We start from the raw sequence: 72089 nt of genomic DNA, 5'->3' as shown, positions 1-72089 counted from the left end.
GAAGGAAGGCCAGGATTTCCAAGAGGCAATCAAGATCCCTCCCTTAAACAACTCCCGGGATCACAGGGAGATACCAGACTCAGAGTACCTATCCAGCAGCTTCAGAACCGGTACCCAGCCAGCACACAGCGTGCCCTGCTTGGTTCTGCCAGCAAGCTTCCTAGGTGGGAAGTGCCAGAGAGTCTATGAACAAAGGACAAGGACGTTGCCTGCAAGCACTCTGCTCAGCTTTGGGCCATCCGCCTTAAAGTAATTCACGAGCCCTGCAAAGAAGCTAGGAGGTGTGCCACTACAAGCATCAACCAGCGTCCATCTTTTAAGGACATTTTCGATGCAGTCGAGCCCTCGAAACGCGACCGGCTGCACCACTGACTGTTGTTATGCTCCAGTCACTAAAGCCGTCCGAGGCCCCTAAACTAGTGTTTCAGATCCGCCAACCAGCACAGAGACAAAGATTCTTGACCCGAGCCGCAAAGTAGGCCAGCCTGCAGCCCTCCGTCCAGCCTCATTTGCCGAACTGCCTGCCGCCTGATTCCTGCAGCTGTCTCCCATCTTGAAATCTGTCACAGGATGTGCAAAGAATCCTGGAACCGACTCAATGCTGTCGAGCATCAATAAGATCTCAAGCCTTAGATACATTGTGGTTCTGTCCCCCTGGTCCTTCTCCGGAGGCCGCTAGTGACATTTACGACCCCTTGCTCCCTTGGTGTCGAAACCAAATAACCATGAACAGTTAAGACTGATTTATCTAGCGACTACCCTCCTGTCAATATCCAGAGTGCACCCCTTTCCTTCATGTAACTCTCTGTCCTCTGTGTTCCTTTACATGGTGGGTTGTATTTTGTAGCGTGCTAGAACTGTCTGTTGTAATAATAATAAAGTAGATATTTTTATACAACCTTGTCTGGACAGTCCCTATTAGCATTGGGTAATAATTGTATTTTCGCTGTGTTGCAACTAACCAACGAACCATGACCTTGCGGAGATAAGCCTGCCATTCCGTCCATGTTAGCAAAATTGGAAAAGGAGGTTTATAATTGACTTGTGTTTCCAATCTGTTTGGATCCCTTCTGGTGTACTAGAGGTATGGGACTGATTGATGGTTTAGAAACCGATATTCGTCCCTGGACCACCGGTGCCCCGGATGTTGATCCGTCACAGTATGCATCCCCTCCAGCATTGATTTCCTTAATTGTGCACTTTTTGTACATTGGCACTCTCCTGCAGCTTAATACCCTCTTAGAAAATCCTTTCCAGATGAGATTAGTTCTCTGTGTGCATGTCAGTGTATTCAGTAAGGTATTTGGTTCTATGTTATTTTACCAACAGTCTTTTTTTCGATGAATTTTTTGCTGACAGAAATCCATTGGAACAACTAATTTTATTTGGGGGAGTTCCTTCCCCAACTCCCCCACTTTCCTATATTCTTACCCCAACTGCAACCCCCTCCCAACTTCTTTTATACCCTTACCCCCCCATATACTTTTAGAGGAGTTTGTTCAATGGATGTTAACGACTGTCGACAAAAGGACGCTATACGCGCTATTTTGGTCATGTGGGTTTCAGCATTTAGTCACACAGGCAGGGACAGGAGTCTAGAGTAGACTTTTGGAGGTGTGGGAGTACGGGGGATGTGAAAAGAAAGAGATAGGCATGGAATGGAAGTGCAGAGCCATGAGGAACAGGGCCTTCGAAGCTCTGTATACGTGACAGAGAGGTAGAAGTGCACCAGTGCAGCACAGCAGGACGAGACGCCCACTGATCTGGGAGTGCGTAAAGCACTGCTGAGGTAACATCTTTGAGAATTTCGGGGATTTTGGGGGGTAGGTGGTAGTTCAGGGAGATCCAGCACTTTGGAGACCCCAGCATGTGAGCAACTCTGGGGTGCCCACGGGTTTGTCATTTTTCTGCATGGTTTTCAGAAGCAGGAGCTCGGTATCAGAAGATTGGGAAGGTGCCATGGGGCACAAGGTTAACAGTCTCTCTCTCTCTCTCTCTCTCTCTCTCTCTCTCTCTCTCTTTTTCTTGCTCTATGTACAACATGGGGAGCGATATGGAAAAGGAATTACACGCATGACCAGGGAGTCTGACATTCTTCATTCAGGCTTCCCATTTCTACCCACTCATTCTTACAGGCCCGGGAACACTGGGGAAACAAATACTGGGGTTGCTGCTCAAACCTGTGAGCACCTTGAGTAATCAGCTTAACCCATATATATCTGTCCGTCGGACTATACCCATTTTCCTTGCAATCGTCACATTCAGAGAGTTGTATTATCTCAGTCTGGCAGGCTGCGTTAACGCATAACATGGCAAACATGCTTCCATACTTCAAGGGTACCCTTGAGCAGAACTCAAAACTTTCATGCAACTATGCAATTACTATTTTCAGTATTTTGGGAAAGAACTTGAAACTTCCCACCTGTGTCATACACTCGCCCTGAGGAGCACGATGAGTGAGCCCTTTTCTTGGTCAGTAATTATGCCCTTACCTATCAGCATTGATGACCTAGCCACATAATAATATCATCCTTTTCTTACATCCCACTCTGGCTGCTACAAATCTTACATGATTAGTAAAAAATCTGCTCCCCCTCCAGCCTTCCTTTCCTCCTATTCCCTTATCCACGTTGTCTGTGAATTAAGCTTGCGAGACCCGCGGTGGCGGCTCAATACGCCATCTTTCCTCCCTGTGCAAGAACTCTTAGTAAAGTTCCTCCTCTGCCAGCACATATGCTAAGGTCAGTATTGGCATTACATTTCACAAATCTTTCAACTGGGGGTGGCTACCTCTCAAGGCTTCCCTGCACTTGCGCGATCTGAATGTCGCGAGGACTAGTAAGATCGTTGTTTTGTCCTCCCTTTGTTTCCCCCTCCTTGTCTTGTCGCGCCTAGATACACTTGTGTACAGGCGCGTTATAAATGCCATATCATATCATAATGTTTCTATCACCTATGCCCATAACTCTCGTGTAATTAGGCCTGATTGTATGAGAGAAGCTAACAGGGGAAAGATCCGGTCGCCATATCGAGCAGACCTGGTTCAGGAGTTGGGGGAGGAAAGGGAATAGAGTAATGGTTTCTTTGGAAGGGGCAGTTTTGGGATACCAGGTGAAGCTCCGAAAGCTGGTTTTTCCCCTGAGATCAATTACACTTTGGTTGGTCATTGACCCTCTTCATATTTTGGCCCATCAGTGAAGACTGCTGTGGTGTCGTAGTCAAGTGATTATCGCTTTGAAACCAGATGTGGGACTTTCTCTGACCACCTGGGTATCTTCTCTTAGTCCTGTTAGTTTAGCTGCGTCTTTCATCTACATCCTTTTGCTCTGAAACCCATCAAGCGTAGGACATGGAAAAGAGTGAGGGATGGAGATTTCCAAAAAGATCAGGCATTTCCTCCCAACCTGAACCCTTTGTGCCTCTCCCTGCCCCAGCTGACACAGCCATGGAACTCTAGCCCGCTGCATTCCTAGTTCTCACACTGGGAACGAGTCCTCTTCCTCACTCCTCTTCCCCCGAATCTGATCTCTGGGTTGGCATGGGCATGCATTGGACAGCACTTGACTCCTGATCGCTGATGTTTCTATAGTCTGATAGAAGGTCATGAATGTCTGTCAGGCTGACAAGGGGACATAGTGCTCCCACGCCTCGTGTACGCCCATTAACGTGGGTTACAGTGCTTTCATGTTAGAATGTGATTCATAGTGGGGTAAAGTTACACATGTAATCCCTGCAATGCTGATATTTTAAAGTTCACATTTCTCCCATGCTCGTTTTACTTGCTCTGGTATTCCGGTCCTCTCCCAACTATCCTCTTGAATTTGGCGTGCCCCAAGGCTCTGTACTCAACTGGTTATCCTCCTACCTCTCATCCCGCTCCTTCACTGTCTCCTGGGGTGGCTGGTCCTCTCCCAACTACCCTCTTGAATATAGTGTGCCCCAAGGCTCGGTACTAGGCCCTTTCCTCTTCTCTCTATACACCTCCCTCATTGCTCCTATTATCTCCTCGTTTGGCATCTCCCACCACTTCTACGCTGACGACACTCACCCCTCCCTCTGATCTCCCTTCTTCTCCTCCCCCCTCCCCCTTCCTGCTTATCCATCTTCTATCCCGTTTCCCCATCTGAAGTTTCCACCCTCTTATCCAAAGCCCACCCAACGTCTGCCCCTACTGACCCTCTCCCTTCCGTTCTCATCCCTAAGATTTATCCTCTTCTTAACCCCTACCTCACCTCCTTCTTCAACATCTGTCTCTCTTCAGCTACCTTTCCCACTGCCTTTAAACATGCCACTATCATCCCCATTCTTAAGAAACCTTCTGCTGACCCTCGTCTCACCTCTAATTTTAGACCTATCTCTCTTCTCCCATTCCTCTCCAAACTTCTCAAACACCTTGCCTACTCTCAACTTTCATCCTTTGTCACTAATTCCTCTCTCTTACCACGCTTCCAATCAGGCTTTCGTCGTAAACACTCAACTGAAACTGCTCTCACTTCTATTCTTAACTGTCTTCTTACTGCTCGCCATGCCAAACAATCCTCTATCCTTATTCTCCTTGATCTCTCTGCAGCCTTTGACACTGTTGATCACCGCCTTTTCCTTCATACTCTCTCCTCGTTTGGCTTCAAAGGCACTGTACTCAACTGGTTATCCTCCTACCTAGGTAGCCAGTATAGATATTACCACAGTCGCTTTAATCAAAGAAACTCTTTCCTTTTGGGTACCACAGGACAGGATGGCTTGTGTTTCGGGTCGCCCATGTAGCAAAAGGTATTTGATCTACAAGGAAAGTACAAACACTGAATCTTGCTTTAATGTAATCATGCACTCTACAGAATATTCTTCTGTTGGCAACACGTACTACAAAATGGAAACCTGAGACTTCTGGAAAATGTGCTTTTTGGCCACGGTTTAGGTTATCCCCAAATCATGTTTTGTTTTTATGCCCACTCTAGAACGATTGTAGATGACCCTTTTGAATAGGGCAGGAATTATGACAGCTAGGTCTGCACTTGCATACACTATGGACATCACTTCGCCAAGAAGGGTCATGGCGATGATGAGGTATCCATCGAAGGCCTGGTATTGAAGACCAGAATATTGGAAGTTGGGAAATTGAAGACATCTATTTTCCTAGCACTAACTTCAGGGATGTGTTTCTATATTTCTCTCAATTTATTGTATTTTTGTCTCACTCAAGTATTTTAGGAATGTTCTTACGAGAACTATAAATGTGTGCTTTGATATTTTATTTTGGAAATGCTAATGGTATTTTAGTCTGTACCTTTCTTTATTGGAAATCGCACTGAAACGTTTTCTAGAAAATGAAGTATTAGGTATAAGTGAATAGATTTTTTAGCTATGTATATACGTTTGGGTTCTAGCGTTTTCTTATACATTTTTCGAAATGTATTTTAGTGACAAAAGATACTGTATACTCTAAGAGGGAATCTCCTCTGAATTAAGTATTAGGTTAACAGGCTTTATTTTGAAAGCTCAACCGCGCTAACACTGTTGTATAAAAGGATGTTGAGAGAGCACCATATTTGTTTGAGGTGACAAGAAGGCAGACAGACGGTGTAGTAAAAGAAAAATGGTATTTATTTGGCTTACATCAACCAAGAGAAAATGTTGTTTGTAAAAGAAAAATATCTTGAGGTTTCGCCCTTAAATCTTCTCTTTTCTGTGGTTTCTTTTTCCAGGATTTTCGCAGGGAATGAAGTAAGGACTCCGGGTTATTCTTCTCCTCTTAGACCTCATATGCCCATAAGTCTCCTGCAGCGCCACTCTCCACCTCTGCTTGGTTCTGCAATGAAACGAGGAATGAGCACACCTTTCATCTTTTGACACTGGTTTATATACCCCCGTGTGTATCAGCCAACCAGGAGCGTTTTTACTGCCAACGTGATAAATACCCCTCCAAGCACCGCCCCCTTCCTCTTGTGTCGCTGTGATGGAGTCTACGGTTAGGCCGTGTCCTGTCAAGTGTCCCAGGTAAGAGGGATTGTGTGCGGGTTTCTTTACTTGACTGTCCGCATGATACAGATTTAATATGGACTGATTAGCCCTGTTTTCTAGGTCCCTAATTAGCATTGTTTGTATACTGGGAACGTTCGGCGTGGTTGCCGACAAACACCGCGTTCTAATCTCTACGGTCCGTGCGGTGGCCACCTCCTGTGAGCGCGGCTCTCTCAGATGGGCTGCCGCGGCTGATGTTCGAGAATCCTGCCATGCGGTGGCCGCCTCCTGTGAGCACGGATCTCTCGGCTGGGCTGCCGCGGCTGACGCTCGAGACTCCTGCCATGCGGCGGTCGCCTCCGGTGAGCGCGGCTCACTTCGCTGGGCTGCCGCTGCTGGCACTCGAGACTCCTGCCATGCGGCAGCCCCCTCCTGTGAGCGAGGTTTTCTCAGCTCATTTGCTTGTGGCTGCGGGGCTACAAGCTCGTGAGCGTGTGTTTCAAAAGGGTTGGCTGTGCTTTCAGGTGAGCTTGTTACATGTAGTGTTACTCCTTCATGTGAGCGTTTCTCGTTCTTGGCTGTAATTGACCCGTAACTCTCGGGACCATGTCTCGACCCCACCAAGTTCCCACAGGCTCTTCATATCTAGTTTTGATACTTGTGACTGTGGTTTCTCCCGTGTGCCGGTTTCCCGTTCTGGAATGGACACAGGAACATGTGTCTCAATGTTAGAGTTTTCATCCAGACTATCACATACGCCCCCAGAGAAATCGATCAGTTCGGGTCGATCAACACATCTCGACAGATAGTCTGGTATCACTTGAAAAGCAGAGGGTTTGTGCACAGTCTGGAAACAATATTCTTGCAACGCGAGGAACCATCGTAATACTCTTTGGTTTGAATCCTTATGTTTGGCCAGCCACTGAAGAGGAGCGTGATCGGTGTACACTGTAAACCGTCTGCCAGCCAGGTAGTATCAAAGGTTTTCAACCGCCCATTTTATCGCCAAACATTCTTTCTCTATGGTAGAGTACCCCAATTCATGTGGCAACAATTTTCGGCTTATAAAAGCCACTGGCCTTAAGTCTGTTGCATCACCTTGTGATATCACTGTCCCTAATCCTAAGCCAGAGGCATCGGTTTGTAATATAAATGGTTCTTGAAAGTTTGGACATCGTAGAATCGGATGTGTTGATATAATAGTTTTGAGTTTCTGGAAAGCTTCCAACGCTTTGTCATATTTTAGAATATCTCCTTTGTACACTGTTTTGTGTGTTTCTGTCAGCCGACTGGCAATTTCTGAAAATAGAGGGATGAACCTCCTGTAATAACCAATAAACCCCAAAAAGGCTCTTACTTGTTTCCTGTTGCTAGGCATGGGTAGTTTCATGATAGCCTCTACTTTGTCCATTTGGGGTTTTATAACTCAATTTCCTACTGTGTACCCTAGATACCTGGTTTGGTTGGCTCCTATCAGGGTTTTCTTGGGATTTATCTTTAAGCCAGCTAAATCCAGAGCTTTGATCACCGCTGTTAGATGAGTTAAGTGTTCATTCCAGGATTGGCTGTAGACTATAATGTCATCTAAGTAGGCTGAACTATAATGACCGTGTGGAGATAGTATTCTGTTCATCAATGCTTGAAATGTTGCTGGAACCCCATGCAACCCAAACGGTAGAACTGTAAACTGGTAGAGCCCGGAGGGTGTTGAGAAAGCTGTTTTTATGTTATCCTCTGTCCTTAAAGGGATTTGCCAATACCATTTGGTCAAATCTATGGTACTAATGAACCGGGCGGAACCCAATGGTTCAATTAGCTCGTCGATGCGAGGCATGGGGTAAGCTTGGAATGTTTATATTGAGTTTAGCTTCCTATAGTCCATGCAAAACCGGATGCTTCCGTCGGGCTTTGGTACAAGTACAATTGGTGATGACCAATGGCTACACGATGGTTCTGTCACCCCTAGCCTCAGCATTTCTTCTACTTCTGTTTGCACTGCCGACCTCTTAGCTTCTGGGAGGCAATATGGACGTATCCTCACAACTTGTCCTGGTTCTGTATCTATTTTGTGTTCCACTAGAGATGTTCTCCCCGGAAAAAATGAAAATACGTTCCTTAATGGCCTAAGATGTGTTTCCAGTTCTTTTTTTTCTTCGGTCGTTAATTGTGAACCCCAGTGGACCACACTGAACGCTGGTTCCTCCTCTTCCAGAGAGGCCACTTGTATGATGGTGGCACTTATTTTCTGTTCTTTCCATTCTTTGAGTAGATTGATGTGGCAGTTCTGGGTTTTCTCTCGGCGATCCGGTTGCTCCACCATATAATTTACTGGACCTAAAACCGCTGTTATTGTATAAGGTCCTCTCCACTGTGCCAACATCTTATTATGGCTTGTGGGTAGCAGCACTAGTACTTTGTCTCCTACCTTAAAGCTGCAAACTCTGGCCTTTTTGTTATAATATTTTTCCTGTCTCATCTGTGACCTGCCCAGGTTTTCAAGAGCCATTTCTCTCAATTTAGCAGTTTATCCCTCAATTCTATTACATAGTCCGTCAGGGTGTTGGCTTCCTCTTCTTCTTCCAATTCTTCTTTGGCAATGTCCAAGACCGGCCGGTCTCGGCCGGTGTCCAAATAATAATTAAAATGGGGAAAACCCTGTTGACGACTGAGAAGTGTCTCTTAACACCATGAGTACCCATGGAATGGCTTTGTCCCAGTTCTTTCCTGTGGGAGCCGTTACCTTTTTCAACATCAGCTTGATTGTCTTGTTGTAGCGTTCTACCAAACCATCGGTTTGGGGGTGATAGATTGAGGTGCAAATTTGTTTGATTTGAAGCTGCTGACAGACTCTGCGCATTATCCCTGATGTGAAATTCCATCCTTGGTCAGTCACTATCTCAGATGGAATCCCCACTCTGGCAGAAAAAGGTACTAGTTGGTTGCATACTTGTAAGGCACTTGTTCCCCTCATGGGAAAGGCTTCTGGATATCTTGTGGCATAATCTACTATTACCAAAAGGTATTGGTACCCATGGCTACTGGGTTCCAATGGGCCCACCATATCCAATTCAATCCGGAAAAAAGGTTCCCTGATTAATGGCATTGGTCTGAGAGGTGCCCAAAGAGGTTTCGTTGGACTGGTCTTCTGACAGACTGGGCACTCTTCGCAGTATGTTCCCACCTTCTATATATACCTGGCCAGTAAAACCTTTTTAGAATTGTATTTTGGGTCTTCTCACATGCCATATGTCCTCCTGCCTGATTATTATCAGCAAGTTCAATTATGGATGGCCGGAAGCTGGTAGGTACCAATAACTGTTCCAGCTCTGCCTCATTTGGTACCTTGGTAATTCTATATAGTAGTCCTTTTACCCATTTAAACCTGGGGTAGTTTCTTGTAGGGTTGGTCTCGTTTCCAGCTTGTTCTCTGACATTTCTTAAGCTAGGGTCAGTTAGTGTTTCACTCTTGATTGATACTCTTTTATCCTCTGGAACCCAGTCTACCAGCCCACAAAATTTCTCCAACCAATTTCTCTTCTCTACCCGTACTTCCCTCCTTGTCTTCTTGGGACCCCTCTCTCTTCCTTCCATAATGTCCATGAGGAAAAAAGGGCCGACTTCAACCAATCCAAGTCTGTGACACAGTCATTAAAGCTAGGTAAATCTGTCCCTATTAATACTGGAGCTGGTATGTGTGGCATTATAGCTACCTCCATACGTGTACTCACCCCATTTACTTCTATATTGACTTGTTTGGAAGGGTACGTTTTGGTATCCCCATGCACACATTTTATAGGAATTACCCGGTTCCCCCTGTTGCCCGCCACACTTACTTCTGGTCGGATGGCCGTCTGTTCACTCCCACTGTTGAGTAGACCTTGTCTGGGAACACCATCGACACGGACCTCGACCATATATGGCTCTCGTCGTCTTCGGAACTCCCGGATTTGAGTACAACCTATTTCCATTGGTTCGACCTTTGGTTTTCTTGGGCAGAACCGGGCAATGTGCCCCCACCCTCCGCAATCAAAACATTGTGGCTGCCTGCTGGTATTAGGCCAAAGTCCTGTTTTAGGTTCCACTCTTGGTGCTCTGCTCTCTATGGTTCCTGTAGGTTTGGGAGGGGGATTCCTGGTTCCTTCCAAAGGGATTACTCTTACCCCTCCTGCTTTTTGGAAGGCCGTGGCAATGTCAATTGCTTCTTTGAGGGTAGGCCGATGCTGTTGCCTTACCCACCTTTGCATGGCACTTGGGAGGGCATCTATAAATTGTTCTAGTTTTACCTTCTCCACAATTTCTTGAGTAGTGCAGTTAGCGGGTTTTAACCATTTGTCCGTCAAATCGTGAACCCGATACTACAGCTGCCTCGGGGTCTCTCCGTTTCGTAGTTTGGTTTCTCTGAGTTTTTGGCGGTAAGCTTCCTCATCCACTCCCATCCTTTCAAGAATGGTTTTCTTGATGTCTGCATAGGAAGTATCCCCATTTGGATTTGCAGCCTGGTAAGCTCCTTGCATTGACTCAGTCAGTAAGGGAGCTATGAAGTGGCCCCACTTCTCAGCTGGCCGCTGGGAGTTCCTAGCAACTCACTCAAAATTTGTAAGAAAATATCCGGGGTCATCCCCCTGTTGGAATTTTTGTAGCACATTAGAAGGAGCAGCCGTTGATCCTCTGTGTGTCACCACTGCTTCCTTAACTTTCTGTAGTGAATCCTGAGTGGCGGCCTGTAATTGAAGGGCTTGCTGTATTGCTTGACGGTCAGCCTGGTCTTGGTGACTATGCACCTGCACCAACTGCTGTAGTTGTTGTTGTCCGTCTGCCAGGGCCTTAATAATTGCTTCCATGGCGTGTTATGAATCCCACCGCTGCCACCAAAAATTTGTGACAAGAAGGCAGACAGACGGTGTAGTAAAAGAAAAGTAGTATTTATTTGGCTTACATCAACCAAGAGAAAATGTTGTTTGTAAAAGCAAAATATCTTAAGGCTTCTCCCTTAAATCTTCTCTTTTCTGTGTTTTCTTTTTCCAGGATTTTCGCAGGGAATGAAGTAAGGACTCCGGGTAATTCTTCTCCTCTTATTCCTCATATGCCCATAAGTCTCCTGCAGCTCCACTCTCCAACTCTGCTTGGTTCTGTAATGAAACGAGGAATGAGCACACCTTTCATCTTTTGACACTGGTTTATATACCCCCGGGTGTATCAGCCAATCAGGAGCGTTTTTACTGCTAACGTGATAAATACCCCTCCAAGCCCCACGCCCTTCCTCTTGTGTCGCTGTGGTGGAGTCTACGGTTAGGCCGTGTCCTGTCAAGTGTCCCAGGTAAGAGGGATTGTGTGCGGGTTTCTTTACTTGACTGTCCGCCTGATACAGATTTAATATGGACTGATTAGCCCTGTTTTCTAGGTCCCTAATTAGCATTGTTTGTATACTGGGAACGTTCTGCGTGGTTGCCGACAAACACCGCGTTCCAATGTCTTCGGTCTGTGCGGCGGCCACCTCATGTGAGCGCGGCTCTCTCAGCTGGGCTGCCACGGCTGACGTTCGAGAATCCTGCCATGCGGTGGCCGCCTCCTGTGAGCACGGTTCTCTTGGCTGTGCTGCTGCGGCTGGCCCTCAAGACTCCTGCCATGCGGCGGTCGCCTCCGGTGAGCACGGCTCACTCCGCTGGGCTGCCGCTGCTGGCGCTCGAGACTCCTGCCATGCGGCGGCCGCCTCCCGTGAGCGAGGTTTTCTCAGCTCATTTGCTTGTGGCTGCGGGGCTACAAGCTCGTGAGCTTGTGTTTCAAAAGGGTTGGCTGTGCTTTCAGGTGAGTTTGTTACATGCAGTGTTACTCCTTCATGTGAGCGTTTCTCGTTCTTGGCTGTAATTGACCCCGTAACTCTCGGGACCATGTCTCGACCCCACCAAGTTCCCACAGGCTCTTCATATCTAGTTTTGATACTTGTGACTGGTTTCTCCCGTGGGTCGGTTTCCCGTTCTGGTATGGACACAGGAACACGTGTCTCAATGTTAGAGTTTTCATCCAGACTATCATATGTATATGGTTAAGTTGATGTTTCCATAGGAAGAGCACTTTTTGGGTGGCTTATAACTTCGCTCTCCCTGGACGAATCCTCACCAAACTTTGCAAAAAAAGTATTTGGGTCACTCTGAATTTTTTTGTAAAGTTTGGTGAGGATTTGTCCATGGGGGGCAAAGTTATAGCGGGGTCCCAACATTTTTTTTTCCCATGGACTGAATGGGAACATTTTTTTGCTCGCGTCTACAGCCCAAACCGCTGGACGGATTTTCACCAAATTTGGACCAGGAGCAGCGGCTTGGTCCCGAAAGCGTGCTTTTGCAAATTTGGTGAAAATCCATCCAGTAGTTGTTTTTTAAATGACCAAAAAGTAGGTAAAAAAAATTAGTGATATCTGTGTTCGGTCTGCGGACGGACTTCCCTGTTCGCTCCGCGGACAGTGTCCTGATTGGCCAATCGGCTTGCGTGATGTTCGCGGACATGCAACGTGTTCGCTGATTGGACCGCGTAGATTGTGAAGCGCGTCAGATTTTCGGTAGCGCCCGCCATCTTGGATTCGCGGTCGTCCGCGGACAGCGCAGTGAAACTTTGTTCAAAATTTGTATTTAGTAGAGTGTATTGGTGTGTAGGAGTGTTTGGGGAGGGTGGGAGTGTATGAGATAGGATGAAAGTTGTGTTTTTTATGTGTTAGACATTCTTTTTGTGTTCGATTTGTTTGCGGACATCACAGGTGTTCTGAAATATTCTAAATAAACTGAATGGGGGGTGTTCTGAGGACTCAATATGTGTCAGTTTTGTTCGCAAGCAAACTGAAACTGTTCTAAGAACACTCGCAGTGTCCTGAAATGTTCACAAATAAACAAAATGGGGGTGTCTTGAGGACGCTGACCGTATTGTTCGTTGTCAAGTTGAATATGTTCTAAGAACACTCGTGGTGTCCTAAATTGTTCGCAAATACACAAAATGGGGGTGTTCTGAAGACGTTGTCGAACACTCGCTGTGTCCTGAAATATTAGCAAATATGAATGGGGTTGTGACTGACAAGTTGAATGTGTTCTAAGAACATTCGCGGTGTCCTGAAATGTTCGCAAATAAACAAAATGGGGGTGTTCTGAAGACGTTTCTAAGAACACTCCCGGTGTCCTGGAATGTTCGTAGGGGGTGTCCTGAAGGCGTAGTCCGTATTGTTCGCTGGCAAGTTGAATGTGTTCTAAGAACACTCGCAGTGTCCTGAAATGTTCACAAATAAACAAAATGGGGGTGTCCTGAGGACGCTGTCCGTATTGTTCTCTGTCAAGTTGAATGTGTTCTTAGAACACTCATGGTGTCCTGAAATGTTCGCAAATAAATGAAATGGGGGTGTTCTGAGGACACTGTCCGTATTGTTCGTTGTCAAGTTGAATGTGATCTAAGAACACTTGCGGTGTCCTAAAATGTTCGCAAATACACAAAATGGGGGTGTTCTGAAGACGTTGTCGAACACTCGCTGTGTCCTGAAATATTAGCAAATATGAATGGGGTTGTGGCTGACAAGTTGAATGTGTTCTAAGAACATTCGCGGTGTCCTGAAATGTTCGCAAATAAACAAAATGGGGGTGTTCTGAAGACGTTTCTAAGAATACTCCCGGTGTCCTGGAATGTTCGTAGGGGGTGTCCTGAAGGCGTAGTCCGTATTGTTCGCTGGCAAGTTGAATGTGTTCTAAGAACACTCGCAGTGTCCTGAAATGTTCACAAATAAACAAAATGGGGGTGTCCTGAGGACGCTGTCCGTATTGTTCTCTGTCAAGTTGAATGTGTTCTTAGAACACTCATGGTGTCCTGAAATGTTCGCAAATAAATGAAATGGGGGTGTTCTGAGGACACTGTCCGTATTGTTCGTTGTCAAGTTGAATGTGATCTAAGAACACTTGCGGTGTCCTAAAATGTTCGCAAATAAACAAAATGGGGGTGTTCTGAAGACGTTTCTAAGAACACTTGCGGTGTCCTGGAAAGTACGTAGGGGGTGTCCTGAAGGCGTAGTCCGTTTTGTTTGCTGGCAAGTTGAATGTGTTCTAAGAACACTTGCGGTGTCCTGAAATGTTCGCAAATAAACAAGATGGTGGTGTTCTGAAGACGCTTCTAAGAACACTCGCGGTGTCCGGGGAATGTTCGTAGGGGGTGTCCTGAGGACGCTGTCCGTATTGTTCTCTGTCAAGTTGAATGTGTTCTAAGAACACTCGCGGTGTCCTGAAATGTTCGCAAATAAACAAAATGGGGGTGTTCTGAAGACGTTTCTAAGAACACTCCCGGTGTCCAGGAATGTTCGTAGGGGGTGTCCTGAAGGCGTAGTCCGTATTGGTCGCTAGCAAGTTGAATGTGTTCTAAGAACACTCGCAGTGTCCTGAAATGTTTGCAAATAAACAAAATGGGGTTGTCCTGAGGATGCTGTCCGTATTGTTCTCTGTCAAGTTGAATGTGTTCTTAGAACACTCATGGTGTCCTGAAATGTTCGCAAATAAACGAAATGGGGGTGTTCTGAGGACACTGTCCGTATTGTTCGTTGTCAAGTTGAATGTGTTCTAAGAACTATCACGTTGTTCTGAAATGTTCGCAAATAAACAAGATGGTGGGTGTTCTGAAGACGCTTCTAAGAACACTCGCGGTGTCCGGGGAATATTCGTAGGGGGTGTCCTGAGGAGCTGTCCGTATTGTTCTCTGTCAAGTTGAATGTGTTCTAAGAACACTCGCGGTGTCCTGAAATGTTCGCAAATAAACAAAATGGGGGTGTTCTGAAGACGTTTCTAAGAACACTCCCGGTGTCCTGGAATGTTCGTAGGGGGTGTCCTGAAGGCGTAGTCCGTATTGTTCGCTGGCAAGTTGAATTTGTTCTAAGAACACTTGCAGTGTCCTGAAATGTTCGCAAATAAACAAAATGGGGGTGTCCTGAGGACGCTGTCCGTATTGTTCTCTGTCAAGTTGAATGTGTTCTTAGAACACTCATGTTGTCCTGAAATGTTCGCAAATAAACGAAATGGGGCTGTTCTGAGAACACTGTCCGTATTGTTCGTTGTCAAGTTGAATGTGTTCTAAGAACACTCGCGGTGTCCTGAAATGTTTGCAAATAAACAAGATGGTGGTGTTCTGAAGACGCTTCTAAGAACACTCGCGGTGTCCGGGGAATGTTCGTAGGGGGTGTCCTGAGGAGCTGTCCGTATTGTTCTCTGTCAAGTTGAATGTGTTCTAAGAACAAACGCGGTGTCCTGAAATGTTCACAAATAAACAAAATGGGGGTGTCCTGAGGACGCTGTCCGTATTGTTCTCTGTCAAGTTGAATGTGTTCTTAGAACACTCATGGTGTCCTGAAATGTTCGCAAATAAATGAAATGGGGGTGTTCTGAGGACACTGTCCGTATTGTTCGTTGTCAAGTTGAATGTGATCTAAGAACACTTGCGGTGTCCTAAAATGTTCGCAAATAAACAAAATGGGGGTGTTCTGAAGACGTTTCTAAGAACACTTGCGGTGTCCTGGAAAGTACGTAGGGGGTGTCCTGAAGGCGTAGTCCGTTTTGTTCGCTGGCAAGTTGAATGTGTTCTAAGAACACTTGCGGTGTCCTGAAATGTTCGCAAATAAACAAGATGGTGGTGTTCTGAAGACGCTTCTAAGAACACTCGCGGTGTCCGGGGAATGTTCGTAGGGGGTGTCCTGAGGACGCTGTCCGTATTGTTCTCTGTCAAGTTGAATGTGTTCTAAGAACACTCGCGGTGTCCTGAAATGTTCGCAAATAAACAAAATGGGGGTGTTCTGAAGACGTTTCTAAGAACACTCCCGGTGTCCAGGAATGTTCGTAGGGGGTGTCCTGAAGGCGTAGTCCGTATTGGTCGCTGGCAAGTTGAATGTGTTCTAAGAACACTCGCAGTGTCCTGAAATGTTTGCAAATAAACAAAATGGGGTTGTCCTGAGGACGCTGTCCGTATTGTTCTCTGTCAAGTTGAATGTGTTCTTAGAACACTCATGGTGTCCTGAAATGTTCGCAAATAAACGAAATGGGGGTGTTCTGAGGACACTGTCCGTATTGTTCATTGTCAAGTTGAATGTGTTCTAAGAACTATCACGTTGTTCTGAAATGTTCGCAAATAAACAAGATGGTGGGTGTTCTGAAGACGCTTCTAAGAACACTCGCGGTGTCCGGGGAATATTCGTAGGGGGTGTCCTGAGGAGCTGTCCGTATTGTTCTCTGTCAAGTTGAATGTGTTCTAAGAACACTCGCGGTGTCCTGAAATGTTCGCAAATAAACAAAATGGGGGTGTTCTGAAGACGTTTCTAAGAACACTCCCGGTGTCCTGGAATGTTCGTAGAGGGTGTCCTGAAGGCGTAGTCCGTATTGTTCGCTGGCAAGTTGAATTTGTTCTAAGAACACTTGCAGTGTCCTGAAATGTTCGCAAATAAACAAAATGGGGGTGTCCTGAGGACGCTGTCCGTAGTGTTCTCTGTCAAGTTGAATGTGTTCTTAGAACACTCATGTTGTCCTGAAATGTTCGCAAATAAACGAAATGGGGCTGTTCTGAGAACACTGTCCGTATTGTTCGTTGTCAAGTTGAATGTGTTCTAAGAACACTCGCGGTGTCCTGAAATGTTCGCAAATAAACAAGATGGTGGTGTTCTGAAGACGCTTCTAAGAACACTCGCGGTGTCCGGGGAATGTTCGTAGGGGGTGTCCTGAGGAGCTGTCCGTATTGTTCTCTGTCAAGTTGAATGTGTTCTAAGAATAAACGCGGTGTCCTGAAATGTTCGCAAATAAACAAAATGGGGGTGTTCTGAAGACGTTTCTAAGAACACTCCCGGTGTCCTGGAATGTTCGTAGGGGGTGTCCTGAAGGCGTAGTCCGTATTGTTCGCTGGCAAGTTGAATATGTTCTAAGAACACTTGCGGTGTCCTGAAATGTTCGCAAATAAACAAGATGGTGGTGTTCTGAAGACGCTTCTAAGAACACTCGCAGTGTCCGGGGAATGTTCGTAGGGGGTGTCCTGAGGACGCTGTCCGTATTGTTCTCTGTCAAGTTGAATGTGTTCTAAGAACACTCGCGGTGTCCTGAAATGTTCGCAAATAAATGAAATGGGGGTGTTCTGAGGACACAGTCCGTATTGTTCGTTATCAAGTTGAATGTGATCTAAGAACACTTGCGGTGTCCTAAAATGTTCGCAAATAAACAAAATGGGGGTGTTCTGAAGACGTTTCTAAGAACACTTGCGGTGTCCTGGAAAGTTCGTAGGGGGTGTCCTGAAGGCGTAGTCCGTATTGTTCGCTGGCAAGTTGAATGTGTTCTAAGAACACTTGCGGTGTCCTGAAATGTTCGCAAATAAACAAGATGGTGGTGTTCTGAAGACGCTTCTAAGAACACTTGCGGTGTCCGGGGAATGTTCGTAGGGGGTGTCCTGAGGACGCTGTCCGTATTGTTCTCTGTCAAGTTGAATGTGTTCTAAGAACACTCGCAGTGTCCTGAAATGTTCGCAAATAAACAAAATGGGGGTGTTCTGAAGACGGTTCTAAGAACACTCCCGGTGTCCAGGAATGTTCGAAGGGGGTGTCCTGAAGGCGTAGTCCGTATTGTTCGCTGGCAAGTTGAATGTGTTCTAAGAACACTCGCAGTGTCCTGAAATGTTTGCAAATAAACAAAATGGGGGTGTCCTGAGGACGCTGTCCGTATTGTTCTCTGTCAAGTTGAATGTGTTCTTAGAACACTCATGGTGTCCTGAAATGTTCGCAAATAAACGAAATGGGGGTGTTCTGAGGACACTGTCCATATTGTTCGTTGTCAAGTTGAATGTGTTCTAAGAACTATCACGTTGTTCTGAAATGTTCGCAAATAAACAAGATGGTGGTGTTCTGAAGACACTTCTAAGAACACTCGCGGTGTCCGGGGAATATTCGTAGGGGGTGTCCTGAGGAGCTGTCCGTATTGTTCTCTGTCAAGTTGAATGTGTTCTAAGAACACTCGCGGTGTCCTGAAATGTTCGCAAATAAACAAAATGGGGGTGTTCTGAAGACGTTTCTAAGAACACTCCCGGTGTCCTGGAATGTTCGTAGGGGGTGTCCTGAAGGCGTAGTCCGTATTGTTCGCTGGCAAGTTGAATGTGTTCTAAGAACACTTGCAGTGTCCTGAAATGTTCGCAAATAAACAAAATGGGGGTGTCCTGAGGACGCTGTCCGTATTGTTCTCTGTCAAGTTGAATGTGTTCTTAGAACACTCATGGTGTCCTGAAATGTTCGCAAATAAACTAAATGGGGCTGTTCTGAGAACACTGTCCGTATTGTTCGTTGTCAAGTTGAATGTGTTCTAAGAACACTCGCGGTGTCCTGAAATGTTCGCAAATAAACAAGGTGGTGGTGTTCTGAAGACGCTTCTAAGAACACTCGCGGTGTCCGGGGAATGTTCGTAGGGGGTGTCCTGAGGATCTGTCCGTATTGTTCTCTGTCAAGTTGAATGTGTTCTAAGAACACTCGCGGTGTCCTGAAATGTTCGCAAATAAACAAAATGGGGGTGTTCTGAAGACGTTTCTAAGAACACTTCCGGTGTCCTGGAATGTTCGTAGGTGGTGTCCTGAAGGCGTAGTCCGTATTGTTCACTGGCAAGTTGAATGTGTTCTAAGAACACTCGCAGTGTCCTGAAATGTTCACAAATAAACAAAATGGGGGTGTCCTGAGGACGCTGTCCGTATTGTTCTCTGTCAAGTTGAATGTGTTCTTAGAACACTCATGGTGTCCTGAAATGTTCGCAAATAAATGAAATGGGGGTGTTCTGAGGACACTGTCCGTATTGTTCGTTGTCAAGTTGAATGTGATCTAAGAACACTTGCGGTGTCCTGAAATGTTCGCAAATAAACAAAATGGGGGTGTTCTGAAGACGTTTCTAAGAACACTTGCGGTGTCCTGGAAAGTTCGTAGGGGGTGTCCTGAAGGCGTAGTCCGTATTGTTCGCTGGCAAGTTGAATGTGTTCTAAGAACACTTGCGGTGTCCTGAAATGTTCACAAATAAACAAGATGGTGGTGTTCTGAAGACGCTTCTAAGAACACTCGCGGTGTCCGGGGAATGTTCGTAGGGGGTGCCCTGAGGACGCTGTCCGTATTGTTCTCTGTCAAGTTGAATGTGTTCTAAGAACACTCGCGGTGTCCTGAAATGTTCGCAAATAAACAAAATGGGGGTGTTCTGAAGACGTTTCTAAGAACACTCTCGGTGTCCTGGAATGTTCGTAGGGGGTGTCATGAAGGCGTAGTCCGTATTGTTCGCTGGCAAGTTGAATGTGTTCTAAGAACACTCGCAGTGTCCTGAAATGTTCGCAAATAAACAAAATGAGGGTGTCCTGAGGACGCTGTCCGTATTGTTCTCTGTCAAGTTGAATGTGTTCTTAGAACACTCATGGTGTCCTGAAATGTTCGCAAATAAACGAAATGGGGGTGTTCTGAGGACACTGTCCGTATTGTTCGTTGTCAAGTTGAATGTGTTCTAAGAACTATCACGTTGTTCTGAAATGTTCGCAAATAAACAAGATGGTGGTGTTCTGAAGACGCTTCTAAGAACACTTGCGGTGTCCGGGGAATGTTCGTAGGGGGTGTCCTGAGGAGCTGTCCGTATTGTTCTCTGTCAAGTTGAATGTGTTCTAAGAACACTCGCGGTGTCCTGAATTGTTCGCAAATAAACAAAATGGGGGTGTTCTGAAGACGTTTCTAAGAACACTCCCGGTGTCCTGGAATGTTCTTAGGGGGTGTCCTGAAGGCGTAGTCCGTATTGTTCGCTGGCAAGTTGAATGTGTTCTAAGAACACTCGCAGTGTCCTGAAATGTTCGCAAATAAACAAAATGGGGGTGTCCTGAGGACGCTGTCCGTATTGTTCTCTGTCAAGTTGAATGTGTTCTTAGAACACTCATGGTGTCCTGAAATGTTCGCAAATAAACGAAATGGGGCTGTTCTGAGAACACTGTCCGTATTGTTCGTTGTCAAGTTGAATGTGTTCTAAGAACACTCGCGGTGTCCTGAAATGTTCGCAAATAAACAAGATGGTGGTGTTCTGAAGACGCTTCTAAGAACACTCGCAGTGTCCGGGGAATGTTCGTAGGGGGTGTCCTGAGGAGCTGTCCGTATTGTTCTCTGTCAAGTTGAATGTGTTCTAAGAACACTCGCGGTGTCCTGAAATGTTCGCAAATAAACAAAATGGGGGTGTTCTGAAGACGTTTCTAAGAACACTCCCGGTGTCCTGGAATGTTCGTAGGTGGTGTCCTGAAGGCGTAGTCCGTATTGTTCACTGGCAAGTTGAATGTGTTCTAAGAACACTCGCAGTGTCCTGAAATGTTCACAAATAAACAAAATGGGGGTGTCCTGAGGACGCTGTCCGTATTGTTCTCTGTCAAGTTGAATGTGTTCTTAGAACACTCATGGTGTCCTGAAATGTTCGCAAATAAATGAAATGGGGGTGTTCTGAGGACACTGTCCGTATTGTTCGTTGTCAAGTTGAATGTGATCTAAGAACACTTGCGGTGTCCTGAAATGTTCGCAAATAAACAAAATGGGGGTGTTCTGAAGACGTTTCTAAGAACACTTGCGGTGTCCTGGAAAGTTCGTAGGGGGTGTCCTGAAGGCGTAGTCCGTATTGTTCGCTGGCAAGTTGAATGTGTTCTAAGAACACTTGCGGTGTCCTGAAATGTTCACAAATAAACAAGATGGTGGTGTTCTGAAGACGCTTCTAAGAACACTCACGGTGTCCGGGGAATGTTCGTAGGGGGTGTCCTGAGGACGCTGTCCGTATTGTTCTCTGTCAAGTTGAATGTGTTCTAAGAACACTCGCGGTGTCCTGAAATGTTCGCAAATAAACAAAATGGGGGTGTTCTGAAGACGTTTCTAAGAACACTCCCGGTGTCCTGGAATGTTCGTAGGGGGTGTCATGAAGGCGTAGTCCGTATTGTTCGCTGGCAAGTTGAATGTGTTCTAAGAACACTCGCAGTGTCCTGAAATGTTTGCAAATAAACAAAATGAGGGTGTCCTGAGGACGCTGTCCGTATTGTTCACTGTCAAGTTGAATGTGTTCTTAGAACACTCATGGTGTCCTGAAATGTTCGCAAATAAACGAAATGGGGGTGTTCTGAGGACACTGTCCGTATTGTTCGTTGTCAAGTTGAATGTGTTCTAAGAACTATCACGTTGTTCTGAAATGTTCGCAAATAAACAAGATGGTGGTGTTCTGAAGACGCTTCTAAGAACACTTGCGGTGTCCGGGGAATGTTCGTAGGGGGTGTCCTGAGGAGCTGTCCGTATTGTTCTCTGTCAAGTTGAATGTGTTCTAAGAACACTCGCGGTGTCCTGAAATGTTCGCAAATAAACAAAATGGGGGTGTTCTGAAGACGTTTCTAAGAACACTCCCGGTGTCCTGGAATGTTCGTAGGTGGTGTCCTGAAGGCGTAGTCCGTATTGTTCACTGGCAAGTTGAATGTGTTCTAAGAACACTCGCAGTGTCCTGAAATGTTCACAAATAAACAAAATGGGGGTGTCCTGAGGACACTGTCCGTATTGTTCTCTGTCAAGTTGAATGTGTTCTTAGAACACTCATGGTGTCCTGAAATGTTCGCAAATAAATGAAATGGGGGTGTTCTGAGGACACTGTCCGTATTGTTCGTTGTCAAGTTGAATGTGATCTAAGAACACTTGCGGTGTCCTGAAATGTTCGCAAATAAACAAAATGGGGGTGTTCTGAAGACGTTTCTAAGAACACTTGCGGTGTCCTGGAAAGTTCGTAGGGGGTGTCCTGAAGGCGTAGTCCGTATTGTTCGCTGGCAAGTTGAATGTGTTCTAAGAACACTTGCGGTGTCCTGAAATGTTCACAAATAAACAAGATGGTGGTGTTCTGAAGACGCTTCTAAGAACACTCACGGTGTCCGGGGAATGTTCGTAGGGGGTGTCCTGAGGACGCTGTCCGTATTGTTCTCTGTCAAGTTGAATGTGTTCTAAGAACACTCGCGGTGTCCTGAAATGTTCGCAAATAAACAAAATGGGGGTGTTCTGAAGACGTTTCTAAGAACACTCCCGGTGTCCTGGAATGTTCGTAGGGGGTGTCATGAAGGCGTAGTCCGTATTGTTCGCTGGCAAGTTGAATGTGTTCTAAGAACACTCGCAGTGTCCTGAAATGTTTGCAAATAAACAAAATGAGGGTGTCCTGAGGACGCTGTCCGTATTGTTCACTGTCAAGTTGAATGTGTTCTTAGAACACTCATGGTGTCCTGAAATGTTCGCAAATAAACGAAATGGGGGTGTTCTGAGGACACTGTCCGTATTGTTCGTTGTCAAGTTGAATGTGTTCTAAGAACTATCACGTTGTTCTGAAATGTTCGCAAATAAACAAGATGGTGGTGTTCTGAAGACGCTTCTAAGAACACTTGCGGTGTCCGGGGAATGTTCGTAGGGGGTGTCCTGAGGAGCTGTCCGTATTGTTCTCTGTCAAGTTGAATGTGTTCTAAGAACACTCGCGGTGTCCTGAAATGTTCGCAAATAAACAAAATGGGGGTGTTCTGAAGACGTTTCTAAGAACACTCCCGGTGTCCTGGAATGTTCGTAGGGGGTGTCCTGAAGGCGTAGTCCGTATTGTTCGCTGGCAAGTTGAATGTGTTCTAAGATCACTCGCAGTGTCCTGAAATGTTCGCAAATAAACAAAATGGGGGTGTCCTGAGGACGCTGTCCGTATTGTTCTCTGTCAAGTTGAATGTGTTCTTAGAACACTCATGGTGTCCTGAAATGTTCGCAAATAAACAAAATGGGGCTGTTCTGAGAACACTGTCCGTATTGTTCGATGTCAAGTTGAATGTGTTCTAAGAAAACTCGCTGTGTCCTGAAATGTTCGCAAATAAACAAGATGGTGGTGTTCTGAAGACGCTTCTAAGAACACTCGCGGTGTCCAGGGAATGTTCGTAGGTGGTGTCCTGAGGAGCTGTCCGTATTGTTCTCTGTCAAGTTGAATGTGTTCTAATAACACTCGCGGTGTCCTGAAATGTTCGCAAATAAACAAAATGGGGGTGTTCTGAAGACGTTTCTAAGAACACTCCCGGTGTCCTGGAATGTTCGTAGGGGGTGTCCTGAAGGCGTAGTCCGTATTGTTCGCTGGCAAGTTGAATGTGTTCTACGAACACTCGCAGTGTCCTGAAATGTTCGCAAATAAACAAAATGGGGGTGTCCTGAGGACGCTGTCCGTATTGTTCTCTGTCAAGTTGAACGTGTTCTTAGAACACTCATGGTGTCCTGAAATGTTCGCAAATAAATGAAATGGGGTGTTCTGAGGACACTGTCTGTATTGTTCATTGTCAAGTTGAATGTGATCTAAGAACACTTGCGCTGTCCTGAAATGTTCGCAAATAAACAAAATGGGGGTGTTCTGAAGACGTTTCTAAGAACGCTTGCGGTGTCCTGGAAAGTTCGTAGGGGGTGTCCAGAAGGCGTAGTCCGTATTGTTCGCTGGCAGGTTGAATGTGTTCTAAGAACACTTGCGGTGTCCTGAAATGTTCACAAATAAACAAGATGGTGGTGTTCTGAAGACGCTTCTAAGAACACTCGCGGTGTCCGGGGAATGTTCGTAGGGGGTGTCCTGAGGACGCTGTCCGTATTGTTCTCTGTCTAGTTGAATGTGTTCTAAGAACACTTGCGGTGTCCTGAAATGTTCGCAAATAAACAAAATGGGGGTGTTCTGAAGACGTTTCTAAGAACACTCCCGGTGTCCTGGAATGTTCGTAGGGGGTGTCCTGAAGGCGTAGTCCGTATTGTTCGCTGGCAAGTTGAATGTGTTCTAAGAACACTCGCAGTGTCCTGAAATGTTCGCAAATAAACAAAATGGGGGTGTCCTGAGGACGCTGTCCGTATTATTCTCTGTCAAGTTGAATGTGTTCTTAGAACACTCATGGTGTCCTGAAATGTTCGCAAATAAATTAAATGGGGGTGTTCTGAGGACACTGTCCGTATTGTTCGTTGTCAAGTTGAATGTGATCTAAGAACACTTGCGCTGTCCTGAAATGTTCGCAAATAAACAAAATGGGGGTGTTCTGAAGACGTTTCTAAGAACGCTTGCGGTGTCCTGGAAAGTTCGTAGGGCGTGTCCAGAAGGCGTAGTCCGTATTGTTCGCTGGCAGGTTGAATGTGTTCTAAGAACACTTGCGGTGTCCTGAAATGTTCACAAATAAACAAGATGGTGGTGTTCTGAAGACGCTTCTAAGAACACTCGCGGTGTCCGGGGAATGTTCGTAGGGGGTGTCCTGAGGACGCTGTCCGTATTGTTCTCTGTCTAGTTGAATGTGTTCTAAGAACACTCGCGGTGTCCTGAAATGTTCGCAAATAAACAAAATGGGGGTGTTCTGAAGACGTTTCTAAGAACACTCCCGGTGTCCTGGAATGTTCGTAGGGGGTGTCCTGAAGGCGTAGTCCGTATTGTTCGCTGGCAAGTTGAATGTGTTCTAAGAACACTCGCAGTGTCCTGAAATGTTCGCAAATAAACAAAATGGGGGTGTCCTGAGGACGCTGTCCGTATTATTCTCTGTCAAGTTGAATGTGTTCTTAGAACACTCATGGTGTCCTGAAATGTTCGCAAATAAATTAAATGGGGGTGTTCTGAGGACACTGTCCGTATTGTTCGTTGTCAAGTTGAATGTGATCTAAGAACACTTGCGGTGTCCTGAAATGTTCGCAAATAAACAAAATGGGGGTGTTCTGAAGACGTTTCTAAAACACTTGCGGTGTCCTGGAAAGTTCGTAGGGGGTGTCCTGATGGCGTAGTCCGTATTGTTCGCTGGCAAGTTGAATGTGTTCTAAGAACACTTGCAGTGTCCTGAAATGTTCACAAATAAACAAGATGGTGGTGTTCTGAAGACGCTTCTAAGAACACTCGCGGTGTCCGGGGAATGTTCGTAAGTGGTGTCCTGAGGACGCTGTCCGTATTGTTCTCTGTCAAGTTGATGGTGTTCTAAGAACACTCGCGGTGTCCTGAAATGTTCGCAAATAAACAAAATGGGGGTGTTCTGAAGACGTTTCTAAGAACACTCCCGGTGTCCTGGAATGTTCGTAGGGGGTGTCATGAAGGCGTAGTCCGTATTGTTCGCTGGCAAGTTGAATGTGTTCTTAGAACACTCATGGTGTCCTGAAATGTTCGCAAATAAACGAAATGTGGGTGTTCTGAGGACACTGTCGGTATTGTTCATTGTCAAGTTGAATGTGTTCTAAGAACTATCACGTTGTTCTGAAATGTTCGTAGGGGGTGTCCTGAAAACGCTGTCCGTACTGTTCGCTGGCAAGTTGAAAGTGTTCTAAGAACACTCATAATGTCCGCGGACATTAAATGTTTCCATAGACCATAGTTGAAATGTTTGACTCTATGGATGTCATATGCTGCGGTGGTTGTTGCCAGGGCATAGAGTCTTGGGTGCATGGGCATTTGGCCATGCACCCAAGATCTATGCCCTGGCAACAACCACCACAGCATATCACATTCATATTTGCTTATAACTTTGGGTGAAAAACAAATGTAAAAGGAACAAAGATTTAGATACTATGGATGTGATATGATGCTATGGTTCTCCTTATTATTGTATACTTACTGTTTGGTCTAGTAACGGGAGTCCATGTTTTTCTTTTTAATTTCTGTGATAAAAGAAAATAGCATGTTAGTATTAGTATTTTGTAATGACTTATTACATTGTATAATCAATATACTTTTTTTTTTGGACCCTCATATTTAGTAGATTACAAATCAGAGTACTGTGCAATTTGCTCAATTTCTTTATTTGTTGTTAAAATCATTGGGTCTCTGGGAGAAAAAAAAATCTATGTTGGATTAAAAAAAAACCTTTTTCTGTTATGCTACAGTTTATTTGTTTGTTTGTTTTCAGTGTTCACTTGTTGTTTCTGGCTAATGCTTTATACTTTGGCTCGTTGTATTTTTTTGGAGCAGTAACATATTATTTATTTGTTTTGATAATATAAAATTTTGGAGCAGTTAGATACCAATTGGCGTATTTTAACTGTCTATTTTTTTTATATATTCTAGTGGTATTGATTTATCTATTTGGATATTGTTAAATTTTGGGACAGTTAGATACCAATTGGCGTATTCTAACTGTGTATTTTTTGGTCTAATTTAGTGGTATTCATTTATCTTATTAGTTGTTGTAGAATCATTGAGCAGTTAGATAGCTTTTGGAGTATTCTAACAGTTTATATTTTTTTAACACAAGTTTACTTAGGGTTTAAATACAGTTTAGTTATCAAATTTTGGTTTTAAGAACATCAAATAAGCGTTTGTAAGATTTCCTGGTAATCTCTGCTTTAGAGTAATGGTACTATCATTAGATTCAAACCATCCACATTTCTTTTTTATATATGCAGTGTAGTGCCCTGAACTGGTTGTGGCTTGTGGTAGATTATACCTATTGTTGTGAAGGTTTTCTTACCAAGTGATATTTGACCATGTGTGAATCCAGTCAGCTTGCAGTTGTTTTTGGTACCATCTGCATTGTAACGTAGAAGCATTAGTATTATGTATTTACTATGTGTTTGCATTACTAACGTGGAGCGATTATCTGAATTGCAAGTAGAGCATAATCTACCATGGTTTGCATTTTGTACAAGTCGCTGAAATGGAATGGATTCACGATTTGGTATTGATATATATATGAAGCGTTCATTGGGGATTTCTTCTTGTGTCACATTGTTGCAGAGAGTGCATGTATGTTTCCACATGTATGAAATCTGAAAGATTTCATTTATAGGTATGTTTTTGTTTTCCAGCACTTGTAGTAGTGTTTTGTTACTTCTTGAAAAATGCTACTTTGCTCATTGTTTAGTTTGATTGTAGTATAGTTAAGTCTTCCTTATCTTCATACTGACACATGGTGTTTTCTACTTCTATCATAGCTGATTCTGCCTCATTTATTATTAGTGTTTCTCCCAGTGGTTCTTGGCTTCCTGTTACAGAAGGTTGACTACTGTCAGGAGTGTCCTTATCTAGTTGGGCTTGGAGATCTTCTTCGTGTTGCTGTTCATTGTGCAACATTGGTTTGTACTGTGTAAAGTTTACATCAGTTATAGTGCTTTCATTTGCTTTGAAAGCATCCTCATATGAGTCATAGTTATCTAGTAATTGTTCTTCTTTTCTCCATGGTTTGAAGAGTTGTAGCAGGGACATGTAATATACTTCTTTATGTTGAGGAGTCTTCAATGACAATTTGATATGATTAATTAAATTTGGTTTAGTGAGTTTAACTAAGCTGCCTTCACAGTTTGTTACTCTATATTTACCTTTTTTTCATCAGGTTTCATATTATTTTTGTATGTGTAGTTTTGGGCTATGTGGTATAGACACATGTTTTCCAAAGTATTACTTCTGTTTGGGTAGTATGTGTCCAATACATTGTTTTTTAAAATATCTTGGCTGTTGGGATCATGTTTGGCTATTGTTTCTATATCTTCATATGATTTTAGAACTCTTTTTCTAGATCTAGCTGGACCAAGACTTAGCAATACTATATTTTCAGATTTACCATACAATGCAGTACTAGTTAAACGATCAGCTGCTTCATATGATCCACATTCTCTATGGGTGAGCATTTTTATGCCCAAGCTGTATAATTTCTGAGATACTGTTTTATCTGATGACAGGTCATTCCAGAGGTCTTGGAGCTCTATCTTTTCTGCTTTAGTTAAGTATGCTGTGACATATCGTGCAACTGCAGTAGAATTGTCGGCAATGTACTGCACATCTATGTTTGCATTCCTTAAGTGGGCAATGATTGCATTATAATCATTGATATATTTTTCTTCTTCTTTTCTTTTTATGTAATATGTATTTTTAGGTGACTTACCTTTAACACTATGTCTAACTGAAGACATGAGGTTGTTCACTTGACCTGCATTTGTAACTGGTCTAGGGAAACCAAATCGGCATTTGGTGTAGTATTTCCCTTTGTTTTTGCATTTGCAACGACAATATTTTCCACATTTGTGTCTTTGAAATTGTAAAATTTGTGCATGAAGATCACTATTTGTGGCTTCTGATGGAATTTCACAAGTGACATATTTTTCAATAAACTGTAAAACAGTGGCATCACTGTCTTGACCAAATTTAGGAGCATCTTTAATCCATAAAAGCATGTGGATATGTGGTGCTCCTCTGGCTTGGTATTCCTTTCTCCAAAAGAAGTGTTGTACTTCTCCAAGGGGAGGAACAGTTTTATTACAAATAAAATGTAGCATAGCAATGAAGCGATGGTGAAAATATCTTGAAACATTAACAGGATCCAAAGAACAAAGTTCTCCAGGTGTTAGTATATCTATGTTTGTTTTGTTTTTATTTGATATGCGTAGGAAATCATGTAAATCTTCCCATGCATATTCTGCACAACTTAATGTAACAAACCAAGTGGGTGTGCCAAGGTTTCTGATCATACAACGTACATCTCCATGACGTCGAAACCAGTACTCTTTAGTACCACGCATATTTGCTAATAGATTTGTAATATTTGATTGTAAAACCTCATCCTTTTGTTGCACTTTTTATAATAATTGTGTAGCTGTCATATTTTGAAAGTGTGATCCTGATTTTAATAAGTGTGCAACTCCGTAACATAAAGTTGCTAGTTCACTTTCAAAGAGTAGGTGGAATATGTATTCCACATTTTGTCTAAATCTGGGATCTTCAGAATACATCCGTATTGAGCGGTATTCTGAAGCTGATATTTGAATAGGTCTATCATCATACCTTCCTCCTTTGCCAGTAGGAAAGAGTAGAGGAAAAGCACGTGCTTCTATACTTTTTTCCCATATGCTGATTGGCGATCCTTCCTTGCATCTTCTACGGTGTCATTACAGTGCAAAGGATGAATTGTACAATGGTCTAAAGTATTTGATATTGTAGCAGGATCTAGTAGCTCAAAATGACCAGCTTCTTGTGTTTCTTGAATTATTTCAGTTGTATCTTTCAAGTTTTCTTCAATATTAATTTCTTTGTAATATTCATTCTTCTCTTTAAGATATTGGAAGGCGTGTCTAACTTTATATAAATCTACCAGCTGTTGCCATATTTTTTTGTCTTTTGTAGGTACTCCATTTACTAAGATAATTAAAGATTGGTGCATTGGACGTTGCACTCCTAGAGTATGCACATTTTCTTTTAGATCTAATGGTAAATAAACTACTTTTCCACGAATGCCTTTTCAACAAATCAGAAGGAGGTAATTTTGCTGTTTTTGGTTGAAGGCGTATTATTGCTTGAAATGGGTGTACTATTTGAATTATGATGCTCTCATATAAATTAAGTTGTTGTAGGGGTTTTGGTACTGGGTATAATTCCAAATTATTTGTGATAGCACATGAAGGAGTTTGGTTGTTGCCAAGTTTTGTAGTGCAGTAACTGCAAAGTATTAAGGGCTCAGTTATTTCGTATTTGTTTTCTGCTACAAGGTAGAGAGCAAATTCAAACCATTTAGAATCTTCATTGTCTTCTATTTTGTATGATAGGTCTACAGTTTTTGTGTTACTTTTCTAAAATGTTCTACGGCAACATACACATACATGGTTTGGTACTTCAGCTGATGTACTTTTACATTTTAGTATTTCTTTTTTGTATGTCTTTAGCAAAACGTTGCCATGTGTAGAATTGTTGCTTAATTGGTTTAAAGCTATTTCATTCTGTAAATGGCTTTCACTTCCAAAATATTTTTTCTGGATATAGTGAATTTCTTCAAGTAGGTCTTTTGCTGTACCATGTAGAAGGATGTTATTTAACTTTGCTAGTGCTAAAGCAGGACTTTTAGCATAATACAGTTTATAGACTAGATTTCTTATAGTTGAATGATGTGTTGATATCATTTTGATATCATGGAAAGTGGTTTTACAAGTAGGTCCTGTAATGCAGGCCAATGCATGTACTTGTAGTCCTGTGTACTTGCGCACTGGACAGGTATCCAAATTTTGCAGTAATTTCATTTTGATTTTGTCTTTGCTTTTTACATATTTATTGAGGGATTGGCGTAAAGATTTGAAACATTGTTTGGGAATGTTACACATTGACGTGCATGGCTATTTGTACACTAGACGTTCTGATTCAGTTGAATGGAGGGGTAACTCTAAGTTTTCAGGGCATATTTTTGTAAGGAGTACTTCTTGTTCCATTATGGTATTATTCACTTTTTCATAACCTCGACCACTGCTATGTATGGCAATTGTATTTGTTTGCTTTTGTTTGTACGCTTCTTCATTAAAATATGGTTCTGTGCTCGTAGTGTGATTCCATTCACCACCGCAGATACTTAAGAAGTTCTTTCCGTTGACATTTCGCTTATTGAGAAGTCTTTTTTGTAATTTAGTTATTAGTTTTGTTAGTGGTTTCATTTTGTTTAACAGTAAAATAAATAGCTTTCTTTTCAGAAGACTTGCGCTGTCCATCAACGCTTCTAAGATTAATTTCCTACGATAGGTTTTAAACATTGAACCTGATTTCTCTCCTGTTTTTATAAGATTTTGAAGGACTTTGTGACGGTACATTTTGGTTAAAATACTTTTCTTGGTATGCTTACTCTGCACTATATTAAAATTTGAAGAAGTAGTTTTAACTGTATTGATAGCTGATTTTCTGTTAACTGTTTTTTAGTTTGTTTTACAATTTGATAGAGTAGGCAAAGTTTTTGTACTTGAAACTTCTTGTGTTTCACTAAATGACTGTATTAGCTGTTTTGTTTCAACTTTTTTTTTACAAATTCTGCAAGAGATGGATGCTTATGTGGACACTTTTATTTTCATTTGCTCTACTTTTGCGTTGCTTTCTACGGACTTGACTTTTGGTAGGCATTCTTTAGGGTCTGTTGAAAAAATAAAGAAGATATGGGTTGGGGTGTTCTGGAACGTATGTGTGCTGTGTGCATGAGTGTTTGAGTAAGATGATAAATATGTATATAATGGTGTGTGATTGTGCATTGGGAACTACAACTAGTAGGGATAGGTATTCTTGAATGTATGTGTTACTAAACTGGGGTTCAGATGACAAAAAAAAGTAAGCTAGCGGTGTGGAAAAGTACAAATAGTAAATCTAATGTATACAATTAAAACAGTTGTTTGTTCTATAATATGAAAATTGTAGCGGTTCAGTTGGGTAATTTGTGTGTCCAAAAATAGAAATTTGTGGGCCATTCTGGCTGTAAATCGCTGTATAAGACATGGTGATTTTTGGACAAAATGGTACACAATCTCTATTTTTAGGCACCAAAATAGCTTGTATTAATATTATGGTATGTTTGATTAATAATACAAATATTATGGTGATATTCTACTTACTTTTTTTCTTAAATTAACAGGTAACTTCTTAGTTCTTCTTTGTTCTTCGAATTCGGCTGCTTCTTTTCAGTAGACTGGTCTTCACTGCAATTGTAAAAGCTTCAAATTAGTAACTTTGTTTGTATATAGCGCTGTTTTTAATTTAGATATTGATTTTATTTAATTGAAATCCTCAGTGCCTTCTTTAAAACCATTAAACTAATTTATTTACATAAGATACATTGCATCAGTTCAGTACATATGATATGTTCTTAATGAACAAATTGTATTGAATGACTAACTGTAGCAAACAAAAAGGGGGTAATTCATAGAATTCAGCGCACAAGTGGCGCACGCGGCTGGCGCACAGTGTACGCGTGCGAATCCCTGCGCCAGCCGCGTGCGCTAAAATACATTTCCGCGCACAGCGTATTCATGGATTCCAGCTACCAAAACCAGCCGTGGCGCACAGTGGCGCAGCGACCCTGCAGCAGCTCCAGTTACGCCCACAAGAACGCCTCTCGCGCAGGGAAAAGCCATCAATATACCGAATCCAGAGCAAAGGGCTGCGTTAACCCTGTACCAGCACGGCAAGCGGGCTACGTGTATCACTGGGGTGCGAGGGAAGTACCTCACGCGATTGGCCCCGTGTGAGCAGGGTACGCGTATTTCAGGGGTGCGCGGGAAGTTCCACACGTGATTTCCGCAGGGTACGCATATCTCAGGGGTGCGCGGGAAGTGCCACACGCGATTTCAGTAGGGTATGTGTATTTCAGGGGTGCGCGGGAATTTCCACACGCGATTGGGGGTACGCGTATCTCAGGGGTGCGCAGGAAGTGCCACACGCGATTTCAGCAGGGTACGTGTATTTCAGAGGTGCGCGGGAAATTCCACACGCGATTTCATCATGGTACGTGTATTTTGGGGTGCGGGGGAAGTTTCACACACGACATCAGCAGGGCACGTGTATTTCAGGGGTGCGCGGGAAGTTCCACACGCGATCTCATCAGGGTAAGTGTATTTCGTGGTGCGGGGGAAGTTTCACACGCGACATCAGCAGGGTACGTGTATTCCAGGGGTGTGCGGGAAGTTCCACACACAATTCCAGCAGGGTACGTGTATTCCAGGGGTGCGCGGGAAGTTCCACATGCGATTGGGCCCGTGCGAGCAGGGTACGTGCATTTCAGGGGTGCGCGGGAAGTTCCACACGCGATTCCATCAGGGTACGTGTATTACAGGGGTGCGCGGGGAGCACCACACGTGAATTGCACGTGTGGGTCCTCCCAGGTGTTCCCTATACACCCTCCACGGCCCCTGCAGGTGGCTCACACCACAAGGACCTACCCTGCACATGTCCTGCAGGCACACCATCCACCATGGCCATGACCCCCAGCCAACCCACATGTCAACTTGCACTACTGCCCACCAACGCATGTCCCCCTGCACCCCCAGTCACCAGGGGCACCCTCCACCAGGCCCCCACCCATGTCCAACTCATGTTCCCCACCACCCCCACCCCCCAGCACTGTGGGGCACCTGCCAGCAGGCCCCCACCCATGTGCAACTCATGTTCCCCAGCCAACATGTCATCACAATCTAGATCCCTGGTCCCTATGGTCAGCCTCCAAATGCAAAACACCCACCCGAGTATTGCATCCACCCACTCATAATTTGCAATTACATCACAGAACACCAATTGCAAGTTCCGAAACAAACACATTTCCCTCACATACACCCAATGGGTGTCAGTGAATCTCAAAACACATATCATGAAATGCATGAAACCAATGAGATACCAAACATTGAAGTTCACCAAAAAAAATATGTATTAAAGGAAACATAAATAGAATCAAAAATGAAGAAACAGAAATCTGAATGTACAAAAATTAAAAGAAGCATGTGAAAAAAAGCAAAACCAAAACTAAAATTCCAAAGTAATGTTGTCCAAAGTCAATGTCCACAAAACAAAATCCAATGGGAAATAAAAAAGAAAGCCATTGCTCATGGTTAAAATGTGAAAAAAAAATACAATCCAACAGTGAACTATGTACATGGGAACAAGCCAGGGTCCATTATCCCAACAAAAGAAAGGAAACCTATCTAACTACACTAACTAATAAAATAAACTATATACAAAAATGTGGCCAATGTCCGAAAGGTCCAAATAAAATCAAAACAAAAATGAAACCTAACACTACCTACATAACTATGTACAAGGGCAGCGGGCTAGTTTCACGGCTCACTTGTGGATGTCCCGGGCCAGGGCATCATCGAACTCCTCCTCAATGTCCCGGAGGCGGTCCTCCTCCATGGCCCCGAGGGTCCGCAGGGCCGTCGACGTGTCCACCACCAAACCCCTGCAGATTGCCTCGAGGCACTCGGCCCTCCTCAGGGCCCTCCGCATGGAGTTCTCCGCCCTGACCATTGTGAGCCGTGCCTCTTCCGCCCGCTGCCGCTCCGCATCTATGGCGTGGCCCAACCGCTGCCACACGGAAGACACTCTCTGTCCTGGGTCCTCCTGCCCTCCGGCCGATGCCTGCCCCTCCGATGTTGAAGGCCCCGAGCCTTCATGGCTCCCACCACGTTGCTGATGCTGCTGTGCCTCTGCCCGTGCACTGCCTCCTGCTGCCTGCACATCCTCCGCCGGCTGGGGTGCAGTCGTAGATGTGGCCACCCCTGCTGGACGTCCGACTGTGGCAGGGATGCCTCCTCCACCAGCCTGGCCGCACCCACAGAGGCAGCTCCACAGGGCACCCAGGTGACTGATGGGTGGGAAGATGGCACGGAGGGCGACTGGCGCGTAGGGGGTCCAGTTGAGGAGGGGGTCGTAGCAAGCCCCATCAGACGGAGGAATACGGCCTGGGTGACCTGTCCCAGCAGGCTGACATGGTCAACGAGCCATTCAAGATGACGTGCAGTCTCCTCATGAAAAGACTGCAGGTCACCTTGCATGGCCCGTTGACGCAACGCCACACCAGCCAGGACAGGCTCAACCCGGACCCGGATAACCACGTCCGCAGGCAGAGGAAGGCCAGTTGACGTGAGCTCATCCCCTGCCTGAAAACGGGTCTGGATGTAGGCATCCCTGCTGGTGCAAGATGATGCAGGGACAGGATCAGGGACAGGATTGCACACAGGCACCTCCACAGCGGCCTGTTCTGCCTCCTGTCCCTGGTCCTGCACTGCACCACTAGCACCAGTGGGATCCCCACCTCCAGACCCCGTCTCTGGTGCTTGCACGGCCTCCTCCTCCACCAAACCCCCCACCAACCTGGATGACTCCGTGCCATCTTCCCCTGTTGGGCCCTGTAGGGTCCCAGCTGCCCCTTCTACTGCTGAGGAGTCCAACTCCAACCTCCGCCTCTTGGACCTCCCCCCGGCAGCTGCGGACTGGGACGCGGCACCAGACTCCTCACTCCCCGACGAGATCACAATATGGGAGGGGAGCCGGGCCTTGTGTCTCCGGCTGGCGGTGGGATCCCCGCCGCTGTGCTCCACAGCACCTTCTCCGCCCTCTTCATCAGTTGACGCTGCAGACAGGGAGAAGCAAAACACAGGCATCAGGGCACTGTACAATGGACACATACACACATGACAGTTGTACATGAGTGGCATTGGCAAACCTCAGACATGTCATCACAATCCCCAACACACATGTCATTACAACTCGCACACATGAGCCATACCACAGCCATATCGCAACTGCCACCACCATCCATACACATACAACAGCATGAGCAGCCAAAGGTGAGCCAGACATCACATGCAACACAGGAAGTGCACCACACATGTACACACACCACCACACTTGCATGCATGTGTACACCTCTGCCAAGTGTCGCAATGTTCAGACGGGCATCCATGTCACATCTGCCAATCAGGCTTCCACATACCGCTGTCACATGCATCCATGTTGCATCACTGTTGCACCCTTGTCAAATACACACACATGCACATGTACACAGTGCTGATGCATGCAGCCAAAAACAACATACATGCGTGACATCACGGACATGTCTACTTACATACACATTCATCCAAACATGTGTGCCCACACAACTGCATTTGGCATGCAAGCCTACACACACAAGCACCATCCATGTCTCACACATTCCAGCCCTCGCATGTGTTAGCCCCACGGCCCTGTACACCCCCACCCATACTCGACCCCATACAAACAGATGTGCAACCTGCACACTACTGAATAATCACCACACGCACTGCTCACAATAAGGATGCATGTACACTCACCGCTCGACTCCAGACGGGTCTGCCTCTCAAGGACCTGGACGTGGAGCGCTGGGGATATGCGTTCCAGGACCCTCATCTGTTCTTCCGACAAGTGGCCCCGGCGCCCCTTGGCATCCGCTGCCTTCAAGAGGCGCCGGGCCTTGTTCAGGGTCCTGGACCTGAAGTCCTCCCAGCGCTTCTTGACATGTTGTAAGTCGCGGACTGCCACCCTCTCTGCGTTGATGGCAGTCACGATGTCAGTCCAGATCCGAGTCCGTCCTTCCTTGTCGGAGCGGGAACTTCCGAAGAGGGCATCATACTGCCCCAGGACTTGCTCCACCAGGACACCAACTTCGGTGGCACTGAAGCTGGTGCCGCTCTGCCTCTCTGGCCGGGGGTTGTCAGTGGTCTCAGATGGTGTTTGCCCCGACATGACAACCCCAGAGGCAGGAGTGGGTGGGCAACTGGATCCTGGGGCTGGGCTGTGGAGCGATGGAATCCCAGTCGGGAGTCTTCGGTTCCAGCAGGGGTGGTCACAGCAACAGCACCCCTGGCTGATGTGCAGGCAGCAAATGGCAGGGCACGTGGGCAGCAGGCAGTCAGGCAGCAGCAGATGGCAGGTGGGAGCGTGCTCGGGGCTCTGGGGGGCAGTAGTTTGGCCTTCTGGGCAGGAGCGTGGTCTTCCGTGTGCTTACGCGTGGCCAGCTTGATACGGAGTGATTTGGCATGTGAAAAATCTGCACGTCAGCGTGTAATTCAAGGAAAGTCCCTTAGCGCGTAAGCGTGTCTGCACGCATACGCATTTTCATTGGACAGAAGGCCCCTCAAGCGCAAGCGCCCCTGTGACGTGATGCGTACAGACGTGCATGGGCATTTCAGCGCGCGTGGAAAACTGCACGTCCGCGTGCAATACGAGGAAAGGGCCCATGCGCGTAAGCGCGCGTGAAAAACTGCACATCCGCGTGTAATACGAGGAAAGGGCCCATGCGCGTAAGCACGCGTGTAAAACTGCACGTCCGCGTGTAATACGAGGAAAGGGCCCATGCGCGTAAGTGACGTGACGTGCGCCTGCGTTTCCCTCAGCATGGGTTAAAGGTGAGCGGGCCCAGCAGTTCGCTGTACGTGCCTTTCGTGGAGACCGACGCGTGTTGCTGCTTCCTGTTGTTTCGCGTGCCATCACAACTTCACAGCTATCAAGGACGTATCTCTTCTTTTGGCGGGGGTATTGGCTACGCGTGTTTTTCTGCATCGCGCTAGTCAGACGGTGAGTCGCACACGCTCTTTTTCCCACTGCGGGTGCCCCTGTGTATCGCACCCATTTTCGATGTCATAGTAGCCTGCGTGTCCCACGCGTACGCGTTATTCGTGTTACTGGGTGCCACCGCGTACTGCGGGAGGTTGAATCCACGCACGTAGGCTGCAAGGTTGCGTGCAGAGTTTTACTGCAGTTTTGGGGTGCCTGAGCGTTGCGTGACCCTTCACCACATCACCGGGGTCACATACAGCCTTGCAGGTGCAGAGGGGCTGTTAACATCTTGCTTCCCACCCCCTTCACCCCAATTGCCCAGGTCAATTGTGGTGTACACCTCCCATTGGCACCACTCCATCTGTGCCAGCACTACTACATCTGTGCCATGGTTGGGAGGCCACCAAAGGTGAGGGGCGCCTCAGCTGGGCGTACTCCTCGTGGCGGGCGTGGTCGGGGACGTGGCCGTGGTGACCAGGGAGTAGGGGGACTCCAGGGTGTCCAGGGCAGCCACAGAGGGGGAAGAGGCAGGGGTGCACCACTTGAGCACAATGTTGTGCCATGTGTCGGTGCAGCCATGCCACCACCCCCTGTGGTTCCGGGGGATGCAGCTCCTGCATCTGGCACTGACACCCGTATGACCCGGCAGTCCGTTCCATCGACTGCCACGGGCCCAAGGGTAGTGGTAGCTGCAGGTGCAGCTGTGGACACCGCCACCCAGGCTCAGGGTCTGCCAGCGCAGGCTGTGTTGGCACTTGAAGAGTGCTTAGTAGATCTCCAACAGGCCAGGGGGGAAACCATAGGGGCACACCGGGCTGCTCAGACCAAGACACGTGTCCCTGGGGCAGTCATGTCATCTGCTGCCCCGAACAGCCGGGTGTTGGCAAGTGCAGGGGCAGATGCACCCAACAGCACCCCGGTTGTGAGTCTGCCAACCAGGACCATTGCAGTCAATGACCCTGCCACAGCTGATGTTGCTGCGCAGTGTCCATTAGTGGGCACCCAGCTGCCACTGACACAAGTCAGGCCTTTGGTCATCCCTCCACCTGCCACTCCCTTGGCTCAATCCACCGAACCCACTGGCCATACTGGTCAGGGCGGCATTAGCCAGCCAGGGTCTTCGCCACAGTCCAAGAGGAGGAAGGTTGCACCTGCAGCACAGGCTGGGACCCCACACACAGCCACGACCTCCTGCACGTCGAGGAAGAAGCCTTTCTGTAAGCAGGAACTGGACTTCCTCGTGGACTACGTGCGGGGCCACAGCCGTGACATGCTAGTGGGTGCCAATAGTCAGACTACGGCTGCCCAACGTGACACCCACTGGAAGCATGTTGCGGAACATGTTAGTTCATTCGGCCATGAGGTGCGCACGGCGCAGGAGTGCAAAAAGCATTGGAATGACATCAAGCGCAGCACTAAGGCCAAGCATGCCTCAAATTACAACTTGACTCTGATGACTGGCGGTGGGCCTGCACCAGAGGAGGAAGAACTCACTCCGCATGAGGCTCTCGTTGCGGAGTTCATACCACCTGAATTGGTCGAAGGAGTGGGAGAGATGCTGGACTTTGATGCCCAGTCCATTGAGTGTTGATGCGTGTTTGTTGAAGACGTGTGTGTTTCACTTGTGGGATGTGTTGTGCATGATTGCTGCTACATGTGACGCGTACATGGTTCTGATGTGTAAGTAATGCAATGCTACCGTCATGCATGTCTCCTCTGCCTGCATGCGGGACTCCATGTGGACATACTCCCTTGCCCCTCCTCCGCCACTCTGCACTCCAGTTCCACCTTTGCACTGGCCTGCTTCAATCTTGCCAATGTGTAGTATCTTGTTCATGTGTCCTGTGTAGATGCTAACTTCCAGCGTAGAAACTGCCAGACATATGCCGTGTGGTACAGCCTTAGTACTCGATGCATGGTATCTCACTTGTACTGTGCATGGGTCAGATGTCCCGCAGGGACATGAGTGCCCATTCATGCTCCATGTGCATTGCACGCATGCCCCTATGTGTCCTTGACTGGATGATCACTGTAATATGAGTCCTTGGTTACATACATTGCCTGCCATCTCATTGGCCTCCCCATGTCAACTTTGGCTCAGTCCTGCGTTGCACACATGTTTAGGCCCTGACAATCTGTGTGGCTCACAGGCCTCAGCCTGTTCAATGGCCAATGACTCTGTCCAACTCTTGTGTCTTCTTCACACGTGGGCGGCCTCTGGAGTTTTCATCATGTGTCCTGCCCACTGCCCCAGCATCATTTGCAGTGTTGTAATTTGTATCACATTAAGCTGTTGATGCCAGTCAACACTGCCTGTCAATACACAGGTGTATGGTCAGCCTTTTGATACCATGCTAGGCATCCCTGCTTTGGTACTGGGGTGGAGGGGTGCTTGGCATCTAGACATGGTACACATTGATGTCTGAATTTGACATTGCACTGCCTTCACATTTCCTGGCACACACCATGGAGTGCTTGTACATGTAGGTAGTGAGTGGCGTACACATTTTCTGTACTGCATAGACCCACTTCCATGGATACTGCCACCTTTCAACAGGTCTGATCACAGAAGCTATTCAAAGTAGACCCAGCATGCATGCCAGGTCATATGTTGTGTGTCACATGTCTGCCGGATGCCTTTGCTGTCGGTGTGTGTGTGTGTCGTGTGCTTCTGACATGTGTAGTGACCTTTTTCTCTCTATTTTTCAGGTGATGACGCAATGGAGGCGGAGGATGGTGTTGTCATGCCAGACACAGGGTTGGTAATACCACATCAACCCGGCACTAGTGGGGGTCGTGGTGTGGTAGGCCACGAAATCCCCCAAGTGCTGATGGTCCATCTTGTCTCTGGCTGCCTATGAGTCCAGCCTTGATGACGACTCTGACGTCCATGTTGAGTTGGATGAGGATCAAGTCCATGTGTCAGGGGTGAGTGATTCTGATGTGGACACTCCTCTGTCTGCAACAACTGCACTGAGGGATCAGACAGTCTTGGTTCCTCCGCCCGTGGTGGATCGGGACGCAGGGTCACCCTCCACACCAGTCACTGATGTGCCTGGGACATCACGTCGACGGGGGCATGTAGTCGTGCAGCCGCAGGTGGTGCCAACACAGCGAGGACCCCCGGTCCTTGGGTCCCGCAGGGGTCAAGCCCGGCAACGCGGTCGCCGCGCGCAACCGCTGTATACTGAGTGGGAGCAAGACATGACTGCCAATTCCGAATGGCAGGGGGCAGCAATGGAGAACATCGCTGAGAGCATGGAGCGTGTGGCCCGATCTGTGCTCCCCCCTTCTAGGCAGGTGCTTCTCCAGCAGCAGGCGGCACGGTCCACGGCCCGCTCGCTCAGGCTGGGCATGGCGGCCTCAGACAGGGCACGCCAGGCTGAAATGTCGTCTCTTCGTCAAGCAATTGCTGCTCACACAGAGGCGCACATGGATGCCCTGAGGGAGGAGTATGCTTCCCTCAGATCCACTCTGGGTGTCCTTTATGATGTCCCAGAGGCAGCAGGCAGAGGAGAGGTTTGCACAGCTTGAGCGTACCATCTCGGCTGAGCTACAGGCTTGCCGGGAGGTGCAGCGGTTGTCCAGCCAGGCCTTGCAGGAGGAACTCCGTGTTACACGTGCTACCTTGCAAGAGGAAGCACGTGTATCACGTGAGGTTCTGCATGCAGACCTATGTAACATCGCCACACAGAACCAGGCTCACCCGTCCGGCAGACTTGCTGCCGACGAGGGGCAAGCTGTGGCTAGGCGTGGCCAGGCTACTGTGCCAAGTCCTCCTTTACAGGATGAGCCAGACTCGGACGACCATCTATCTCCCACATAGGTCGTGCTGTCCAGGCGTTGAGCCCATGGAGGATTTTTTTTTTGGCTCAGCATCATCGCATGTGGATGTTGAGCAGCACCCTGTACCTCCCCCCTCCTGGGTGCCTCCCCTCCCCCCCGGGTCGTATGTGGCCATTTTTGATTTTTCTTTTAGTTTAGTTAGTTAAGTTTCTGTTTCATAGTTAGTTTAAATAGGTAAAGTTGGTTTTCCATAGTTAGTGTAATTAGTTAATAGTTGAGTTAGTTTAAAATTGCTAGTCTATTGTGCTTACATGTGACGGTGCGGTGCTTTGTGGCTTTTGAAGGCATCCACTGTCTGTTCCAGCTGGGCCCTTCATGGTTGTCTTGTGTATGTGTTTGCTGCTTGGGGTCCTTGACTCACATATGCCACTCCTGCCTCCCTTATCCAAGGGCTTGCAAGGATGGTTCGGTGTTACAGAATATTACACAAGGGCTTTGGACTGTCATATCTGTGGCATGTCTGGTGCTGTGTGACTTGTGTTGACACCCCTAGTGGGGATGATTTAGGTGTCATTGTCCACTGTTCAGCTTTTGCTAGATGGGGTGTGTCATGATTAATGTGGACATTGATTGCTATGCATTGTGTCGTATGTTTCATATCTTTCCTGTACACGTGCTTGTTGCAATTCATGCTGTAGATAGTGTTCCACACTTTGGAGGTGAAAGACGGACTGATGGTGTGATTTGTGATGTGACTCTCTGACATGGTCAAGTAATGAGATGCCTGATGAGACACACACACAGATGACTTTGAAGTATTAATCATGTGTTTCATGCCCTTTCTGCAGGGGGATGAGCCTCCAGAGCACCTTTGCCAGCAGACATGGCCCATTGGACGACGGAATTGTTGACCCATTTGTTGGTGCCCACATGCACATGTGTGCACAAGCAGAGGCACAGTGATTGCAGACCCACATCCTAGAACTGCTGACATGTTCCAAGGAACTCCAGGCAAGGTGAGCATCACATGGGGGCCACGACACAGCAAAGCTTGCACCAGGCGAGTTTCACATGCAGGTTTAGTCACAGCACTGAGGGTGAGCTTAGACGAATATTGGTGTTGAAGCACACAATGCAGCTCTGTTGATGGTAGGGTTGTCTGGGACACATGCAGGGGCAGTGGCACATACCCTCCGGTACACCGAGGTTCATTGAGGCACTTGTATCAACCATGTAGCCTTCTGAGACATGGAAAGGGGCAGCTCACAGGGACATACAGCAAGGGACATACTCAGGTGCAGTGCATGTCTTTTCCACGTACTTCATGATAAATGCACTGCCAACTTTGTTTCGGTCATGGTGGTACGCAACTTGCTCTGTAGTCATGGCTTGCTATATGGGTCTGTCTGCTTACCCAGGGAACATTGCATGTTGTGTGAATTGTGACACATTGGTGTTCCATTTGCCACGCACCCACCAGCGGCTGACTTACTGCATTGACTGTGTATGACCCGTCACAGGGGTGATGTTATATATGGGTACGAAGCATCGAGCACAGATTGTCTGTTTGTAGAGTAGTTTGTTGCTATGGGGCATGTTTGGTGTTGTGTTTTCGTGTAATTGGCACATACAGGTTGTTGACTGTGGCTCTCTTTGCAGCATTGCAAAGAGTGCTCCTGTAACCGGACCTGAGAGTGTGCAGGCAGGAGGCCAGCATTCAAAACCAGAGCTAAGTGTCTTGTTGTTTTTCTTTCGAACTGCTCTGCATAGGCTTGCTGGGGAGTGTACTGATGCATGGATGTATGTGTGGTTCAATTTGGTATGTTTTTTCTCCCTAATCACCCGTGATCCTATGCAATTTTGAAACCTGTACCCTCTACCCGGTGTTCCTGCTTCCCGTGCCTATCCAAGCAACGTTCCCTGACCCTCTTTCCCCACTGGGGTTGCGGATGCCTGTGTAAGCCCCGAACTTGCAGGCGCCAAAACCCTAGAGGGGGTGGTTGGTTCGTACCACTCCTGAGCCTGGACTACAGAAGGCCATGACAATGATGTCCAAGTTTGTTTGGATTGTGTATGTGTTCATGCAGGTTGTACATTTTCGTGCATTCCCTAGTTTCATGTGTCATTCCTCCTCCCCTCTCCTGCCACTCATTCCAGTCATCCAGTGTGTCAACACCTGTCCCGACAGCATATCCCTGAACCTCATTCCCCACCAGGGTCTCAGGGGCCTGTGTGAGTTTGACCTTGCAGTCACCCGGGACATGGTGGGGGTGGTTGTTTCGTGACACTCCCGCGCCTGTACAGGGGACCTGTGACAGTACACATCCATTCATGGTGCATCATCGCATGTCATGTACCACACATGTCTCACATCCTGTCGTGACATTGTTTTGCTGTGCTACCTTGGTTGTTGCATCATTGTGGTAGTACTTGGCCTTTGTGAGGTACTGCTACGTCAAGTCATCTACTGGAGGGTGTTCGGGTTCGTTTTTATGCCTTGATTTTGTGATTTTGGAAATGAGTGTGGATTCTGAGGGTTCAGGCATCTTTTTACACACAAGGTGGGAGATGGTGACGAAGGGTAAAGGTGATCCTGTGGCCAGGTGGAATTGAGGTTTGGAGGCTCCATGACCCAGGTGCAGTTGTTCAGTGGGTCATGGTCATTTGTGAGGGAGGGGGGGTTGTTGTTGATAGTTGCCTTGCCCTGCAGTGTGATGGGAACTCTGACATAGTAATGGTGGTATCCTATGTACATGTTGTGTTCTGCTGATCAATGCCTGTTCATGTGTTGTGTTTTCCTTTCAGGTGCGAGGGGATAGTTGTGGTTTGACATGCTGGGGTGTACACATGGTGGATGTTCACATGTGATGTGTAGGGAACACTGATGGTCACTTGAGTGCACATGCATATGTGGAGTGCATGTCCTTGCAGAACCACACACTTGCACTCGGATGCACTACATGTACTCCCACCCTTGCATATCCATGTGTACACTCTTTGCCTTCTGGTACCCACTGTGTCCCGGCAGCACATGCTCTGTGATCGATTATGGATCCAGTACATGCCTAATTTGATGTTTGATGTAGTCTGTCACTTAGATGTGATGCTCAGGGTGTGCATCACACACAATGGCTGTTCACTGTGCTGTGCGCTGAGCAGTGTGATGCAGGAGTAGGACACTGCACACATGAGCTGCAGTGTTGATTTTGCAATGCATAGTGTGCATGTAGACAGGCATTCATTGTGATGTTACGTCTACGACTGTTGTAATGCATTTGGAAATGACTTATTTTGGGTGGGAGATTTTGTTGGTCTGTCATTTCATCTGATTTCGGGTCAGGCATCATTGTCCGATGCCACTGTACATTTAGGACATGGCAATGTGTACCTTATCGTTACTGCGTTGGTGTATGGGTATTGCTTGCCATGTCATGTTGATGTTTGGGAGGGTTTGAGTGACATGACAGTGATGGCCATGGCCTGTTTTGCAGGTGTGTGTGATGCACACCTTGCATGTCCGGGTCATCCGCTTCTCAGAGCAACTAGCTGGGGGCAGATTTCTCTCCGCAGCAGGGCCCTCCCCTGGAACAGACTTCCTGCCTGACTTGAACTTGAGGGGAACCATCTCCAGTTCTGGTAGCACCTCAAGACCTTCCTCTTTGCTTCTGCTTACTCTCTGCCTCTCCCTTGCAGAATTCTTCACTGGAACTGCACAGGAGCTGCAACTGGGCCACTCTCACTGACCTCGGTCCCTGGCCCAGCCACTCTCCACTTGCACTGCCTCCCTGGCAACCCCTGCACTGCAGTACTGTCTCTCTATCCCTACAGCCCTCCCTTCCCAGCACTTGTCTGCACTTACCTTTGCAGTTGCCACCAGGCGACCTATGTATTATTTTTTTGGGCTACTTCCCCTGTACTGGACTCCCCCCCACCCTTGCCCTTGCACTTTTCCCTTCCCCCTACCCCTGCACTTGCACGATCTCATTGACACCTGGCCTAGTAGTACCGTTCTCTGTGTTCCCTTGTTCCCCCCTCCCTGCCTCATTGCGCCTTGGAATACTTGTGTATGGCCCATATCATGTCATATGTCATATGTGTGCCTTTTGGTCACACAGGATAGCTTGTGTTTAAGTAGCTAGGGATGCAGATGATGTGGCACTTCCATGGCAACTATCTCAGGGTGGTAGGGTTGTGACAGTTGACTGTCTCTTTGTCATTATTGATTGTCACCTGGTATGTGCCAGGCCTGTGTGCACTCCGCAGGGGTGGGAGTTTAGGTGAAAAATGTGGCCACAAGCTGGGTCTGGGCTTCCTCGCCACGTGCCCTGTCCCCTCCCATGGGCAGCGACTGTGCCTGTGGTTGAGGATGTGGGGGCACCACCATGTCCACCGGGACACCCTGCCGTGTTGCAACATTGTGCAGGACACATGCTGCCACAATGATCCTGCACACTACTGGTGGTGCATAGAGTAGGTGCCCACCAGAGCGGTCAAGGGAGCGGAAACGTGACTTGAGCACTCCGAATGTGCGCTCCACTATGCCCCTGGTTGCAATACGGGTGGCGTTGTATCTTACCTGGGGTGGTGTGGTGGGGTTCCGGATTGGCGTCATCATGTGGTTGCTCAGAGGGTAGGCACTGTCCTCTGGGGAGGTGATAATAGTTGAGATTATTAGGGTTTGGATATTTGTCTGTGTGTGACTTGCATGCATGTGCAAGGGCATTTGTACTGACCTAGGAGCCATGTGTCGCCATGCTGCCCAGCTTCCAGGGCCCGGCTCAGGGCGGACATTCTGTATATGAAACTGTCATGGGTGGAGCCAGGGTAGTTTGCATAGACAGAGGTGATGATTCCCTTTGCATCACATATCACCTGTACATTGATGGAATGCCAGTGCTTGCGGTTTCGGTAGATGTGCTCAATGGCCCTAGGTGGACGTAGGGCCACATGGGTGCAATCTATGGCACCGAGCACTTTTGGGGAAGTGTGCCACCCTGAAAAAATCCAGGACAACGGCCTGCCTTTCTGCGGGTGTTCTGGGCATGTATATGTGCCTGCGGACTGAGGGGCGCGCTGTCATGATTGCCAGTACCTGGTGGAGGCAGCGTGACTGCGTGGCCTGTGAGACCCCCCCCCACTATGGCAGTGGTCCGCTGCGATGACCCAGTGGCCAAAACATGCAGGACATTGAGCAGCTTCTCCAAGGGGCTCAATGCTTGGGAGCAAAGGGTGGGGGATGTGAGGTCATCTTCCCACTCCCTGACCAGGTCTAGGATGATATGGGGTGGAAACCTATACCTGCCATAGACCTGGTTGTTAGGCATCCCAAAAAGGCTTGTCCGTGGTGCGAAAATGCGTGCCCTGGCTATTCTCCTCCTCCTGCGGTGTCCCACGATCAGTGCAGCGACAAATGGGGCATTCATCGTAGCTGTATATACGCGTTTGTTGTTTACGCGCACATTTATGCTGTGCGCGTGGACGCCTCCTCCTGCCTTCGTGTGGGCGGACGCATTGACGCCTGTGCACGTCTTTTGCCGTGCGCGGGTTTCCCGTATTCGGATACGTGGTAAGACTGTAGTTTCGAGAGTCATCGCGTGTGATCGGAGGGGAGTGAGCGTACACGCGATTGGCCTGGGTACGTGTGTTTCGGGGTGCGCGGGAAGTTCCACATGCAATTAGCCTGGGTACGTGTGTTCCGGGGTGCCGGGAACGTTCACACGCGATTGGTGGAAATCCACATGTGTTCTGTCATCACATGCAATGAGGGAAACACCCGCGTGCGTCACGTCACAGACGCGCTCACGCGCTAAGGGCCTTTGGTCCAATGAAATCGCATATGCGTGCTGCCGTGCATACGCGCTAAGGGCCTTTCCTCATATTACACGCGGACGTGCAGTTTTCCACGCGCGCTTACGCGCATGGGCCCTTTCCTCGTATTACACGCGGACGTGCATTTTTTCACGCGCTGAAATGCCCATGCACGTCTGTACACGTCACGTCACAGGGGCGCTTGCTCTTAAGGGGCCTTCTGTCCAATGAAAATGTGTATGCGTGCAGACGCGCTTACGCGCTAAGGGCCTTTCCTCAAATCACACGCTGACGTGCAGATTTTTCACGTGCCAAATCACTCCGTATCAAGCTGGCCACACGTAAGCACACGGAAGACCACGCTCCTGCCCAGAAGGCCGAACTACTGCCCCCCAGAGCCCCGAGCACGCTCCCACCTGCCATCTGCTGCTGCCTGACTGCCTGCTGCCCACGTGCCCTGCCATTTGCTGCCTGCACATCAGCCAGGGGTGCTGTTGCTGTGACCATCCCTGCTGGAACCGAAGACTCCCGACTGGGATTCCATCGCTCCACAGCCCAGCCCGAGGACTCAGTTGCCCACCCACTCCTGCCTCTGGGGTTGTCATGTCAGGGCAAACACCATCTGAGACCACTGACAACCCCCGGCCAGAGAGGCAGAGGGGCACCAGCTTCAGTGCCACTGAAGTTGGTGTCCTGGTGGAGCAAGTCCTGGGGCAGTATGATGCCCTCTTCGGAAGTTCCCGCGCCGACAAGGAAGGACGGACTCGTATCTGGACTGACATCGTGACTGCCATCAACGCGGAGGGGGTGGCAGTCCGCGACTTACAACATGTCAAGAAGCGCTGGGAGGACTTCAGGTCCAGGACCCTGAACAAGGCCCGGCGCCTCTTGAAGGCAGCGGATGCCAAGGGGCGCCGGGGCCACTTGTCGGAAGAACAGATGAGGGTCCTGGAACGCATATCCCCAGCGCTCCACGTCCAGAGGCAGACCCGTCTGGAGTCGAGCGGTGAGTGTACATGCATCCTTATTGTGAGCAGTGCGTGTGGTGATTATTCAGTAGTGTGCAGGTTGCACATCTGTTTGTATGGGGTCGAGTATGGGTGGGGGTGTACAGGGCCGTGGGGCTAACACATGCGAGGGCTGGAATGTGTGAGACATGGATGGTGCTTGTGTGTGTAGGCTTGCATGCCAAATGCAGTTGTGTGGGCACACATGTTTGGATGAATGTGTATGTAAGTAGACATGTCCGTGATGTCATGCATGTATGTTGTTTTCGGCTGCATGTATCAGCAATGTGTACATGTGCATGTGTGTGTATTTGACAAGGGTGCAACAGTGATGCAACATGGACGCATGTGACAGCGGTATGTGGAAGCCTGATTGGCAGATGTGACATGGATGCCCGTCTGAACACTGCGACACTTGGCAGAGGTGTACACATGCATGCAAGTGTGGTGGTGTGTGTATATGTGTGGTGCACTTCCTGTGTTGCATGTGATGTCTCGCTCACCTTTGGCTGCTCATGCTGTTGTATGTGTATGGATGGTGGTGGCAGTTGCGATATGGCTGTGGTATGGCTCATGTGTGCGAGTTGTAATGACATGTGTGTTGGGGATTGTGATGACATGTCTGAGGTTTGCCAATGCCACTCATGTACAACTGTCATGTGTGTATGTGTCCATTGTACAGTGCCCTGATGCCTTTGTTTTGTTTCTCCCTGTCTGCAGCGTCAACTGATGAAGAGGGCGGAGAAGGTGCTGTGGAGCACAGCGGCGGGGATCCCACCGCCAGCCGGAGACGCAAGGCCCGGCTCCCCTCCCAAGTTGTGATCTCGTCGGGGAGTGAGGAGTCCGGTGCCGCATCCCAGGCCGCAGCTGCCGGGGGGAGGTCCAAGAGGCGGAGGTTGGAGTTGGACTCCACGGCAGCAGAAGGGGCAGCTGGGACCCCACAGGGCCCAACAGGGAAAGATGGCACGGAGTCATCCAGGTTGGTGGGGGGTTTGGTGGAGGAGGAGGCCGTGCAAGCACCAGAGACGGGGTCTGGAGGTGGGGATCCCACTGGTGCTAGTGGTGCAGTGCAGGACCAGGGACAGGAGGCAGAACAGGCCGCTGTGGAGGTGCCTGTGTGCAATCCTGTCCCTGATCCTGTCCCTGCATCATCTTGCACCAGCAGGGATGCCTACATCCAGACCCGTTTTCAGGCAGGGGATGAGCCCACGTCAACTGGCCTTCCTCTGCCTGCGGACGTGGCTATCCGTGTCCGGGTTGAGCCTGTCCTGGCTGGTGTGGCGTTGCGTCAACGGGCCATGCGAGGTGACCTGCAGTCTTTTCATGAGGAGACTGCACGTCATCTCGAATGGCTCTTTGACCACGCCAGCCTGCTGGGACAGGTCACCCAGGCTGGATTCCTCCATCTGATGGGGCTTGCTACGACCCCCTCCTCAACTCGACCCCCTACGCGCCAGTCGTCCTCCGTGCCATCTTCCCACCCATCAGTCACCTGGGTGCCCTGTGGAGCTGCCTCTGACGGTGCGGCCAGGCTGGTGGAGGAGGCATCCCTGCCAGTCGGGAGTCGGACGTCCAGCAGGGGTGGCCACATCTACAACTGCACCCCAGCCGGCGGAGGATGTGCAGGCAGCAGGAGGCAGTGCACGGGCAGAGGCACAGCAGCAGCAGCAATGTGGTGGGAGCCATGAAGGCTCGGGGCCTTCAACATCGGAGGGGCAGGCATCGGCCGGAGGGCAGGAGGACCCAGGACAGAGAGTGTCTTCCGTGTGGCAGCGGTTGGGCCACGCCATAGATGCGGAGCGGCAGCGGGCGGAAGAGGCACGGCTCACAATGGTCAGGGCGGAGCACTCCATGCGGAGGGCCCTGAGGCGGGCCGAGTGCCTCGAGGCAATCCGCAGGGGTTTGGAGGTGGACATGTCAATGGCCCTGCGGACCCTCGGGGCCATGGAGGAGGACCGCCTCTGGGACATTGAGGAGGAGTTCGATGATGCCCTGGCCCGGGACATCCACAAGTGAGCCGTGAAACTAGCCCGCTGCCCTTGTACATAGTTATGTAGGTAGTGTTAGGTTTCATTTTTGTTTTGATTTTATTTGGACCTTTCGGACATTGGCCACATTTTTGTATATAGTTTATTTTATTAGTTAGTGTAGTTAGATAGGTTTCCTTTCTTTTGTTGGGATAATGGACCCTGGCTTGTTCCCATGTACATAGTTCACTGTTGGATTGTATTTTTTTTCACATTTTAACCATGGAGCAATGGCTTTCTTTTTTATTTCCCATTGGATTTTGTTTTGTCCACATTGACTTTGGACAACATTACGTTGGAATTTTATTTTTGGTTTTGCTTTTTTTCACGGACATGCTTCTTTTAATTTTTGTACATTCACATTTCTGTTTCTTCATTTTTGATTCTATTTATGTTTCCTTTAATACATATTTTTTTTGGTGAACTTCAATGTGTGGTATCTCATTGGTTTCATGCATTTCATGATATGTGTTTTGAGATTCACTGATACCCATTGGGTGTATGTGAGGGAAATGTGTTTGTTTCGGAACTTGCAATTGGTGTTCTGTGATGTAATTGCAAATTATGAGTGGGTGGATGCAATACTCGGGTGGGTGTTTTGCATTTGGAGGCTGACCATAGGGACCAGGGATCTAGATTGTGATGACATGTTGGCTGGGGAACATGAGTTGCACATGGGTGGGGGCCTGCTGGCAGGTGCCCCACAGTGCTGGGGGGTGGGGGTGGTGGGGAACATGATTTGGACATGGGTGGGGGCCTGCTCGCAGGTGCCCCACAGTGCTGGGGGGTGGGGGTGGTGGGGAACATGAGTTGGACATGGGTGAGGGCCTGCTGGCAGGTGTCCCACAGTGCTGGTGGGTGGGGGTGCTGGGGAACATGAGTTGGACATGGGTGGGGGCCTGCTGGCAGGTGCCCCACAGTGCTGGGCGGTGGGGGTGGTGGGAGACATGGGTGGGGTCCTGGTGGAGGCTGCCCCTGGTGGCTGGGGGGTGGGGGTGCTGGGAGACATGGGTGGGGGCCTGGTGGAGGCTGCCCCTGCACTGCTGGGGGGGTGGGGGTGGTGGGAGACATGGGTGGGGGCCTGGTGGAGGCTGCCCCTGGTGGCTGGGGGGTGGGGGTGCTGGGAGACATGGGTGGGGGCCTGGTGGAGGCTGCCCCTGCACTGCTGGGGGGGTGGGGGTGGTGGGAGACATGGGTGGGGGCATGGTGGAGGCTGCCCCTGGTGGCTGGGGGGTGGGGGTGCTGGGAGACATGGGTGGGGGCCTGGTGGTGGGTGCCCCTGCACTGCTGGGGGGTGGGGGGCGTGGGAGACATGGGTGGGGGTCTGGTGGAGGCTGCCCCACAGTGCTGGGGGTGGGGGTGGTGGGAGACATGGGTGGGGGCCTGGTGGAGGCTGCCCCTGGGGGGTGGTGTGCTGGGAGACATGGGTGGGGGCCTGGTGGAGGCTGCCCCTGCACTGCTGGGGGGTGGGGGTGGTGGGAGACATGGGTGGGGGCCTGGTGGAGGCTGCCCCTGCTGGCTGGGGGGTGGGGGTGCTGGGAGACATGGGTGGGGGCCTGGTGGTGGGTACCCCTGGTGGCTGGGGGGTGGGGGTGCTGGGAGACATGGGTGGGGGCCTGGTGGTGGGTGCCCCTGCACTGCTGGGGGGTGGGGGGGGTGGGAGACATGGGTGGGGGCCTGGTGGAGGCTGCCCCTGGTGGCTGGGGGGGTGGGGGTGCTGGGAGACATGGGTGGGGGCCTGGTGGAGGCTGCCCCTGGAGGATGGGGGGTGGGGGCGCTGGGAGACATGGGTGGGGGCCTGGTGGAGGCTGCCCCTGGTGGCTGGGGGGTGGGGGTGGTGGGAGACATGGGTGGGGGCCTGGTGGAGGCTGCCCCTGGTGACTGGGGGGTGGGGGTGGTGGGAGACATGGGTGGGGGCCTGGTGGAGGCTGCTGCTGGTGGCTGGGGGGTGGGGGTGGTGGGGAACATGGGTTGGACATGGGTGGGGGCCTGCTGGCAGGTGCCCCACAGTGCTGGGGGGTGGGGGTGGTGGGAGACATGGGTGGGGGCCTGGTGGAGGCTGCCCCTGGTGGCTGGGGGGTGGGGGTTCTGGGAGACATGGGTGGGGGCCTGGTGGAGGCTGCCCCGGGTGACTGGGGGGTGGGGGTGGTGGGAGACATGGGTGGGGGCCTGGTGGAGGCTTCCCCTGCACTGCTGGGGGGTGGGGGAGGTGGGAGACATGGGTGGGGGCCTGGTGGAGGCTGCCCCTGGTGGCTGGGGGGTGGGGGTGGTTGGGAACATGAGTTGGACATGGGTGGGGGCCTGCTGGCAGGTGCCCCACAGTGCTGGGGGGTGGGGGTGGTGGGAGACATGTGTGGGGGCCTGGAGGAGGCTGCCCCACAGTGCTGGGGGGTGGGGGTGGTGGGAGACATGGGTGGGGGCCTGGTGGAGGCTGCCCCTGGGGGGTGGGGGGTGGGGGTGCTGGGAGACATGGGTGGGGGCCTGGTGGAGGCTGCCCCTGGTGGCTGGGGGTGCTGGGAGACATGGGTGGGGGCCTGGTGGTGGGTGCCCCTGGTGGCTGGGGGGTGGGGAGCTGGGAGACATGGGTGGGGGCCTGGTGGTGGGTGCCCCTGCACTGCTGGGGGGTGGGGGGCGTGGGAGACATGGGTGGGGGCCTGGTGGAGGCTGCCCCACAGTGCTGGGGGGTGGGGGTGGTGGGAGACATGGGTGGGGGCCTGGTGGAGGCTGCCCCTGGGGGGTGGGGGGTGGGGGTGCTGGGAGACATGGGTGGTGGCCTGGTGGAGGCTGCCCCTGCACTGCTGGGGGGTGGGGGGGTGGGAGACATGGGTGGGGGCCTGGTGGAGGCTGCCCCTGGTGGCTGGGGGGTGGGGGTGCTGGGAGACATGGGTGTGGGCCTGGTGGTGGGTGCCCCTGGTGGCTGGGGGGTGGGGGTGCTGGGAGACATGGGTGGGGGCCTGGTGGTGGGTGCCCCTGCACTGCTGGGGGGTGGGGGGTGGGGGACATGGGTGGGGGCCTGGTGGAGGCTGCCCCACAGTGCTGGGGGTGCTGGGAGACATGGGTGGGGGCCTGGTGGTGGGTGCCCCTGGTGGCTGGGGGGTGGGGGTGCTGGGAGACATGGGTGGGGGCCTGGTGGTGGGTGCCCCTGCACTGCTGGGGGGTGGGGGGCGTGGGAGACATGGGTGGGGGCCTGGTGGAGGCTGCCCCACAGTGCTGGGGGTGGGGGTGGTGGGAGACATGGGTGGTGGCCTGGTGGAGGCTGCCCCTGCACTGCTGGGGGGTGGGGGGTGATAGACATGGGTGGGGGCCTGGTGGAGATTGCCCCTGGTGGCTGGGGGGTGGGGGTGCTGGGAGACATGGGTGTGGGCCTGGTGGTGGGTGCCCCTGGTGGCTGGGGGGTGGGGGTGCTGGGAGACATGGGTGGGGGCCTGGTGGTGGGTGCCCCTGCACTGCTGGGGGGTGGGGGTGGTGGGAGACATGGGTGGGGGCCTGGTGGAGGCTGCCCGTGGGGGGTGGGGGGTGGGGGTGCTGGGAGACATTGGTGGGGGCCTGGTGGAGGCTGCCCCTGCACTGCTGGGGGGTGGGGGAGGTGGGAGACATGGGTGGGGGCCTGGTGGAGGCTGCCCCTGGTGGCTGGGGGTGGGGGTGCTGGGAGACATGGGTGGGGGCCTGGTGGTGTGTGCCCCTGGTGGCTGGGGGGTGGGGGTGCTGGGAGACATGGGTGGGGGCCTGGTGGTGGGTGCCCCTGCACTGCTGGGGGCTGGGGGGGTGGGAGACATGGGTGGGGGCCTGGTGGAGGCTGCCCCTGCACTGCTGGGGGGTGGGGATGCTGGGAGACATGGGTGGGGGCCTGGTGGAGGCTTCCCCTGGTGGCTGGGGGGTGGGGGTGCTGGGAGACATGGGTGGGGGCCTGGTGGAGGCTGCCCCTGCACTGCTGGGGGGTGGGGGTGCTGGGAGACATGGGTGGGGGCATGGTGGAGGCTGCCCCTGGTGGCTGGGGGTTGCGGGTGCTGGGAGACATGGGTGGGGGCCTGGTGGAGGCTGCCCCTGGTGGCTGGGGGGTGGCAGTGGTGGGGAACATGAGTTGGACATGGGTGGGGGCCTGCTGGCAGGTGCCCCACAGTGCTGGGGGTGGGGGTGGTGGGAGACATGGGTGGGGGCCTGGTGGAGGCTGCCCCTGGTGGCTGGGGGGTGGGGGTGGTGGGAGACATGGGTGGGGGCCTGGTGGAGGCTGCCCCTGGTGACTGGGGGGTGGGGGTGGTGGGAGACATGGGTGGGGGCCTGATGGAGGCTGCCCCTGCACTGCTGGGGGTGGGGGTGGTGGGAGACATGGGTGGGGGCTTGGTGGTGGGTGCCCCTGGTGGCTGGGGGGTGGGGGTGCTGGGAGACATGGGTGGGGGCCTGGTGGAGGCTGCTCCTGCACTGCTGGGGGGTGGGGGTGGTGGGAGACATGGGTGGGGGCCTGGTGGAGGCTGCCCCTGGTGGCTGGGGGGTGGGGTTGGTGGGGAACATGAGTTGGACATGGGTGGGGACCTGCTGGCAGGTGCCCCACAGTGCTGGGGGGTGGGGGTGGGGGGAGACATGGATGGGGGCCTGGTGGAGGCTGCCCCTGGTGGCTGGGGGGTGGGGGTGCTGGGAGACATGGGTGGGGGCCTGGTGGAGGCTGCCCCTGGTGACTGGGGGTGGGGGTGGTGGGAGACATGGGTGGGGGCCTGGTGGAGGCTTCCCCTGCAATGCTGGGGGGTGGGGGTTGTGGGAGACATGAGTGGGGGCCTGGTGGTGGGTGCCCCTGGTGGCTGGGGGGTGGGGGTGCTGGGAGACATGGGTGGGGGCCTGGTGGAGGCTGCTCCTGCACTGCTGGGGGGTGGGGGTGGTGGGAGACATGAGTGGGGGCCTGGTGGAGGCTGTCCCTGGTGGCTTGGGGGTGGGGTGGTGGGGAACATGAGTTGGCCATGGGTGGGGGCCTGCTGGCAGGTGCCCCACAGTGCTGGGGGGTGGGGGTGGTGGGAGACATGTGTGGGGGCCTGGTGGAGGCTGCCCCACAGTGCTGGGGGGTGGGGGTGGTGGGAGACATGGGTGGGGGCCTGGTGGAGGCTGCCCCTGGTGGCTGGGGGGTGGGGGTGGTGGGGAACATGAGTTGGACATGGGTGGGGGCCTGCTGGCAGGTGCCCCACAGTGCTGGGGGGTGGGGGTGGTGGGAGACATGGGTGGGGGCCTGGTGGAGGCTGCCCCTGGTGGCTGGGGGGTGGGGGTGCTGGGAGACATGGGTGGGGGCCTGGTGGAGGGTGCCCCTGGTGACTGGGGGGTGGGGGTGGTGGGAGACATGGGTGGGGGCCTGGTGGAGGCTGCCCCTGGTGGCTGGGGGGTGGGGGTGGTGGGGAACATGAGTTGGACATGGGTGGGGGCCTGCTGGCAGGTGCCCCACAGTGCTGGGGGGTGGGGGTGGTGGGAGACATGGGTGGGGGCCTGGTGGAGGCTGCCCCTGGTGGCTGGGGGGTGGGGGTGCTGGGAGACATGGGTGGGGGCCTGGTGGAGGGTGCCCCTGGTGACTGGGGGGTGGGGGTGCTGGGAGACATGGGTGGGGGCCTGGTGGAGGCTGCCCCTGGTGGCTGGGGGGTGGGGGTGGTGGGGAACATGAGTTGGACATGGGTGGGGGCCTGCTGGCAGGTGCCCCACAGTGCTGGGGGGTGGGGGTGGTGGGAGACATGGGTGGGGGCCTGGTGGAGGCTGCCCCTGGTGGCTGGGGGGTGGGGGTGCTGGGAGACATGGGTGGGGGCCTGGTGGAGGGTGCCCCTGGTGACTGGGGGGTGGGGGTGCTGGGAGACATGGGTGGGGGCCTGGTGGAGGCTGCCCCTGGTGGCTGGGGGGTGGGGGTGATGGGAGACATGGGTGGGGGCCTGGTGGTGGGTGCCCCTGGTGGCTGGGGGGTGGTGGGAGACATGGGTGGGGGCCTGGTGGAGGCTGCCCCTGGTGACTGGGGGGTGGGGGTGCTGGGAGACATGGGTGGGGGCCTGGTGGTGGGTGCCCCTGGTGGCTGGGGGGTGGGGGTGGTGGGAGACATGGGTGGGGGCCTGGTGGAGGCTGCCCCTGGTGACTGGGGGGTGGGGGTGGTGGGAGACATGGGTGGGGGCCTGGTGGAGGGTGCCCCTGGTGGCTGGGGGTGCAGGGGGATATGCGTTGGTGGGCAGTAGTGCAAGTTGACATGTGGGTTGGCTGGTGGGCATGGCCATGGTGGATGGGGTGCCTGCAGGACATGTGCTGGGTAGGCCCCTGTGGTGTGAGCCACCTGCAGGGGCCATGGAGGGTGTAGAGGGAACACCTGGGAGGATCCACACGTGCAATTCACGTGTGCTGCTCCCCGCGCACCCCTGTAATACACGTACCCTGATGAGATCGCGTGTGGAACTTCCTGCGCACCCCTGTAATACACGTACCCTGATGGAATTGCGTGTGGAACATCCCGCGCACCCCTGGAATACACGTACCCTGCTGATTTTGCGTGGGATACTTCCCCCGCACCCCGAAATACATGTACCCTGATGAGATCGCGTGTGTGACTTCCCGCGCACCCCAGAAATACACGTACCCCGCTCAATCGCATGTGTAACTTCCCGCGCACCCCCGAAATACATGTACCTCGCTCAATCGCGTGTGTAACTTCCCGCGCACCCCCGAAATACACGTACCCCGCACAATCGCGTATCTAACTTCCCGCGCACCTCTGAAATACACGTACCCCGCTCAATCGCGTGTGTAACTTCCCGCGCACCCCCGAAATACACGTACCCCGCTCAATCGCGTCTGTAACTTCTCGCACACCCCAGAAATACACGTACCCCGCTCAATCGCGTGTGTAACTTCCCGCGCACCCCGAAATACACGTACCTCGCTCAATCGCGTGTGTAACTTCACGCGCACCCCCGAAATACACGTACCCCGCTCAATCGCGTGTGTAACTTCCCGTGCACCCCAGAAATACATGTACCCCGCTCAATCGCGTGTGTAAATTCCAGTGCTCCCCCGACATACACGTACCCCGCTCGATCGCGTGTGTTGCTTCCCACGCACCCCCGCAATACACGTGCCCCGTTCGCACAGGCCCAATTGCTGTATATTGCCACTTTTGTGATGCGCTGGGACTCTACCGCCTGCCTTCGTGTGGCGGACGTGTTTCAGCTTGTGCGTGTCTTTGGCTGTGCGTGGCTTTGCCCTATTCGATTCCATGAATATGTGTGGTTCGAGTGCATGTGGGCGTTCCGTCTGCTTCCCTGCAGTACATCCCCAGTTACGCCCTTATTTTCGCGCGTTGTTCCCCATTCCGCGCGTTACGCCCCGTGTCCCGCCCACTTTCTGGTGTATGCGACGAGGTTGTGCACTTTGACTGTGCGCGTCGTGCACGCCTTTCGGGATGTTGCAGTGACTTGTGCGCCAAGCACGGGTTTGGCGCACATCCCGAAGTGAACACGCGCAGGGACTTCCATGAATCGCACGCGTGCGCTTGCGCCTGTTTTTTTCTGCTTGCGCCTGCTTGCGCCTGCTTGCGCGAAGATTTTCGGCGCACGTTTGTTCCATGAATCGGCCCCAAAATATCTTTACTATGTCTTGTGAAATTTTTAATATACCAGTGAATACTACTATTTCTGTAAGTAAGCTGTTCTAGGTAATAGCGCCTCAATGTCATGTCTAAATTAAAGTAATCAAGTAAATAAATAAATAAAAACAAAAAAATATGAAATTGTATAAGTATTTTTTTAAAGATTTAAACATAGATTGTGCTTGCATGCAATTTTGTTTGAATATATGTAGTCTATATATTTCATTTAAAAAATGTTAGTTTAACATGATTTGAGTGTGTGTGTATAAAGAAAGTAAATAGTATAAAGGTTTATAAGTGATAGTTGATTTTAGGATATTGAAAAAAATACAGTAAATTCATTTTACAGATTACACAAGCTAAAAGTATGTTTGAAAATGTGTTCATCTACTGTACAGAAAATATGCATACCTGAAGTTTGTGTTCATGCATATGGATATGCATGGAGCTGCAAGTAGAAATCTTGGAGACTTGTACAGTATTTCTGGTAGATGGTGCTTGCCAATGATATGACACTTGTACTCAGAGAGATTCACAGTACATTTGCAGTGCTGATCTATGATGATGCAGTTAGATCTAGAGGTCTTGAATGTGATTGGTGCATGGTCATGTGATTTTTTAGCTACATCCAATGAGGGAATGGCAGAGAGAGTGAAGTGGAAATGCTAGAAGGGCTGTTCATATTACGATATGTCCGCGGACATGGCGGTAGTTCGCAGACATCGGGAGTTACATCCGGGGATTTTTGGGTTCAGGAGTCATGCAAATGAGAATAAGCACAGAAAGGGATTGGTCAGGAAAGTTTAGTAGGTGTGTTGTGCTAGGAGAGAGTTTCTCAGATACTCTTTTTGCTGAGAGAACAACAGATAGCTATGGCTGTGTGTTTCAGAAAACAGATTGTTTGGATTTTGGGAGATTCGTGGGTACATTGGTTGAAGGTGCATGCAGAAACCTGTGGAGTAGCTGTAGATCTTGGATTCCCACATGTGGAAGTACACTGGCATGGAGTACGTGGAATGAAGTGGTTGGACTTGCTACCTCTCTGTGCTACTTTGGAGACAGAGCAACATCCAGACATAATTGTAATTCATTGTGGAGGGAACAGTTTAGGACATGTGACTGGAACTTTTTTGCAATTTGCTATGAAAGAAGGACTTGGGAAGGTTATGGACATGTTTCCTAAATCTCAAGTGATATTTTCACGGATTGCGCAGAGACAAATGTGGCTTCATTCTTCTTCATTTGGTCCACAAATGGAAAAAGCAAGGCGCAATGTTAATAAGGCTGTTTGTGCCTTTCTAAGAGATTTTGGCATGTCCTCTTTTCACAATGAAAATATTATGTTTCGTAGTACATACATTTTTTGCAGAGATGCAGTCCATATTACTTATGCTGGCAATCAGATTTTTCTGAGAAATGTACAAAATGCATTGCGACCTTTTTTGGAATTACAACAACAATTTTGAAGTAGGTGTTAAGCATTCATAATTTTTCACTTACAAACACCACCCAAAGGCTCTTTTCCCAGAGAAAATTGCAATGTTTGTGATGGGGCAGCAACCCAATTTTTTAAATGTTCGCGAACTGTCCGCGGACTTCTAATAAATACAAAGGGCCCTCCTTCATTTATTTTCACTTCTATTTTTTAACTGTGAAAGGCGGCTCAGAAAAGAGCCTTATTTTTTTTTTTGATTTTTGATATTTTGTATTTTTTTTGGTTTTTTATACACAACACACTAGGAGAGGAGGGGAAAGGAAGGTAAAGGGGGTGACACCAACCACAGGGATAAGAAAGGGCGAGCTGAGAGAGGAAGATGTAGAGTGGGTTTTATTTGGGTAGTGAGCAGATCTTCTCGTGCCCTGAGACGATAGTCTCAAAAGCACTACAAAGTCGCTCCCCCCTGCAGAGTACTGTGTAACAGTACATACATACAACTGTGACCCTCAAAAGATAAGGGTCATCAGCATTCTATATGGCCTGTGAGGCAGCTTGAGGAAGACGCTGTCCCACAGAGGTGGTCCTTGTGGTGACAGGATCAGAAACAGAGGATGAAGTAGAGGAAATCAACCTGCTACGTTCTTCGCAAGGTACAACCCTGCGAATAGCCCCAGAGTGAAATGACACTACTTAGTAGTGGTCCCAAAGCTGTACTTACCGTGCTTCCCACGACTGAGTATCATTTTGCACTCATTGCAGGTAACACGGTTCGCACGAGCCTTAGGAACATTACCATGAATGGTAAATAACCGCCACACCCAAGACTCAAGCCTAGTGCAGGTAGTAGGGTTTTCCTCTACCTCATTCTCATCATCCTCTTCTTCCTCCTCCGCATCCTCACTCCTGTTCCCCTCTTCAGGCCCTTGGGGAGGTGGTGGTGGTGGAGGGGGTGGGGGGTGAAGCAGGTGCAGCACCAGGTAGCAGTTCTGCAGCCAGGGATGCCATCTCGATGGTGTAATCAGCAAGTTACTGGAGAAATAGCTGTGCTCTGAAGAATAGCCAGAAACACAATGAGAATAAGCTCTAGGGCGTGGTCTTTTATAGGGGTGCTTGTGCGCGGTTCACGGACATGCGCGCTGTCCGCGGACAGATCGAACACAAAAAAAAGTTTGAAAAGTTTCAAAAGGTATATAGAAACTCAGGATTACTATGTGGAACTTGTGCCATGGTGAGATTTTATTGAAAAATATTATGGATTAATTGAAAATGTACTTTTAATTTGTTCGGGGACCCGAACAGTGTCCTCATTTAGAACACGCGATCAGCGTGGGCGCAGTCATATGATCCGTTTGCGAACAAGTCCGCGAAGGAAGCGCATGTCCGCAGGACACCAAATGCACGGAGATTGTCTAGCGCATGCGCGTTGATGTTCTACGGACACTGTTCGGGTCCTGAACTAATTAAAATTGCATCACACGTGAAACGAACATTTCAGGACACTGCGTGTGTTCTTAGAACAGTTTAAATTTGCTAGCGAACAGTAAGGGCAGATATACTGTTCTTCAGGACACGTTCAATTTCGTTTATGTACGAACATTTCAGGACACCAATTGTGTTCTTAGAACATTTTCAAGTTGCTAGCGAACAGTACGGACAGGTATAGTGTTCTTTAAGACACCTCCATTTTCGTTTAATTACGAACAATTCAGGACACCGCATGTGTTCTTAGAACAGTTTGAACTTGCTAGCGAACAGTACGAACAGGTATAGTGTACTTCAGGACACCGCCATTTTTGTTTATTTACGAACATTTCAGGACACCGCATGTGTTCTTAGAACAGTTTCAACTTGATAGCGCACAGTACGGACAGGTATAGTGTTCTTCAGGACACCTCCATTTTCGTTTATTTACGAACATTTTAGAACACCTGCACTGTCCGCGGACACCTACATTGTTTTTTTTTAAAAAAATGAAACTATTTACAACACAATGTAAAAATTAAACTTTATTTAACATATATTAATAATTTATGACAGAGAAGGTGAGGCAGAAACAGAAACAAAAACAGGAGAATTAGGGGTTTCATCATGATTGTTATTAGGTGAAGAAGGGATGGAAGTCTCATCAAAACGTTTTGGGTTATGGAGAGGGTTTGGGGATAATTGACTGGGATATGGTGAGGGGGGACAAGTACATGTGGGGCAATGGTATGACTTTTTTGTTTTAAAATGATCTTCAACAAAAGTTCTCAAATTATTAAAATTGGTCAACAATAAATCAATTTTTTCTTTTATGCTCTCAAGCGTGTTTTCCATAACAGCTTCTTCAGAGGTAGTTTCTATTTTGTTATGCTCTGTACAAAAAAATATATATGTTAAATGTATACAAAATAATAATAATTAAATGGTTTATATTATAAAGTGTTTACCATTAGTTTCACTATCTTGTGACATTTCTTCATGTGGGAAATGTTCCTCTAGCTATTCCAGAGTACTAGACATTTCTGTGAGAGAAAAAAAAAGATAATATATTTTTTGATCTAATACAGAAAGTTTATAAATATATGAATACAATTAAGTACACTTACTATTTCAGGTAAGATATGTCCTATGTACTCAGTGGGTCTACTCTTGTTCTCAGTTCTGTTGTGTTTGTGAGGTATTTATGGTGGAAGCCAATTTATTTTCTTGTGGTATATTCCATTTTAGAACATAGTGCATTTAAATGAATGGTTAGTGTGTTGTATATATGGGTAACATTTCTTATGTATTAGTACATATAATGTGTTTGTGTGCTTTTTTTTGAATTTGTTAAATGTTCCTATGTTATGATATAACAATCAAACATACCGCCCCAGAGTTTTTTTAGGTAGTGGTACTGTTCTTCGAACATGTCCGCGAACATTAAATGAGTTTGCAGACATCAAGTACAGTAGAAGAGATTCAGTCAGTTCCATATGATATGTATATAAAGTGAAAGTCATTATTGTTAAGTTGCACTACTAAAAACCTACGAAATTCAATGAAAAAACTTTGTTAAAGGGACGTTATGGTTAAGTTGTGCTACTAAAAACCTATGAAATTCAGTGAAAAAACTTTGTTAAAGGGATGTTATGGTTAAGTTGCGCTACTAAAAACCTATGAAATTCAGTGAAAAAACTTTGTTAAAGGGACGTTATGGTTAAGTTGTGCTACTAAAAACCTATGAAATTCAGTGAAAAAACGTTGTCAAAGGGACGTTATGGTTCCAAGTAAAACCAAAAAACCCTTGAAATTCGCCAGTTATGGTAAGCTAAGCAACCATAGCTCGCGCCACCACCGTGCACTGGTAAGACTAACACCCAGGACATCAAAGATTACATCACAAATGTCATTGATGACATCACTGATGACATCACATGTGTATGTACTTTTCATGAAATATGTGTACATGGGATTCTTATTATAATGTTGCGAAACAAGTGTCAAGGATCATTGCAATAAATATCATACCCTAATTAGTGCATTGACCGATGCATTGATATAAATAGCATTTTATTATGGGGTTCTATCTAGTATACTAAGCTACTCATAGAGAAACATAACATTGTGTGCAGTGTACAAGATGAAGGCATAATATTCGTAATGTTAATATGTTGAATAATGAAATGATAATTGTTTTCTTAATAGATTTTTGTGTACTGTGAAATATGTAATAAGTAGCTAATAAAACACATGTATTACACAATTGCATTACTATTGACAAAACACAAAGACACAAGAACACATACCAATATGGGTATATACAGGGAAAGTGAAGTTAGCAAAAAAGCACAAGTAGCACCAAAAACAATTTGTAATTTAACTGATTATTTTCATGCAAATAAATGATTGCTCTATTTCAAAGCTGCTATTTACCCTAGGTATATGTATCACTTGATGTGATTGGCCCCTAAGGAAAGTAGTGTGAGTACAATGTATACAAATATGACCATATACAGGGAAAGTACAGCCATAAAAAAAAAAAACAACAGAACTATCAAAAAGTGCTCATTAGTCTATTGATTATCTTTATGCACAAAAAGGATTGCTGTCTTTCAAGCTTGTGTCTTCCCGTATGTATATGTTTCATAGGATGTGACTGGACTCTAAGGGAATTACTGTAAGAACCTACGTCTACAAATAAAATACAATTTTTAGTTTCTGACTGTTACTGAAGAAAACCATGTGGCCTAGATATGTCAGCAAAAGAAAAAAGAGTGAGCCAGACATGTGATGTCATCAGTGATGTCATCATTGACATTTGTGATGTCATCTTTGATGTCCTGGGTGTTAGTCTTAGCAGTGCACGGTGGTGGCGCGAGTTATGGTTGCTTAGTTTACCATAACTGGCGAATTTCAAGGGTTTTTCGGTTTTACTTGGAACCATAACGTCCCTTTAACAAAGTTTTTTCACTGAATATATATACACATATATATATATATATATATATATATATATATATATATATATATATATATATATATATATATATTTTACAGGGCCTGCGGGCCTGCAGTAGTCGCCCTGTAGTTATGGTTAAGTTTCTCAAGTCATCAAAACAACACTTTTTGGGCGGCTTATAACTTTGGCACTGTTCGACGAATCCTCACAAAAATGTGCAAAGAAAGTATATGGCTACCTCGGAATGATTTTGCAAAGCTTTGCAAATCCGCTGTACGGATATTCATCAAACATGTCTGAGGAGAGGAAGCTTGGTCCCGAAAGCGTGTTTTTGCAAAATTGGTCTAAATCCATCCAGTGTTTTTTTTAAATGGCCAAAAAGAAGGAACAAAAAAATTAGTGATATCTTGGTCTGTTCAGTGAACTCATTTCTTGATTCGGTGTCTGCAGACACCAGGGGGTGGCTTGGTGTCCGCGGGTGTCAAAAACGCACACTGATTGGATGTTCAGAAACATGAGGTGTGTCAGAATGTTTCAAACGGTCACCATATTGAATCCGCGGACTATGAGCATTGTCCGCTGACAGCATGGTGAGAAAAAAGTCTGGACAACGTATTTGGGGTTATTTTGTGGACCGAAAGAGGGCCTGGAAAGGGAGGGGGAGTGGAAAACAGTTAATATGGAGCTGTTTTTATAGGTAGAATAAGTTGTGCAGCTGACGCCGAGTCTGCAGTCAATATTAGTGTCCGCAGACACAGACAAATGTCCATGGACGTCAACCTATAGATAGAGCCCTTTTTGGGCGGCTTATAACGTTCCTGCTCTTAAACGAATCCTCACCAAGCTTTGCAAAAAAATAATATGGCCACCTCTGAATGATCTTGCGAAGTTTGGTGCAATTTCATCCAGGGTGGGCAAAGGTCGCAACATTTTTAAAATCCTCATAGGCACATTGTTGAAAAATGCATTTGGGGTAATTTTGTGGCTGAATAAGTGTCTGGAAAGGGTGGGGAAGTGGACAAAAGTTAAGATGGAACAGTTTTTATAGATGAAAAAACGCTGTGCAAGTGCTGCCGGGTGCGCTATCAATTTTACACTGTATGGACATGAACATATGTCTGCAGACATCATTGGGATTGGGGGGTTCTGGGTGAGTCTTATTATTTGAAGGTGTATTGTACATATTTGTTATATGGTTTAATTTTATTATGGTTGTTGTGATCCGTAGCCAGATTCCTGGGGGTGTGGCTTTCAAATAATGAGACTCACGAGAACCCCCCAATCCCAATGATGTCTGCGATTAATTTTAGACTCTGTGGACACAAAGATATGTCTGCTGATGTCATTGGATTTGGGGAGGTCTTGTTTTTTGAAGGTGTATTGTACATACGTGTTATATGGATTAACTATATTGTGGTGGTTGTGGGCAATGGCCAGTTTCTAAATCTGCCCACTAGCCACATACACTATCGTAATATATGTATAGTAATTATAGGTACTGCACGGGGAGTATACAGTATTTGTAATATGGTGGATGATATAATTGAAGTGTATATGGTATTTATGATGGCAGTAGAATTGAGAATAGTGCTTATGGAATCTATTTGTTTCTTTCTGAAGAAAAAATAGGATAATACTAGATATGGTTGTTAGTTGCATGTGGTAATAAAGCTGGAATCTCTGGTTCTTTTTCAGTGAAAAAAACGGTATAATTTGTTAAACAAGATAGTTTCAAACCTTTATTTGCATACAATTGTACACATAGATTAACCTTTTTGACCCTCATAAATAGTACTTTCTATGTACTATGGTACAACATTAGTGTGTGGTACACTGTTGTTGCATTGTCATGAAATAATCGTTGGGTCAATGGGAAAAAAATGCATAGTGGATACAAAAAACTACTGTTATAACATACAGTTTTTAGTATTTGCATAGTTTTAAAGAATGTACATCTTACAGAATACTTGTGTGTGGTAGAATGGATATATTGTGTTAGTGTATGTGTGATAGGATGTTTGGTTGAAGTATGGTGTAATTATGGGTGTGTTTAAAGTAGTTAGATACCCATTGGTGTCGTCTAACTATATTAGACTTTACAAGAAGATTTGTAGTAACAATAACTGTGATGTCATATTTGAAGTGTATTACAATGGAAGGTATTTTAAAAGTAGTTAGATACCCGTTGGCGTATTCTAACTGTCTTGGATTTAAAAATTACTTTTGTAGCATTATGGATGTAGTTAGATACCCGTTGGTGTATTTTAATTGTGTATTATACTACACTTTTGGGAGTAAATTTGGGTTTAAGGGATAGTAAGTAGCCATTTGTTATATTTGCTGATAACCTATGTTTTGGAGTAACGGAAGTGTCATTACATTCAAACCAACCACTTATTTTTTGACATATGCAGTACAGTGGAATTAAGTGGTTGTGCCACCAGTGTGGTAGATTATGCCTACTGTGATGAAGCTTTTCTTTCCAGGAGATACTTGGCCATATGTGAAGCTAGTAAGAGTACAGCTATTTTTTGTAAAATCTGATTGTACCTTTGAAGAATTAGTATGACATATTGGCCATGTGACTTTATTTGTATGCTGGAACTATTGTCTGAATTGCAAAAAGGCATACAATGACATGATTTGCATTCTGCAGAAGCTGGTGAAATGGAATGAATTCACAATTTGGTATGTATACATACACAAATCATTAATTAAGGATGTGCTCATCTGAAACATTGTAGCTTAGAGTGCATGTATGCTTCCACATGTTTGAAAACTTGGTGTCTGGTACATGTACTAAGTACATTAGGAATTCTTGTGGATCTTCCTGTGTGTTTATGGTGAATTTTACAATTCCTCTACAGTAGTACAGTTCTTGCCCTATACCTGATACACTGTAAGTACTGTCAGGATTATTTGTGGCATTTCTATGAAGGATGAATCATTTGCAAACACAACTGGTCCGAGCCGTTTAAGTAAATGTTGTGAACAATTGGTTCCGATTGGAAGGGAAGACTGATTGCAACATTTGCATAGCAATTTACTCCAATTCTGCAGCTGAATTTAAATGGACGAGAGAGTTGGGCCTCTGTATCCTTTGATGGGTCTGCAGTAGTTTTTTGAGAATAGACATTTGTCTTTTTGTCTTCTGATGGACGTGCAGTTGTTTTTGGACTAGATAGTTTTGTAGTTATATTATTTGATGGAGCAGCAGTTGTTCTTTGTTTTTTCAGTGGTATTGCTGGGAGATCTGCTATGAGTTCTGTTTATATTAGTTTTCTTTTTAAAGGTTTTCCTTTTTGAGGTACAGGGTACATATCTAGATGAGATGGGGGTGTACAGTTCACGTAACCTGTTGTATTCTAGGTTGCAAGGAATGTCAGTGTTGAATTTGTTTGCATCAAAGTTAACTAGGAATAGACCATTGAGTGTATGGAGAAGTGAAAGTGCGTTGTAACTTCTTTGAAGACTTTGTTGCCATTGTCAATCAATGTGTGATCTGGGATTAGACCGTGCAATTTGTGATTAGTGACAACATGTGCAAGAGATTGAGACAATTGTTCTCTGCATACGTACATTGTTTTGATAAGAAGGAAACGTGCGGTTGTGCTGCCTATTTTATTAATTTCTAGAAGTTTGTCAAAGTGGATGTTGACAAACTGAATGTTGTTGTCAAGTGGACATGCTTAGAAGCCAACAACTATACAAATTGCTCCATTGACTAAACCTTGTTCTACATGAAGGTTACCTTTTAGAATTACTCTGCAGTTTAGATACAGAGATAATAACTTTTCTAATCCAGCTGTGTTGGAGATACATTTTTCTAAGCTATTTAGTTGTGATGTTGCTTGCTGACACATAGGGAGTGTCACGCCATCCACTTCTAGTTGTCTGTGGAGCTTATATGCTGTATTACTTGCATTTCTTTTTTTAACATTGTGTCGTTGAATTGACTACAGCTTGCAAGGGTTGGCATTAAGGACATGTATTTTATATTTTGTTGGGTTAATTGTTCCATGACATCAGGGAAAGATGTGTTTTGCCCATATAGCTCATGGATTAGTCTAGTTTTTAAGATGGATTTAGCATCTTTAGTAAGCAGACCAGTTCTAATGCTTTTTAAAATGTTAGCATAAGTGATATCTGCAGACTGACGCATGTTTTGAGTTAGTTCTCTGTAGCAAAAATGTTGCCAGAGATTTACATTTCCAATGCTGCCAAGTGTGTTATGGTATTGTTTGTGTTCTAATGGTTTGAAAATAGGTTAACATTTTATTGGTGTTAACTGTAGGAGGTCTCTGAAAACAATAATGTATTTTCCTCCAAACAGTTCTTCGTAGGTGGTGTTTAGGACTTCTTGCATTCTGAGATGAATTAAAGTCAACATGGGGTTGGAAACCATGCTTCCTACATTTATTAGGCGCACTTTTATTTTGTTTCAGAAATCTGCATACTTCAGTAGACGCTTCTGCTGATCATTTGTAGTGTTCCACTTTGGTTTGTTGTTCTACTGGGAGAAGCAGTAGTTGGTGTAAAGTTACACCTCCAATGTTGTAGGCAGCTAAACCGGTGGGGCTGTTACAACAGTTCAAAGGTTATTGTTTGTTACGTCTTGTAGACATTTGCTGATTATTACACGGCCTGCAGTAGTGCCCGTGTAGTTATGGTTAAGTTGCTCAACTCATAGAAAGAGCACTTTTTGGGTGGCTTATAACTTTGGCACCGTTTGAGGAATCCCCACCAGACTTTGCAAAAAGTATATGGCCACTTTGGAACAATTATGGAAAGTTTGGAGCGGTTTCATTCGGGGGGCAAAGTTATAGTGTGTGGACGATTTATATGTTGACAGTACATTTAAGTAACTGCCACTTGATGTGACCAGGTGTACAATGCTGCAATACATGAAGTTTCATAGAGTGGTTAAGAATATGCTGATTGAGAAGCCTATTATAGGGTAAGTGGCACTAACCCTACATATATATACCAGAGTTGTATCGCAGATAGATCTGAAATTCCATTTCTTTGTTTCTTGTTGATTCTACACAGCACCTTTCCAATATGGCCGCAACGTCATCAACCCCAGCAAGAGGATTCCTGGTTCACTAGAAGCCCCATTCCGTTTGGCTGCCCGACCAGCCTTAATCCATTGGACTAGCCGGCAGGTGGAAGCCGGCTGGCGGCCAGCCGTGCAGTTGAAGGCCCCAGATTAAGGGCATGCCTGTGCCTGTCTGGGCCGATAGCGGCCACAGGCCAGACACACTGCCTCTCATGAGACTGCTCCCTCTTACTCTCCCCGACCACCCATAGATCTGTGAGTACCTTCAAGAATAGCTGCGGCATAATTTGTCATTTTGCCTTTGTCCGTGTGTTGACAATGACTACTCCTGGGGTGGATCGCCTTTCAAGCTGATAGGCATACAAACAGCTAGAAGTGCTCTGACCGACTCTGGTCATCGATCTGCTGTTACTGTCGATAAGGCCCATCGTGCCTGTTCTACACAACTTAATTGTAATGCTAAAGGTATAAATTCCTTTATTGTACTTTTACTTGCATTCAAAATACTTGCAAGACCCGCTACCTACTTCGTGGAGCTTTTTCCCTATGATCGACCCAATTGCGCACCTTTCTATTGTAGTCTCCAACCCTCCTGTTAGGTGTTGGAAGCAGTCGTTTATGCAGTATAACTCACCTGCTATAAATGGAAGCTTGTTCATTGCTAAATTAACGTGACTAGCGCAGACTGTAATATGATAGTCGTTACAATTGTACGCATTTTTTTAAAGTAACGCGCCCGACGTATACCGCCATCTACTCAAAATATAGTTGTGCTCATTAATGAATGTATGGTGTATACTGCTATCTACCCAAATATAGTTTTGCTCACTATTGGATGTACCGTGCATACCGCTACCTACCCAAATATAGTTGTGCTCATTATTGAATGTATGGTGCATACTGCTATCTACCCAAATTTAGCTGTGCTCATTATTGAATGTACAGTGCATACTGCTATCTACCCAAATATAGTTGTGCTCATGATTGAATGTAAGGTGCATACTGCTATATACCCAAATATAGCTGTGCTCATTATTGAATGTATGGTGCATACTGCTACCTACCCAAATATAGTTGTGCTCATTGTTGAATGTACGGTGCATACTGTTACCTACCCAAATATAGTTGTGCTCATAATCGAATATACGGTGCATACTGCTAGCTACCCAAATATAGTTGTGCTTATTATTGAATGTGCGTTGCATACTGATAGCTACCCAAATAAGGTTGTGCTCATTAATGAATGCACAGTGCATACTGCTATCTACCCAAATATTGTTTTGTTTGTTATTGAATGTATGGTGTGTACTGCTAGCTCAATCAAAATATAGTTGTACCCACTGTTGAATGGAACGTGCCCGATGCAGAGGACAATCCTATATATAATATAGTTATACTTAACGTGCCTATCTTAGAGTGTCAATATACGGATAGTTGATCAGGACCTGCGCCGGCCCGAGTAGCGATAACATAAGCTCCTAAGTATAGCCACCTAAAGCTCCCTTACCAGACTATCAAATTGTCCATGTGCTTGATTCCAAAATGAGATCGGAGAAGTAACGTACCACACCCACAATGGGACCACCTGCCCTAAGCCAGTCCTCCCGCCGCTCCATCCTGGAGCCTAAGCTGCCCAGATCTGAAGAGATCCCCCCGACTTATTTCCTGCCAGCCCTACTCAGTCCCACTCCTTGCCCTCTCACCAGGACACTTACTATAGCTGTTAGGACCCCTCTACATGTAACTTCCAATCCACTCAAGATACTAGTCTCACCAGACAGCACTCAGATCCTTACTGGCCCTATGCCCCTCGGCCAGAGAAATCAACGGCTTGGAACCTGTTCGGGTCACACACCTTCGTCGCTCAAGAAGAATCAGGAAGGCAAACTCCCCATACGTCCATACCCATTCCTAAGCCTCCCACCCCCATCACTCGCAAGGATACTAGTTCGAAAAAACCCACAAAAAACAGAAATGCCATCATAACCACTTCTGCCCAAATCCAATGTGCTCTTATCAGCATGCGCTCCCTACCAGCACATGCCACTGAGATTCATGATCTAATTATAGACCCAGACCTCAATGTTCTCACCATCACGAAAACCTGGTTACATCTGGGCCAGTCATCTCTCAAGCCCTCCCACCAGGCTTTACCATATTCCGTGAAGACAGAATCACCAATAAGGGAGGTGGTGTTGCCCTTGTTATCAAGAAATCCTTTGATTAAAAACAAATAAAATCCTCAACTGCTGAGAACTTGGATGCCTCATCAATCAAACTATCCTTCTCACCGAATAAAAACATAACGATCCACATCATTTATCTCCAACCAGGACCTCTCCTTGATTTCTAAGGTAATCTTCTTCACCTCATAGACAATCAAAAAAATAACAGTAGCACAATACTGCTGGGAAATTTGAACCTTGGTTTCAACAGCCCAAAAGACAAGAAAGGCAAATCCTTTGCCAAAACTCTCCTAGACATGTGTTTTATCCAAAGAGTCAACAACCCAACTCATACTAAAGGTTATATTTTAGACTGGATTGCAGATCATAACTGTGAAGCTGACATCAATTTTAATACCCCATGCCCCTCGACCGACCATCATCTTTTTCATTTCCACATACCATGCAGATCCACAACCAAACCCATTTCACCGTTGCCACCATCCCTAGCTAGATTTGCATGACTCATTACCAAAGACAGGATTATACTGCTCCTAGAGGCCTCAGCCCTAAAACCTTCATTCTCCAAAAACCTCTGGGAGCTCGTAGTACTCTACAACTCCACTCTCAAAGAAGCAATAGATGTCATCGCCCCTCTACAGAGAAAAAGCGCAAGAAATATTAAACACTGCAACTCATGGTTCACACAAGAGCTATTGGACTTAAAATCCCTGAAGCGGGATGCGCTTGCTAAATGGCAATCTTGCCTCCCTGACCCCACCCTATAGACCTACAAAACAATTGTCAAACAATATAAAAAAGCCACCTTGCTAGCTAATTCCTCATCATTTAACTGTAGAATCGCTCATGCGAAATCAGAGTCAAGAGAGCTGTTTGCAATATTTAAGGAACTGGTGGTACCCCCAACCAATACCCAACAAATAGTGAAAGATGAAGTGTGGTGCAACAATATTCAACATGCCATGTTGAATAAAATACATATCCTTCAGAATAAAATCAACAACGTTCAACATAATGCCCTGCCCAAAGTCGCAGTGCCTCCACTACCTGTCAACAGCCAGGATATTAAAGACACTGGGCCTCATTACACGGTAGGCGGTAAGGGATTACCGGCACCGGTAAGGGCACCAGTGCCGGTAATCCCTTACTGCCCTACTATGAGGTCCCTTAGCGGGTCCCGTCCCTAACGCCTGGTTTTACCAGGCGTTATGGAAGGGACCCATTGAGGGACTTCAGAGCTAATAACGGTACCGCAAATTGCGGTACCGTTATTAGCTCCATCCCCATTCCCATTGAGCCCTACGAGGGCTCAATGGGAATGGGGAATGGTTCCCGGAATGGGGATTTACCGGGCGTCCAAGGTCGGAATGATCTGGTAAGTCCCTATTCAGGGAACACGGACCCGGAATGCAGTAAGGGCGTAGCCATGGCGCTAATAGCGCCATGGCTACCGCCTACCGTGTAATGAGGCCCACTAAATCCTTTTCATTCAGAGAAATTACTGAAGCCGAAGTCTTAGTAATCATGAAACACATTAAACCATCCTTCTGCTAGGGTGACATCTGCCCAGCCAACCTAATGAAAGGCTGTGCTGACTTGCTAGCTCCCTTTCTCACAGTGTTCATCAATGCATCATTTGCCTCCAGTATTGTCCCTCCCTCCCTCAAGGAAGCATGGGTTCGACCTCTGCTAAAAAAAAGTCCCTGGACCCGGACACCCTCAACAATTACAGGCCAATTACAACCATACCTTCCTTGTTAAAAATTCTAGATAAAGCAGCATACGCTCAGATTCAGACATTTCTTGAAACTAACAATATCTCGGGGAAGAGGCAATCTGGTTTCCATCCATGCCATGGCACTGAGTCAGCTCTGCTCAACCTAAATATCAGTTACTTGAAACTATGGACAAAGGCAGGCCAGCGCTCCTCCTTCTCCTTGATCTGTCTGCTGCTTTCGATCTGGTTGACCACAAGATCTTCTGCAGGCACCTCAAGGAGGCGGCCCATTTCT

The sequence above is a fragment of the Ambystoma mexicanum genome, chromosome 5p (genome assembly GCF_040938575.1).
Source record: "Ambystoma mexicanum isolate Mex_15411 chromosome 5p, UKY_AmexF1_1, whole genome shotgun sequence".
In the NCBI taxonomy this organism is placed as follows: domain Eukaryota; kingdom Metazoa; phylum Chordata; class Amphibia; order Caudata; family Ambystomatidae; genus Ambystoma; species Ambystoma mexicanum.
Note: the sequence above shows the minus strand (reverse complement) of the source record.